A 72,089-nucleotide genomic window follows, 5' to 3' on the forward strand; every position below is an offset into this window, starting at 1 on the left:
GGGCCTGTTTCTGGGGAAGGTGGGACTTGTACAAGTCGGACGGGTTGCACCTGAACCAGAGCGGGACAAATATCCTTGCGGGGAGGTTTGCTAGCACTGTTCGGGGGTGTTTAAACTAAAATGGCAGGGGGTTGGGAACCTGAGCAGGGAGACAGAGGAAAGGGAAACAGGGATAAAAGCAAAAGATAGGAAGGAGAAAAACAAAAGAGGCAGTCAGAGAAATCAACGGTTTAAATCAAACGTGGCCACAGTAAATAATAATTCTAATAGGTCTAAGAGCGTTAAAAAAACAAGCCTGAAGGCTTTGTGTCTTAATGCGAGGAGCATTTGTAATAAGGTGGACGAATTGGCTGTGCAAATAGAGGTAAACGAATATGATTTGGTTGGGATTACGGAAACGTGGCTCAAGGATGGCCAAGACTGGGAACTCAACATCCAGGGGTATTCGATATTCAGGAAAGATAGGCAAAATGGAAAGGGAGGTGGGGTAGCATTACTGGTTAAAGAAGGGATTAATACAATTGTAATGAAAGATATTAGCTCTGATGATGTGGAATCTGTATGGGTAGAATTGAGAAATACTAAGGGGAAAAAAACATTAGTGGGAGTGGTATATAGACCTCCCAACAGTAAGGCAGAGGTTGGGGATGGCATGAAAAGGGAAATTTAAAAAGCGTGCAATAAGGGCACAGCAGTCATCATGGGTGACTTTAATCTACATATAGATTGGGCCAACCAAATAAGTAACAATACTGTGGAGGAGGAATTCCTGGAGTGTTTACGGGATGGTTTCCTGGACCAATATGTCGAGGAACCAACCAGAGATCAGGCCATCTTAGACTGGGTATTATGTAATGAGAAAGGATTAATTAGCAATCTTGTTGTATGAGGCCCCTTGGGTCTGAGCGATCATAATATGATCGAATTCTTCATTAAGATGGAGAATGAAATAGTTGACTCAGAGACTAGGGTCCTCAATTTAAATAAAGGAAACTACGATGGTCTGAGGAGCGAGTTGGGTAGGATTGATTGGGGAATGGCACTCAAAGGGTTGACGGTGGATAGGCAATGGCAAACATTCAAAGACCGAATGGATGAGCTACAGAATTTGTTCATCCCAGTTTGGCATAAAAATAAAACAAAAAAGGTGACTCAACCGTGGCTAACAAGTGAAATTAGGGATAGCATAAGATCCAAGGAGACGACATATAAATTGGCCACAAAAAGCAATAATCCTGAGGATTGGGAGCAGTTTAGAATTCAGCAAAGGAGGAAAAAGGGATTAATTAAGAAAGGGAAAATAGAATGAGAGTAAGCTTTCAGGGAACATACAAACTGACTGTAAAAGCTTTTATAGATATGTGAAGAGAAAAAGATTGGTGAAGTCAAGCGTAGGTCCCTTGCAGTCAGAACCAGGGGAATTTATAATGGGAAACAAAGAAATGGCAGACCAACTAAATTCATACTTTGGTTCTGTCTTCACAAAGGAGGACACAAATAACCTCCCAGAGATGCCGGGGAACATAGGGCCTGATGAAAGGGAGGAACTGAAAGAAATCAGTATTTGTAGGGAAATGGTGTTAGGAAAATTGATGGGACTGAAGGCCGATAAATCCCCAGGGCCTGATAATCTACATCCCAAGGTACTTAAGGAAGTGGCCCTAGAAATAGTAGATGCATTGCTGGTCATCTTCCAGAACTCGATAGACTCTGGAACAGTACCCATGGATTGGAGGGTAGCTAATGTTACCCCACTATTCAAAAAAGGTGGTAGAGAAAAAGCGGGGAATTATAGGCCAGTAAGCCTGACATCGGTAGTGGGGAAAATGCTAGAATCTATTATAAAAGATGTAATAGCAGAGCACTTGGTAAGCAGTGACAGGATTGGACAAAGTCAACATGGATTTACAAAAGGTAAATCATGCTTGACTAATCTACTGGAATTTTTTGAGGATGTAACTGGTAAAATAGATAAGGGAGAACCAGTGGATGTGGTGTATTTGGACTTTCAGAAGGCTTTTGATAAGGTCCCACATAAGAGATTAGCGTGCAAAATTAAGGCACATGGGATTGGGGGTAAGGTATTGACTTGGATAGAGAACTGGTTGGTGGACAGAAGGCAGTTGGAATAAACGGGTCGTTTTCCGAGTGGCAGGCAGTGACTAGTGGGGTACCGCAAGGATTGGTCCTAGGACCCCAGCTGTTCACAATATATATTAATGATCTGGAGGAGGGAATTGGATGTAATATCTCCAAATTTGCAGACGACACAAAGCTGGGTGGGAGGGTAAGCTGTGAGGAGGATGTCGAGAAACTCCAGTACGATTTGGACAGATTGGGTGATTGGGCAGAAACATGGCAAATGCACTATAATGTGGACAAATGTGAGGTTATCCACTTTGGTGGCAAAAACAGGAAGGCAGATTATTATTTGAATGGCAATAGATTGGGAGAAGGGGAAGTGCAAAGAGACCTGGGTGTTCTTGTGCACCAGTCGCTGAAGGTAAGCATGCAGCTGCAGCAGGCGGTTAAGAAGGCAAATGGTATGTTGGCCTTCGTAGCAAGAGGGTTCGAGTACAGGAACAAGGATGTCTTGCTACAGTTGTACAGGGCCTTGGTGAGACCGCACCTTGAGTATTGTGTGCAGTTTTGGTCGCCTTACCTGAGGAAGGACGTTCTTGCCATGGAAGGAGTGCAGCGAAGATTCACCAGGCTGATACCTGGGATGGCAGGAATGACGTATGAGGAGAGATTGTGTCGATTGGGCTTATACTCACCGGAGTTTAGAAGATTGAGAGGGGATCTCATCGAAACCTATAAAATTCTGTCAGGCCTGGACAGACTAGATGCAGGAAGGATGTTTATGATGGCCAGGGAGTCCAGAACCAAGGGTCATAGTCTAAGGATAAGGGGTAAGCCATTTAGGACTGAAATGAGGAGGAATTTCTTCACCCAGAGAGTGGTGAACCTGTGGAATTCTCTGCCACAGAGGGCGGTGGAGGCCAGTTCATTAAATATATTCAAAAAGGAGTTGGATATATTTCTTAAGGCTAAAGGGATCAAGGGATATGGGGAGAAGGCAGGGACAGGGTACTGAATTTGGATGATCAGCCATGATCTCATTGAATGGCGGAGCAGGCTCGAAGGGCCGAATGGCCTACTCCTGCTCCTATCTTCTATGTTTCTATGAGCCACGAAAACAGGTCTTAACAAGATGGAGATTCCATGAGGACTGCTTGGGCAGTCACGTGGTTTGCGACGTGATGTCATCGCGTTTGCCCGCGTTTTCCCGCGCTCTTAAAGGGGCCACGCCCCGTGCATACAAACACTATATACAAAACAAAGTAATGTCTAACACAATGGTACAGGCTTAGGCTGGTGTTAGAACATCGTTAAAGGGAATTATGTACAGTTGCCCAGAGTCATTCAGTGGCTCCGCCACAGTAGGATAAATATGAGCTTGGCATTTCCCGTACAGTGAGTTCCCAGCCTTGGACAGGCTGTCAGGAGGCAGTGTAAAGTGGAGAATAGGGAGCCTTTCTCGTTCCTCTTTTCCCCCATTCTCAAGCAAAAATTGAGGGAAACTAATAAACTCAAGCTGCTTTCACAGCTCCTGCTCTGGTCAGACATTAGATGTGTGACTCTGCAATAAACACCAAAGAAACCTCATACTCATCAGTTTTAAACACTCATGAATGGGATGCTCATACATGCATTATTAGAGAGTTTAGGCAATTGTTCTAAATTAGGTCAGTTTCCCAATAAAGTTTCATGTATAACAGGCAGAGTAATGGTAAAAACACACCTTTTACTTTATGGAAGGTAAGTTGTTGTAACTGAACTTCACTCTTTTATATATATTATTAAAACCACTTGGGGCACATTTACAGGAGCGATTAAATCATCTGCTCTGTGCTCCAAAGCTAGCATTACTAAGCAGGCAGCCAGTCAGGTTTATGGGAAGCAAGGCCAGCAGACAAGCTGCAAGTCATACTCTATTTGCTGCCTTGAACACCATCTTGCTTTCCAGAGCTACTGTTTTTCTCTGGTTTTGGGTTAGAAGTTCTTGATATTTAGTTTGTGCCTATTCCTCCATTCTCAGGCTGTCGCTCCTGCTTCACACATGTTGGTTGACCGCCTCCCTGACATACTCAATGTATTCTAAGTCATCCACTATACTGCTTCAATTAGTCTGTCTATTTGTGATTTATCCCAAATGGTCCCCGCTTCATTTTAGCCAATTTATTATTTTCTGTTGGTACTTCTGAAACCACCCCAGCTGCTGCTTCCTTCTCTGGTTCCTTCTAATGAGCCTCTTGTCTGCTCACCAGTTCCTCTGAAACATCCCATACCTGATTAGAGCCTCTTTCACATTCCCAGTCTAGGCTTTTTGTTCATTCATGATGTTCCTGCTGCTAACTCTCTGATGGCTGCTTGGGCTCAAATGTGGGAAGTAAACAAAGCAGCAGAACAAAGACAAATTGTTCTTGCATCTTGCAGAGCACACCTTTGAATGAGAAAGGCCTTTCAATCCATCCTTCCTCTTCCATTCAGAAAGAACATAAGAACATAAGAAGTAAGAGCAGGAGTAGGCCATATGGCCCCTCGAGTCTGCTCTGCCATTCAATAAGATCATGGCTGATGTGGAAGTACAGTTTCTTACTTAGACATAAAATGGCTTCCTGGGCATAGAATAAAATTCATTTAAACTTTAAATGGCCAACAGCATGATTCACTAATCATGTTTCAAGGGAACGAGACAATTTAGGAATGCCACATACGTACTCCTTGTCTGTGATAAGCTTAACAAGGAGCCTCATTTACCAAACAAACAGCCAAGGACATGATAAGGTAAACATCGGCCCACAGGCCCAGTTGGTACAGTGAGAGAACAGAAGGAACAGAGAGATCCCATAATAAAGGATTAGTTAATCTTATCCCAAGGTATTTCCATTCGTTATTCTAACGAAGTCCGGAATATGTTGTTTCAATAATTCGCAAGGTCTGTGCCTTTGTAATCAGTTATGATTCAATACTATGTCATGTGGCATCGAAAGCCTGTTTTGCTTCTGTACTGTATAAATATGTTACAATTTCTGTATTACTTTGAAGAGGTCTGATGTAGCCCTTGTCTACACAACTCTTCCCTTGCAAGCAAATAAAGCCTGTCTTTAACGATACTTTGTGTTTAAGAGTCTTACTCGGGAGTCGAGACTTCGACACTGATCATCGACCTCAACTACAGCATGTAATTGTTAAATGATTCCAGAATTTTTGACTTCATTACCCTACCCAAAAGTCCATTCCACATTTCGATCCCTTTCTATGTGCAGGACTTCCTGAGAGCAGTCTTGAATTTGCCTTTCTCTAGTTATGTTCGACTGTCATTGTTTAGTATGAAGTAGTATTCTGGGCTTATCTTTCTATTACCTTGTACACCTCTGAGGTTTCTCAGCTACTTCCTCTCAAAGTTGAAAAGCCCAATTTTCTTCACTAGGAATCATCTTATGACTCTTCCCAGGGCCAAGGCCCGAGCTTATATGTTACCTTTATGTCTCAATGACCGAAACTGGACACAGCAGCATTTGACCTGTTGCTGAGCAGACTATGTTAATTAGCATTTGTTAAACAGAGAACATTAAGGACCAGTATTTAAACTACTATTGGTCTTGGACCCAGAATATCAAAATACATTTTGAACTCTGGCATTTTGAGATTATTCTATCTATTTTGGAAGAATATGAACTGTGCAAGTAAAAAATGTTAGAATCAAGGATTGAAACCTCTTGAAATCCTACTTGCCTACTGTCTACATTTCACAAGGACAGCCAGTGCCTGCTTGTCTGCAGCAATGGACAAATCAGTGTTGTCTGGTTCCATCTTTCACTGCTGCTCCCGGCTCCATCTGGATGATGTTGCTGTTCCAGGGAGGAACTCTGCTGCACCCTGTAGGCAGGAAATCTCACAATAGTTTTGTCAGATCAGAAATTCCTGCACAGTGTACAGCAGAGTTCCATCCTCTGGAGTTGTAGCATCAGGTCAGAGTCACAAGTGCTGCTGTGTACCAGGAGGTACGTGACAGCATGAACTGGGGCAGGGGGGAGCACAAGAAGACTGCTGGGGGGATGGAGAGAATGAGTGTGCCAGTGGAAACTGGGTGTGCTGCAGGGAGGGGGGTTGAAAAGTGCTTTATTGTCACTGACATCTGTATAAATTATTTCTAACCATCCAATTTAGTAACAGCATATTAATACATATCTACTATTGCCTGCAACATCTCTGCAAGAAATAAACAACAATCCTCGCAATTTTGCCACAATCTTGCACCACGTGATTGAATGTTGGGTATACTGGCAGCATGCTATGATGAGCCTATGCTCTACTACACTTTCAGTCTAACTGTAGAAGCCTATATCTTGGGCTATTTCTGAGGGTTTCGGCTTCTTTGCTGTTGGTCAGTATTTGCATGTATATGAAATGCTTATGAAAATGAGCATGTAATAGGCATAGGGATGGGATCCGCTTGCTCATGATTTTATTATGGTAAACAGGATTTCACTATAAAAGGGTTCCATTGTAAGTCATTAAGTGCACTCTATCGCACCATCACTTGTACAGTACACACCCACTCCAATGGCTGCAAAAACTTCACTATGTGGTATCTTCCTGCAATTACCTTTAGTCTGACCTAGGACAAATGACACTAGTTAAATGGTTACACATTTATTTCATTAATGAATGGTCGTCACTGATGCGAAGTGGAGGTGTTCAGAATTTGTGTATGATCAAAAGCATTGTGAAGGCTCATGTTTCAAACACAGTAAAGGGGTAGTCTGCACAAAGAAAAGAGTATCTGACCATTTTAGTAATACTTTTTTCAGAAAACATAATTTCTTTCAAAACAATTCCACCTGTTGCTTTGGTTTTCTTTTCCATTTTGCTTTGGCTCATGTTGTGTATGTACCTTTAAGAGAAGAACTGATTCTATACTGCAGTACTGGCAGTGACCACCCCTGTATATAAAGCCATAGCAGGCTTCTGTACTTCAGTCTTGAATTACTCTCTGTTCAGTAAATACCTGTTTTATTGTTCTCCTGCAGTCTGAGTATTATTGATCCTCGGACACTACACTGGCGACGGGCAGGTTCGAACTCACCTGCAGTACTGCATCACCTCACGGGGATCTTTTCCCTGAAGAGAAGCTTCTTGGAGGTCGAAGTCAGAATGGCGGGCGTCGACCGCGGGCAACCGCCCAGGGATCCATCGGAGAGTTGCAGGGGAGGCTGTGGAGAGCTGGGCCTGGCTCTCCAGTTGAGGTGTTCCAGCAAGTCGTGCTGGTAGCAGGTAGTGCGCTGACCCTTCCGGACTGCGGCGGGCTGGGGCTCAATCGAGCGGTTCTGCAAAGGGGCCGTGCAGCGTCGTCGGGAGGAAGAGAGAGAGAGAGGGTGGAGCGCACAGGGCGCGGTCGGTGCTCAAGAACAGGGCAGCGTGGAGAGGATAGAACGAGGGGAAGGAAAAGTGATACGCGCTGAAGCCGCGGGTCGCCGCCATTACCCTGTAGAACGCTAGGAGCAGCGTGGCAGCAAGAGGAAGAAGGAAAAGCGTGGGAGGCGCCATTTTATTCCATTGGGGAAGAAGGACAAGCGCGGGAGGCACCATTTTATTACATTGGGGAAGAAGAAAAAGCGCGGGAGGCGCCATTTTAAATCACCCAAGATGCCGAAGAGTGGCAGTATCACTGCTTTCGACAACGAGGTAGAAGACTGGACCACGTATGTGGAAAGAATTGAAGTGTACTGCAATGCCAATGAGGTGGCCAATGGAAAGAAGGCGTCGGTATTATTAAATTTGATGGGCGCGAGAACGTACGGCTTATTGCGGAATTTAATTACCCCAGCTAAACCAATGGAGAAAAGTTTTGAAGAGATTGTTAATATCTTACAGGAACACCTAAACCCTACACCGCTGCTGATAGCAGAAAGATTCAAGTTCCATAAAAGAAACCAGCACAAAGATGAGAACAATGCTGATTATCTTACGGAACTAAGCAAGTTATCGAAGCACTGCCAGTTCGGAGCAGGACTGGCAGACACCTTACGGGATAAGTTTGTCTGCGGGCTCCAGAGTGAAAGAACCCAGAAACGACTACTTTCGGAAAAGGACCTGACGCTAGAACAGGCTTTCAGCGTGGCAGTATCCTACAAAGCAGCAGCACGGGGAGCTGCGGAAATACAACAGAAACCACAAGAATACAGCGCTAACGAAATGGCGTATGGAGCAGAAAAGTGCTATCGCTGCGGCAGAACAACCCATGATCAGAAGGACTTCTGGTTTAAGGACAAAGTATGCAGGCAATGCGGGAAAATGGGACATATAGCAAGAGTCTGCAGGTCGGGAAAGAAAACCAACACTACAAGAACTACTAAGGAAAAGTACAAGAAAGTAAAAAAAATGACAGACAGTAGTTCGGAAGATCAGGAGAGTGATAATGACTCCGGGAGCAGGAGACTAAGTTGTCTAAAGTTACACAACGTGATCGCAAAGGAGGATCACCGAACCATTTGGGCCACCCTCATGATAGCAGGGTCCCAAGTAAAGATGGAATTGGATACAGGATCAGCCCTAACTGTCATGAATCGACGAGACTATGAGCGGCTATTCTCACACATACCCTTGAAGGACACGTCCATTGTATTGAAGACATACACGGGGCAAAAAGTCTACCCCAGAGGAAAAATAAGGGTGCCAGTTGAATACAACGGCAAGGAAACACAGAAACTGTATCTATATATACTACCGGATGGAGGACCACCACTATTGGGACGTGAATGGATCCGAAAAATACAATTGGATTGGCATTCAGGCGCTAACTGTGACTGATAAAAAGGATGATGACGTCACACCTGGACGACTGTCAAAAATTCTAACTGACGCGAAAGAGGTGTTCCAACAAGGACTTGGGACTCTAAAAGGAGTAACGGCAATGATAAAAATCGAAGATAACGCAAACCCAAAATTTTTTAAGGCCAGACCGGTACCTTACGCGATCCACCCAGCCGTTGAAGCAGAGCTGGAGAGTCTGGAGCGTTTGGGTGTGCTGTCCAAGGTGGACTGGAGCGAGTGGGCCACACCCATCATTCCTGTAATGAAGAAATCATTGAGCAGCATGCCTGGGGAACCGAAGAAGGTTCGCAGCTGTGGGGACTTCAAGGTAACTGTGAACCCAGTCCTGCACACAGTACAATATCCACTTCCACGGATAGAAGATATTTTCGCCTCACTATCTGGAGGGAAACGCTTTACAAAGATTGATCTGGCCCAAGCGTATCTACAAATGGAGGTGGAAGAAGCATCTAGGAAATACCTCACGATAAACACTCACAAAGGCCTTTACCAGTACAATCGACTGGTATTCGGGGTAGCATCAGCCCCGGCTATTTGGCAGAGGGCGATGGAACAAGTCCTGCAAGGGATCCCGGGGACCCAGTGTTATTTGGACGACATCCTGGTTACGGGCGAAAATGACAGTGAACACCTTGCCAACCTGGAGCAGGTGCTCACGAGATTACAGGAATATGGGCTACGAGCCAACTGCCCCAAATGCAAGTTCTTCAGGAGACAAATCTCGTATTGTGGCCACATGATTGATGAGGAAGGGTTGCATAAGTCGCCGGACAAGATTGAGGCTGTAGTCAAGGCTCCAGCACCAGAAAATGTGTCGCAACTGAGGTCGTTCCTTGGGTTGGTGAACTACTACCATAAGTTCTTGCCGAATTTATCTACAATTCTGCACCCACTGAACGCCCTACTGCAAACTGGAGTAACATGGAAATGGAGCGATGAGTGTAAGCGTGCCTTTCAGAAATGTAAATGCCTAATCACTTCAAAAGAAGTATTGGCCCACTACAATCCAACACTACCGATTCGGTTAGCATGTGATGCGTCTCCCTACGGCATCGGAGCGGTGCTGTCACACAAATTCCTTGACGGTTCAGAGAGGCCAATAGCCTTTGCATCGCGCTCGTTAACCTCAGCCGAGCGTAACTACGCCCAGATTGACAGGGAGGCCCTCAGCCTGGTGTGGGGGGTGAAGAAGTTCAATCACTATCTGCACGGGCAGAAATTCACCCTACTGACTGATCATCAGCCCCTGGTCTCCATTTTTAACCCAAAGAAGGGTGTTCCGGTGATGATGGCGCAACGGCTGCAAAGATGGTCACTTTTTCTAGGGGCGCATCAGTACGACATAGAGTTCAAGGGTACGAAACAGCATGGAAACGCTGATGGGCTGTCGCACCTACCGTTGCCTACGGTAGAGGAAGCACCTGCAGTGGACCCTGTTGAGATATTCCATGCGACCATAGTCGAATGTCTACCTCTTACAAACTCAAGTATAGAGAAGGAAACCCGAAATGACCCGACACTCTCTCGGGTCTATGATTTGATGGTGAAGGGATGGACAGCACATGGCGACTCACTGTTGCCAGCATTCTCGCCAAGGAGAGAACAGCTGTCAGTGTGCCGGGGGACCTTGATGTGGGGATCCCGAGTGGTAATTCCACCCAAGTTGAGAGATAGAGTGCTCAATGAGCTTCATGAGGGTCATCTGGGAGGGGTAAAAATGAAGAGCCTAGCCAGGGCATTTGTGTGGTGGCTGGGAATCGATAAAGAAATCGAGGATATGACCAAGAGATGCACAGGATGCCAGAAGGTCCAAAACGCTCCACCACAGGCCCCGCTACATCCATGGGAGTGGCCCTCATCTCCATGGCAACGGGTACACATTGATTTTGCTGGTCCATTTATGGACTCAATGTTCCTAATCGCTGTGGACGCCCATTCAAAATGGCCAGAGGTCATCAAAATGTCCTCCACCACCACGGAGAAAACTATTGCAGTCCTACGGACCATCTTCGCCAGGAATGGCTTGCCAGAACAGATTTGCTCCGACAATGGGCCACAGTTTGTGACCGAGGATTTCCGGAGGTTTCTGAGGAATAATGGGGTGAAACATTACACATCTGCCCCATATCATCCAGCCACAAATGGATTGGCTGAGAGGTTTGTTCAGACCTTTAAAAAGGCAATAAAGGCAATGCATAATGACGACATACCACTACAACACAAGGTGGATAATTTCTTGTTTGCTTACCGGAATGTGACACATGCAGTCACCAACCAAACTCCAGCCATAATGTTCTTCAACCGAAGGCTAAGATGTCGCCTGGATTTGCTCAAACCAAACATAAGACGAGATGTTGAGGATAAGCAATTCCAGCACATAAATGAGAAGCCAACCAGGAGCTTCAAGATAGGGCAACCAGTCTTGGCCCGCGACTACCGAACAGAAAAATGGCAGCCAGGAACGAGATGCACACAGCAGGGACCACTAATGTACACAGTGGACGTTGGCGAGAGCATCGTGAGATGCCATGCTGACTAGATTCTAGAGTCACAGGAACAAGCCAAACCCATACCACGAGCAGGTGCACCTGGTAATCAATCCGAAGTACAGATTGCGTCTACCTCAGAAGCAGTGGTATTGGAAGCTGACGAACCAACCAATGACAATGAGCCAGAATCAACTCCGCTGCAAGAACAGGATACTCGAGAAAGGCGTTATCCAGTCAGGATCAGGAAGCCTCCTCAAAGACTGAACTTATAAATGATTATTTCAGTTGATGTATATAGTACAGAGAAAATTGTAATTGTAATTAGTTATTATTTAGTTGTTAAATGAATGTTATGTACTGTTTATCTAAAAGGGGAGGAATTGTTGTGTATGTACCTTTAAGAGAAGAACTGATTCTATACTGCAGTACCGGCAGTGACCACCCCTGTATATAAAGCCATAGCAGGCTTCTGTACTTCAGTCTTGAATTACTCTCTGCTCAGTAAATACCTGTTTTATTGTTCTCCTGCAGCCTGAGTATTATTGATCCTTGGACACTACAGCTCACTCACTCATTCACTCACTCACTCATTTACTCACTCACTCACTCACTCACTCATTTACTCACTCACATTATGGATAGGAAAATCTGCAGGATAAGTGAGCAGTTGCATCCTGAAGTCCCATTAACAAGTTGTAGTAACTTAAATATTGCAGGGGGCATGAAAAACAGACAGGGTATGTGCTTCCTCCCTGAACTATTGATAGGCATTATCAAACTAGCGCCCATTGGAGCTTTGCAGAAGTGACACTTGTGGGTTAATAAACTAGTCCAGTCTCACTCAGGTGCATCTGTTTTTCCTTACCATCTTGAAAAATTACGATCGTATTATTCCATTATTTCTACTCTTCTGTACGTTTTTACTCTTCTGAACATAAAAGAAAAAATAGAGATAAATATGTGTAGTGCACAAGGAAAGTGGAATGGACTAGAAATTTTGCTTCAGTCCAGCACTTAATTATTTTTTTCTCTTGACAATTTTCTTCCCTCCTGAAGACATTGATTCTTTGCTGGGGTATGACTCCACAGCTACCAGGCACCTTCCTGTACCTTACCCATTATTTGTCATGCATAAGTAATCCCGCCTACCATTGGTGAAGATGCAACAGTCCCACTAGTGGGTGAGTGTAATTTCAGTGTGACAAGGTTACAGAGGTAGTATACATTAAAAACGTGGACATAGGAATTGATAATGGAAAATGTTGATGCGAATTTCTTTTCCCAAATAGAATAATGTGTAATTTAATAAAATAAACTGGATTATTAGTGGCTTTTCTTATATGCCTGCTTTTGTTTTTTTTTAAAAAGAGATCTCCAGCAGCTAGAGGTTGAATTTATAAAACTAATAATACTCGTTTTTTAAAAAAATCATTACTGTTTTAAATATAAGGCATGTTCTTGACAAATATATTCCGATAGTTCGAAGTGAATTGCAGGCTCATAGCTGGTTGTGTTAGCATATTGTTTGCATTGCTGGTGTGCAGGTGTTGACTGTGTCAGCAGGCTACTTTGCATGAAGTGCATCACAGACAATGCTGATCCTGTTACATAAGAACATAAGAAGTAGGAGCAGGAGTAGGCCATACGGCCCCTCGGGCCGGCTCCACCATTCAATAGGATCATGGCTGATCCGAACCTAGACTCACGTCCACTTCCCTGCCCGCTCCCCGTAACCCCTAATTCCCTTATCAGCTAGGAAACTGTCTATCTCCGTTTTAAATTTATTTAATGTCGTAGCTTCCACCGCTCTCTGAGGTAGCAAATTCCATAGATTTACTACCCTCTGAGTGAAGAAGTTTCTCCTCATCTCAGTTTTGAAACGGCAGCCCCTTATTCTAAGATTATGCCCCCTAGTTCTAGTCTCACCCATCAGTGGAAACATCCTCACCGCATCCACCCGATCAAGCCCCTTCACAATCTTATATGTTTCGATAAGATTGCCTCTCATTCTTCTGAATTCCAATGAGTAGAGGCCCAACCTACTCAACCTTTCCTCATAAGTCAACCCCCTCATCTCCGGAATCAACCGAGTGAACCTTCTCTGAACTGCCTCGAGAGCAAGTATATCTTTTCTTAAATATGGAAACCAAAACTGTACGCAATATTCCAGGTATGGCCTCACCAGTACCCTATATAACTGAAGCAAGACTTCCCTGCTTTTATACTCCATCCCCCTTGCAATAAAAGCCAAGATTCCATTGGCCTTCCTGATCACTTGCTGTACCTGCATACTAACCTTCTGTGTTTCATGCACCAGGACCCCCAGATCCCTTTGTACTGTAGCACTTTGCAGTTTCTCTCGATTTAGATAATAACTTGCTCTTTGATTTTTTTCTGCCAAAGTGCATAACCTCACACTTTCCAACATTATATTCCATCTGCCAAATTTCTGCCCACTCACTTAGCCTGTCTATGTCCTTTTGCAGGTTTTTTATGTTCTCCTCACTCACTGCTTTCCCTCCCATCTTTGTATCATCGGCAAACTTGGATATGTTGCACTTGGTCCCCTCCTCCAAATCGTTAATATAGATTGTAAAGAGTTGGGGTCCCAGCACTGACCCCTGCGGAACACCACTAGTTACTGATTGCCAACCCAAGAATGAACCATTTATCCCAACTCTCTGCTTTCTGTTAGATAGCCAATCTTCCACCCATGCCAGTATATTACCCCCAATCCCGTGATTTTTTATCTTGTGCAGTAATCTTTTGTGTGGCACCTTGTCAAATGCCTTTTGGAAGTCCAAATACACCACATCCACTGGTTCCCCTTTATCGACCCTGTTTGTTACATCCTCAGAGAATTCGAGCAAATTTGTCAAACATGACTTCCCCTTCATAAAACCATGCTGACTCTGTCTGATTAAATTATGCTTATCCAAATGTCCTGTTACTGCTTCCTTAATAATGGACTCCAACATTTTACCAACCACAGATGTTAAGCTAACTGGTCTATAGTTTCCAGCCTTTTGTCTACCTCCCTTTTTAAATAAGGGCGTTACATTAGCAGTTTTCCAATCTGCTGGGACTGTTCCTGAATCCAGGGAGTTTTTGAAAATTACCACCAATGCATCCGCAATCCCTACCGCTACTTCTCTCAAAACCCTAGGATGTAAGCCATCAGGTCCAGGGGATTTATCCGCCTTAAGTCCCATTATCTTACCGAGTACCATCTCCTTAGTGATTTTAATCGTGTTTAGCTCCTCCCCCCCCCTATAGCCCCCTGTTTGTCCAGTGTTGGGATATTTTTAGTGTCCTCTACTGTAAAGACTGATACAAAATATTTGTTCAGCGTTTTTGCCATCTCCATGTTCCCCACTACTAATTTCCCGGTCTCGTCCTCTAAGGGACCAACATTCACTTTAGCCACTCTTTTTCTTTTTATATAACTGTAGAAACTCTTGCTATCTGGTTTTATATTTTTTGCTAGTTTACTTTCATAATCTATCTTTCCTTTCTTAATTAATCTTTTAGTTATTCTTTGCTGGCTTTTAAATGCTTCCCAATCTTCTATCCTCCCACTAGATTTGGCTACTTTATATGCCCTTGTTTTCAGTCGGATACTATCCTTTATTACTTTACTTAGCCACGGATGGCTGTCTTTTCTTTTACGCATGTTCTTGCATGATATTAAATGTGCCCACTTTCAGTCGGGGGCCACTGAATAGCAATCAGGCACAGGAACCCTGATTGCATTTATGTGCAATGAGACCAATTGTAGCTCCCCTATCATTGTCTTGGGTTGAGATCAGGTAACTCAGCACAGACTTTCTTGGTCTGTATGGCTCAGCATCTCATTAGCTAAACAACAACAACAACTTGTATTTGTATAGCGCCTTTAAAGTAGTAAAACGTCCCACGGCGCTTCACATGAGTATTAAAAGACAAAAAAATTGACACTGAGGCACATAAGGAGAAATTAGGGCAGGTGACCAAAAGCTTGGTCAAAGAGGTAGGTTTTAAGGAGCATCTTAAAGGAGGAAAGAGAGGTAGCGAGGCAGAGAGGATTAGACAGGGAATTCTAGAGCTTAGGGCTCACTGAGCCATGGTGGGAAATATGGTTTAATAGACTTGTGCAATAACTTACCAGAGAAATGATGTGGAGATGCCGGTGTTGGACTGGGGTGGACAAATGTAAGAAGTCACACAACACCAGGTTATAGTCCAACAGCTTTATTTGAAATCACAAGCTTTCGGAGCGCTGCTCCTTCGTTAGGTGAAGTGAAGAGTTGCATATAAGCACAGCATATATAGTCAGAGTGTACTGCCAGATGATTACAGGTAATCTTTCTAACTGCCCTTTATCACACCTCAGCAGAGAGATAATCACAGCAATCACAGGTGTGAATGGTGTCCAAACAGGTCAGTCAGGAAAACATTACATCAAAGAACAATGAGGTGGGGTCACAAGGGGTCAAATGTTGCAGATGCTGTATGAAAAACAAAAAACAAACAAAAAACTATTTTTTTGCTGGAAATCACAGCAGGTCCGGCCGCATCTTTGTAGAGAGAACAAACTAATGACGACTCGAGTCTGGATGACTCTACGTCAGGTGGGGTTACATGTAGCGTGACATGAACCCAAGATCCCGGTTGAGGCTGTCCTCATGAGTGCGGAACTTGGCTATCAGTTTCTGCTCGACGATTTTGCGTTGTCGTGTGTCTCGAAGGCCGCCTTGGCGAATGCTTACCCGAAGATCGGAGGTGAATGTCCTTGACTGCTGAAGTGTTCCCCGACTGGGAGGGAACACACCTGCCTGGCGATTGTTGTGCGGTGTCCGTTCATCCGTTGTCGCAGTGTCTGCATGGTTTCGCCAATGTACCATGCTCCGGGGCATCCTTTCCTGCAACGTATGAGGTAGACAACGTTGGCCGAGTCACATGAGTATGTACCATGTACCTGGTGGGTGGTGTCCTCACGTGTGATGATGGTATCTGTGTTGATGATCTGGCATGTCTTGCAGAGGTTGCTGTGGCAGGGTTGTGTGGTGTCGTGGTCGCTGTTCTCCTGAAAGCTGGGTCATTTGCTGCGAACGATAGTCTGTTTGAGGTTAGGCGGCTGTTTGAAGGCGAGTAGTGGAGGCGTGGGGATGGCCTTAGTGAGGTGTTCATCGTCATCGATGACATGTTGAAGGCTGCGAAGAACATGGCGTAGTTTCTCCGCTCCGGGGAAGTACTGGACGACGAAGGGTACTCTGTTGGTTGTGTCCCGTGTTTGTCTTCTGAGGAGGTCTATGCGATTTTTCGCTGTGGCCCGTCAGAACTGTCGATCGACGAGTCGAGCGTCATATCCTGTTCTTACGAGGGCGTCTTTCAGCGTCTGTAGGTGTCCATTGCATTCCTCCTCGTCTGAGCAGATCCTGACTGACCTGTTTGGACACCATTCACACCTGTGATTGCTGTGATTATCTCTCTGCCGAGGTGTGATAAAGGGCAGTTAGAAAGATTACCTGTAATCATCTGGCAGTACACTCTGACTATATATGCTGTGCTTATATGCAACTCTTCACTTCACCTGACGAAGGAGCAGTGCTCCGAAAGCTTGTGATTTCAAATAAAGCTGTTGGATTATAACCTGGTGTTGTGTGACTTCTTACATTTTACCAGAGAAAGCCATTAAAGATAGCAGTACAAATGGGTTAGAGAGGTAATAAGATGGCTTTCTAAAGGGCACAGCTGTGACTCAGTGGTAGCACTTCTAGGGGGTGATTTTATCAATGGGGACGTGATGGAGGCGGGAAAGCTGCTTGTCGGGTTTTAGCCCCGTCTCCATCGACGTCTGGCCAGCCCATGCTATTTTCCCTTGATTGACCATGTTAAGCCCGCCTTGTGGGCTTAGCAGACCAATTCGGGGAAATCCAGTGACAGAGAATGTCAGCGTATGGCGTTTCATCTGTCAAAATTTTTTGTTAATCTCTGTTCTTTGGTGAGTCCTTGTACTCAAGACTCACCAAACCTCTTTCCTGAGCAGAAATCAGATGGCTGTTGCATCGGAGAGTACAGCAGTCATTCTGTCATCTCTGCCGTGGAGATGAGGCAGCTCTGCAGCCTAAAGGGATGAAGCCTGGAGGAAGAAGCAAAGGTAAGTAATCTTATTAAAACACTTTAGACTCACCTCACACACTTACCTCTCCACACTTGCACTCATCACTCACCTGCACACTGGACATTTTGGCCCCGCAGACTCCCGCAGACCCACGGCTCGACTTGCTGACCCTGGCGAGGTTCGGAGCCGTCAGGAATCCCACACTTTAGAGCTCAAACTAGGGATTAGCCAAAAAACTGCCTGTTAACTACCCTTCCCGCCTCGAGAAGATGGGATCCGGCGCGGGTCGGGTACCTGCCTCCTGGGAAGATGGCACGGAGGTGGGTTAGGGGTGGGATGGGTACCCACTCCCAGATTCTGCCATTTTCCCGGCAGTCCCGCCTCCATACCCACCTCCCCAGGGCTGGGAAAATTGCCCCCCTTGGCTCCGAGTCAGAAGGTTGTGGGTTCAAGTCCCACTCCAGAGATTTGAGCATGTAGTCCAGACTGCCACTCCAATGCAGTACTGAGGGAGTGCTGCACTGCTGGAGGTGTTGCCTTCCCGGAAATAGTGGAGAACCAAGACTCTAGCGAGAATGAGGAACTGAAAGAAATTAGTATTAGTAAAAAAAATAGTAATGAGAAATTAATGGGACTGAATGCCGATAAATCCCCTGGACCTGATCGCCTATATCCTAAGGTTTTGAAAGAGGTGGCTATAGAGATAGTGGATGCATTGGTTGTCATTTTCCAAAATTCCATAGATTCTGGAACGGTTCGCGCAGATTGGAAGGTAGCAAATGTAACCCCACTATTTAAGAAAGGAGGGAGAGAGAAAACAGGGAACTACAGACCAGTTAGCCTGACATCAGTAGTAGGGAAAATGCTAGAATATATTATTAAGGACATGGTAACAGGGTACTTAGAAAATAATAATAGGATTGGGCAGAGTCAACATGGATTTATGAAAGGGAAATCGTGTTTGACAAAACTGTTAGTTTTTTGAGGTTGTAACCTAAGGGGGAACCAGTGGATGTGGTGTATTTGGATTTTCAGAAGGCATTCGATAAGGTGCCACACAAGAGGTTATTAAACAAAATTAGGGCTCATGGGATTGCAGGTAATATACTAGCATGGATTGAGGATTGGTTAAGAGACAGAAAACAGAGTAGGAATAAATGGGTCATTTTTGGGTTGGCAGGCTGTAACTAGTGGGGTACCACAAGGATCAGTGCTTGGGCCTCAGCTATTCACAATCTATATCAATGATTTGGATGAGGAGACCAAATGTAATATATCCAAGTTTGCTGATGATACAAAGCTGGGTGGGAATGTAAGTTGTGAGGAGGATGCAAGGAGGCTTCAAGGGGATATAGACAGGCTAAGTGAGTGGGCAAGGACATGGCAAATGGATTATAATGTGAAGAAATATGAAGTTATCCACTTTGGTAGGAAAAATAGAAAAGTAGAGTATTTTTTAAATGGTGAGAGATTGGGAAATGTTGGTGTTCAGAAGGACCTGGGTGTCCTTGTATACAAATCACTGAAAGTTAACATGCAGGTACAGCAAGCAATTAGGAAAGCAAATGGTATGTTGGCCTTTATTACAAGAGGATTTGAGTGTAAGAGTAACGATGTCTTACTGCAATTATATAGGGACCTAGTGAGACCACACCTGGAGTATTGTGTACAGTTTTGGTCTTCTTACCTAAGGAAATTTATACTTGCCATAGAGGGAGTGCAACAAAGGTTCACCAGACTGGTTCCTGGGATTGGGGGGATTGTCCTTTGAGAAGAGATTGAGTCGACTAGGCCTATATTCTCTAGAGTTTAGAAGAATGAAAGGTGATCTCATTGAAACATACAAAATTCTTACAGGGCTTGACAGGGTAGATGCAGGGAGGATGTTTCCCCTGGCTGGGGAGTCTAGAACCAGAGATCACAGTCTCAAAATAAGGGGTCGGCCATTTAGGACTGAGATGAGGAGAAATTTCTTCACTCAGAGGGTGGTGAATCTTTGGAATTCTCTACCCCAGAGGGCTGTGGAGACTCAGTCATTGAGTATATTCAAGACAGAGATCGATAGATTTTTGAATATTAAGGGAATCTATGGATATGGGGATAGTGTAGGAAAGTGGAGATGAGGTAGAAGATCAGCCATGATCTTATTGAATGGTGGAGCAGGCTCGAAGGGCCAAATGGCCTACTCCAACTCCTATTTCTTATGTTCTTAAATGTATTCTCAAATAAAAACAGAAAATGCCAGAAAAACTCAGTAGATCAGGCAGCGTTTGTTTTTATTTCAGATTTCCAGCATCTGCAGTATTTTGCTTTTGTAAATGTATTCTCATCTAGGTAGTGTTTTCGAGCAGGAATTTTGGTGCTATTGCATTAGTGGATCATATTAAGTAGTTCTTTGGTAATGTGACTGTTGCACCATATGAAGGTATTTGGTCTGGGTGGTTAGCTTAGGAGCTATCATTGCCACCACGGAAGCCAGAAATTTGCTTATTATCTTATAGTCATTATTGAAGGGTATAGGTCTATAGGATGTGCATGATGTGGAATCTTTGCCTTTCTTGTGAATCAGTCTGATTGTTCTGCTTAGAGTGTGTCTGGGAGGGTGCGTCTTGTATATATTGAAGAAGAGGTTCAGCAGCATTGGCTTTGCTTTGGGGAATAGGACTTTAAAGAATTCAGCTGTGAAGTTATTGTGCCTAAGTGCTTTCCCAAACTCTACCCCATTTATTTCTGACTGGAATTCTGAGAGTTGGGGAAGGGGCAAATGAGCTAGGTAGTGCCTGGGAGACTTGCAGTGAAATATAAAACCCCACAAGCTCCCTTATGATTTCATTCTAAAATCTGCTGGATGAATTGTGATCGCAGATAGGTTGTGGTTATTTGCCTCTCCCAGGAGATGACATGGTTTCCGGGTGGAGTGCATGTATACATCACAATTATATGGACAGGGCTAGAGGGACCAGTAGATCTTTCGCTGTCCATCATTTTTCATTTGTTTGTATGATAGATCAGGAATGGTGGGTCATCAAGGAGGCCAGAGTTGAGATGTCAGGGCTAGGTTGGCAGAAGGTACAACCACAATGCTATTAGGTAGGGAATTCCAGGATTTTGACCTAGTGACGATGAAGGAATGAAAATATATGTCCAAGTCAGGATGGTATGTTACTTGGAGGGGAATTTGGAAGTGGTGGTGTTTCCATGCATCTGCTGCCCTTGTCCTTCTAGGTGGTGGAGGTCATGTGTTTGAGACGTGCTGCCAAAGAAGCCTTGGCAACTTGCTGCAGCGCATCTTGTACACCCTTCAGTAATGGTACAGCGATGGTGGAGGGAATGGATGTTTAAGGCGGTGGATGGGCTACCGATCAAGTGGATTGCTTTGTCCTGGATGATGTTGAGCATCTTGAGTGTTGTTGCAGCTGCACCCATCCAGGCAAGTGGAGAGTATTCCATCTCACTCCTGACTTGTGCCTTGTAGGTGGTGAAAAGGCTTTGGGGAGTCAGGAGGTGAACCATGCGCTGCAGAATACCCAGCCTCTGACCTACTATAGTAACCACGGCATTTATGTGGCTGGTCCAGTTGAGTTTCTGGTCAATGGTGACCCCCAGTATGTTGATGCTGGGGGATTCGGTGATGTTAATGGCATTGAATGCCAAGGGGAGGTGGTTAACTTCCTCTTGTTGGAGATGGTCATTGTCTGGCATTTGTGTGGCATGAATGTTACTTGCAGCTTATCAGCCCAAGCCTGGATGTTGTCCAGATCTTCCTGCATGCGGGCAAGGACTGCTTTGTTATCTGAGGAATTGCGAATGGAACTGATCACTGTGCAATCATCAGCAGAAAGCCACACTTCTGACCTTATGATGGAGGGAAGGTCATTGATGATGCAGCTGAAGATAGCTGGACCTAGGATGCTGTCATGAGGAACTCCTACAGCGATCCCCTGGGGCTGAGATGATTGGCCTCCAACAAACACAACCATCTTCCTTTGTGCTAGGTATGACTCCAACCACTGGAGAGTTTTCCCCCAGTCCCCATTGACTTCAGTTTTACTAAAGCTCCTTGATGCCACACTTGGTCGAATGCTGCAATTATATCAACAGCAGTCACTCTCACAGGCGAGTATGTGCCGCTTCATTGCACTGTTGACAACTCCTTCCATCATGGGCTTCACCATCATTGAGGATTGGGATGGTCGTGGAGCCTCCTCCTACCTGGTACCATTGGTATTTATTTTATCCTCTTCCTCTATTGTGAAAAATTTGGCATTGTGCCACAGTAGGAAATATTGCAACAGGTGAAAGAGGTAGGTTTTAAGGAGCATCTTAAAGGACGAGAGAGGTAGAGAGGTTTAGGGAGGGGATTCCAGAGCTTGGGGCCCAGGTAGCTGAAGGCACGGCTACCAATGGTGGAACGATTAAAATCAGGGATGTGCAAGAGGCCAGAATTAGAGGAGCACAGAGATTTTGGGGGGGTGGTGGCATTGTAGGGCTGAAGGAGGTTACAGAGATAGGGAGGGGCAAGGCCATGGAGGGATTGGAAAACAAGAATGAGAATTTTTAAATCGAGGCATTGCCGGACCGGGAGCCAATGTAGGCCAGCGAGCACAGGAGTGATGGGTGAACGGGACATGGTGCGAGTTAGGATATGGCAGCAGAGTTTTGGATGAGCACAGGTTTTATGGGAAACCTTAGTTTGTGACGCTCTGTTTTCCCTCTCAAACCTAATATCAAATTCAATCATATGGTCATTATTCTCAAGATGTTCCCTTATCATTAGATTAATAACTAATTCTGGTTTGTTACAAGGGAGTTGAACAGGGACTTGACAAGAAAATCGGTTGAGGGATATATGCAGTGAACTGTGAATTCTATTTTTGAACCGTGGGGCAGACCAGATGGGCTGAAATGGCCTTTTCCAGTCCTATACATTCCCACGTTCCTATTGTTGAACATTATACCTGACTTTCACCTGCAGTAGGCTTGGACAAATGTTGCACTGTACTGCATTGTCAGAGGTGCTGTCTTTTGGATGATTAGATAAACTGAGGCCCCCATGTGCCTATTCAGGTAGATGTAAAAAAAATCCCATGGCACTGCTTGAAGAACAGCAGAGAGTTCTTCTGCTGTCTGAGACAACATTCATCACTTAACCAATACTATCAAAATTAATTTTAACTGTTCATTCATCTCATTGGTGTTTATGGGACCTTGCTGTGCACAAAATGACTGGTGCGTTGACCTATAAAACAGTGAGGCCCTGGGAAAGAATGAGAGTGGGATACAGTGAGATAGAGTTGCCACCAGTTCATTTTTTTGGCAGGCTGTTCATTTTTCATGTAAGCTTGACAGCAAAAGTCTAGTTATCTGGAGCTTGTCCTGTTTTGGCAGGTTGTTTGTTTGCTCTGTATTGCAGAGTTTCAAGTAAAATATCAAGACCAACTGATTCAAATTATTTCCGCAGCTGCAAAATGACTCGGGCCTTGAAGTGAAGTTCAACACCGCCAACACAGAGAATAACTAAGAGAGTATAAATAAATGCCTTGTTGCATTATAAATGGAAACCGTGTCAATGTCTTTAAATGTACAAGAAAGCTTTTACAAATACTGAATAGATGAATTAAAAAAAATAGAAATGCTAACCTGTAAAGAGCTAACTGCATCTATCTAAATCTCCAACATCTCCAAAGAACTGACAAAAGGCAGGACACAGGAAACTCTGCAGCAGATGCGGCAGTGAAATGCCTATAACAACTGAATATAGAGGCCACCTAATAAAAACTTTTTTGCCATAAAACTAATTTTTTAAAGTTTGTTTTCCCTAAACTGCATTCCCAGTCCTGCCCTCTGTCCAGTTTTGGACCTGGCAATCTTACAGTGTAATGTGCACTTGGCTGATATGAGCTGAGACATTTTCAGAGCATTTGGAATGGAAATTGTACTGCACATTAAGATTGAGACTGAAGTCTTGTGCATAGATGCATTTCTTTTTGGAAGCTTGATGTGGTGAAAGTAAACTGTGTGTGCATGTCATATAGTCATAGTCATAGAGTCATAACAGCACAGAAGGAGGCCGTTTGGCCCATTGAGTCCGTGCCGGCTCTCTGTAGAGCAATCGAGTCAGTCCCATTCCCCCACTCTATCCCCGTAGCCCTGCAAGTTTATTTCCCTCAAGTGCCTATCTAGTCTCCCCTTGAAAACATTGAGTGTCTCCACTTCCACCACTTCTGTCGGCAGCGAGTTTCAGGTCCTCACCACTCACTGTGTAAAAATGTTTTTCCTCACATCCCCCCTGTATCTCTTGTCCAAAACCTTAAATCTGTATCCCCTACTCCTTGTACCACCAACTAGTGGGAACAGCCTTTCCCCGTCTAGCCTATCCAAACCCGTCATAATCTTGTACCCCTCTATCAAATCACCCCTCAACCTCCTTTGCTCTAATGAAAACAAATCCAGCTTCTCCAACCTGTCCTTGTAGCTAAGATCCCCCATCCCCGGAACCATTCTGGTAAATCTCCCCTGCACCCTCTCAAGGGCCTTCACATCCTTCCTAAAGTGTGGTGACCATAACTGGATGCAATACTCAAGTTGTGGCCTAACCAGCGCTTTATAAAGGTTCAGCCTAACTTCTCTACTTTTGTACTCAATACCTCTATTTATGAAGCCCAAGATCCCATATGCTTTGTTGACCACTCTCTCAATATGTCTTGCCACCTTCAGGAACCTATGCACGTTAACTCCCAGGTCCCTCTGTCCCTGCACACTCTTTATAACTGTGCCATTAAGTGTATATTGCTTCTCCCTGTTCCTTCTGCCAAAATGCGTCACCTCACACTTCTCTGTATTAAATTCCATCTGCCACTTGTCTGCCCATTCTGCTAGCCTTTCTATGTCCTGTTGCGGTTGACTGATATCATCCTCACTGTTTGCCACACCCCGAAGTTTGGTGTCATCAGCAAATTTAGAAATTCTACTTTGTATTCCAATATCCAGGTCATTTATATATATCAAAAAAGCAGTGGCCCCAGCACTGACCCTTGGGGAACACCACTGTCTACCATCCTCCAGTTGGAAAAACAGCCATTTACCACAACTCGCAGTTTTCTGTCCTTAAGCCAATTCCTTATCCAAGCTGCCACTGACCCAGCTATTCCATGAGCCTCAATTTTGTTAACCAGCCTTCTATGTGGTACTTTGTCAAATGCCTTCTGAAAATGTGTAAAAGATAGTCCTCTAAAAAATATAAATTTACAATCGTGAATGTAGTTAATTTGGTTTCCTTCCATCCACATCCCAGGGCGCTAGGAATGTGATGCCAAATCCTTTCTTAAAATCCTATTATTAATATAGCTTATTGAGAATCTGTTTTGTGGGTTTAATGTTTAATACCCAATGGCTAAGGAAGGGATTGATCTTGATCTTCAAGGATGCTTTTCCACCAAGTATCACCATCAATTAAAAATAATGGATGTACAGACCACTTAACTAGTACAGAGCCAAGCTAATATCTGGACTTTAAAAATTCAAGGCAATCTTTTTGAATTTCATAAACCTTCAAGTTCACCAATCAGTGACTTCCTAGTAGATTTGACAAAAATGAATCCATGTCCAGACAGTTGCATGTTTAGTTCAGCTGGAATCTGTGAACTGTGACATGACTGGCAGCTAGAAATGGAACATTTTAAGCTGGAAGGTGTCCAATATATGCAATTAATGTATTTTAGGTTGGTTTTGCAGGGTTTGTAATTGTTATACAATACTTTAATCATGAATGCTGTATGCACAAGCAAAGAAAACAACATTCGCCAACAACAAGTTTTAATTAGATTCCACTAGGAAATGAGTAATAAGCTACCAATACTCATACTCATCTGGCTGCCTGTTTCAGCTGGTTTGAATTGCACTAAAACTAATCAAAAAGGGATTCAAAGTGGAACCAGCACACTGAGGATGCCATTAGACTACTAATTTTCTGTTGATGTAAAGTGATTTCAGGCACGCATCAACATACATGTCAACCCTCAGCGTATTGTGCTAACACCCAGCGTTTTGGGGCCTAGTTGATATATCAATGCTTGCTGACAAAAATCACTCTGGAGCAGATCCCTCTCCCTACAAAATTGCGACTCGAGAATTGCTGTTGATGGAAGTGATTCTATCTGCTGTATTGTGTAGGCAAGGAATTCTCACAAGAATAGGAATTCCCACCTAAAGTACACAACAATTGGAATAATTTCCATTAGCAGCGAGACTCAGGTAGGAACGGTGCTGAGGGGACAGGGGTGGGGAACATGTATGGTAATGAATGGGAGAGGGAAGGGGGCAGAAGCTGGGAACAGAAACTTTGAGATGAGGAAGGAAAGAGTGTCAATACCAATAAAGTGTGAGGAGGGAGAGTGCAAACATGAACTGGGAGGGCAGAAAGAGTGTCAGCTTGAAGGGGGAAGCATAGTGCAATCTTGATTTGGGGTTGGGTTAAAGAATGGTATTGGAGGGGGAAAAGAGTGCTAAGTTGAATTGAGGGACCGAGGGAGAAGAGTGTCTATGTGCACCAGCACACAGCAAGAAAGGGTGGCTCTATGAAAGGTTGGGAGCTGAATGTCATATAGTATCACTGTGAACTGAATCTGGAGGGTGTAGAAGGCCTCTGTGAACTGGGATAAAGCTGAATCCCCAGGTGGATGTCGGAGAGTGGCAGTTGAGGTAACTTTTCGGAAAGTGATAGTTTGGTTTCGTCAGTTGAAAATCCAAAAGTCACTTAGATTTTTAATCTGAGATAAAAGAAAATCTACGAAGTGTTAAATATAAAAGTGCTTAAAATGAACCAGAATGCATCATTTTTAATGTAATAATTCAAAACTTTTCCAGGGAGCATGCCCCCACATCCTCCTAAAATTGCATTATAAATTTTCTGCTTTCAACATTTGGATTTCTCCATCAGGCTTTTGCATATATTGGCTCTACCAATTGTTTAAAAAGAATAATCAAACTTGTATTTATATAGCACCTTTCATGATGTCCCAAAGCACTCTACAGCCAATTAATTAATTTTGAAGTGTAGTCACCGTGGTAATGTAGGAAATATGGCAGCCAATTTGCACACAGCAAGGTCCCACAATGCGATAATGACCAGATAATGTTTTACTGATGTTGGTTGAGGGACACCGGGGAGAACTCTATTGTTCCTCGAAATATTGCCTTGTGATCTTTTACATCCACCTGAGAAGACAGAAAGGGCCTCGTTTTAACATCTCATCCAAAAGATGGCACCTCCAAGAGTGGAGCACTCACTCAGTACTGCACTTGGTGTATCAGCCTAGATTTTGTGCTCCAGTCTCTGGAGTGGAACTTGAACCCACAACCTTTTGGACTCCGAGGCGAGGATGCAACCACCTGAGCCTGGATGTCTTTCTCACATTAGTGTGTTCAGAAAATAGAACTGGAAGTGTAGCAGGACCAACACTCGGTACACAGTCAGAACTACTTCCAAAAAGATTTGTATTGGAATCCTCTGGTTATACAGCCCTAGATCCTCCTTGCTGTCTTTAATAGTGCCATACTGCTTTTAATTCGAAAATGATTGAGTCCTCAGGTACGTCCCTTCTTCAATGGTTTGTTTTCGGTCGGCGGGGGAAGAAATATTGAGTTGATTGTCTGCGTGTTTCCGCCGGGCGGCAATGCGAGTTGCACCGGCCGTGAAGCCGGAAGTGTGTGGGATCGAGGAGGAGGGGGACGGTGTCGGCGGTGACACAGATGAAGCCGACGCCGAGCAGAGAGCGGAGCGCGAGCGGCAGACAGCGGCCTCGGAGGCAGCGCGCTGACACCCGCTCTCTGTGAGGAGAAGGCCGGCCCCCGCACAGCCGCGGCTTTTTTTTTCTCGCCCTCTATCCCAGCGTCGAGCTATGAGTTTAACCTCCTCCTCGCCGACGCCATCCGGATCGTTCAGCACTCGGGAGATTACATGGCGGCTGCTGCTGGGCTTTAGCGAGGAAGAATGAACCCGCTCTGCGCGCAGTATTTACGGTAAGAGGCCGGAGCCCGGGCCTGCTGCTAATGGCGGCCTGGAGCGCTGGGAGGTGTGTGCGGGGGAGTTATTATTGATCATCAGCCGGGGTCAACAGCAGGCCCACTGCCCGGCGCTCGGTTTCCGCAGTGCGTGAACGTAGCGTCTCGGAGCCGCTTGGTTGCTTAGTGTCCCCGTCTCCTCCTCCCCCCTGCTGCCAAATAATGAGCTACCATATCCGGCACCGGGTCAGGGCATGCGCGCAGTCTCTTGCCAGATAATGCTCGCTCTCTCTCTCTCTCTCTCTCTCTCCTCCCCCCCCCCCCCCCCCCGTTTTTTGGGGGTGGGGTTTGGCTGTTGTCCTGGGGCATAGTCCTCGTCGTTACCGCCAAGCTTTCTGCACGCAGACATACATCAGATAGCACCAAACACACACACATACATTCTATACACACGCAGGTTTCAAATAGCATATGTCTTCTGGTACTGTTCCTTGCACGACCCGAATTACCACAGGAAACTCTCTAATCTCTGATCAGTGATTTCCTTGTCTGAAGAGTGGTCCAATACTGTCGAGGCCAGTCAAGTTAAGCCTGGAGTGCTGTTTTAAAGAGCGTGGGGTGACTTAAAACTTATCATGGTTTTGTTGTTTGAAATGGTCAGTCTGACATTTTTGGGTTTGTAAAAATGGAAACTCTGGTAATGCTGCAATTTTGACAAGTGCGGATTGACATCATTTACATTGGGAGTAATGTACTTTTTTCTGTGTACATTTCAGAGTTTGCTCTAAATTCATTGGGATTTTTGCAGTAAATCAGTTCATTCAAATGCTTTGACAAATTGGAGGGGGTGACACAGTGATGCATAGTGTTTAATGCTTCATGAGCTGGTATGATGTGGGTTTGATTATCTAAGTTCTCTACACAGTGTGCTCCTGAATTGTGCTGTTAGGAAGTAGAGAGGGGGAAATTTGATGATTGCCATTGCTGAAGGCTTCAGATAAGGTTGCTGAGAACTAGAATGTATGGTATGGGGTGGAGAAAGACATAAAAACATGTAATCCTTCAGTATGTTTTAAATTAATGTAACTGACTATGTTTCAATAATAATCCATGTATACACATCACTTGCTTCAGAATTAGCTTTTCACCTATATGAGTGTCTGTTTTAGTCAGTAAAACAATATATTGTGATCCAGTCACACCTGTATATGTGTATAATGCTATCCAACCTTAAAAAAACTGAAAAGTGCAATTTACTATTAAGATGATTTTGTCTGCTATTTCAGGTTTGGGGTAATGGCATTTGTTAATGGGGATTTGAGTAATGTTTTGGTAATGGGTCTACAGGTTATGATTAAAACTAACAAATATACTCATACTGCAGAAACAAACTCTTGTGGGTTGAATTTCAGTGCATTTTACTCTTAATCTTCAGATGTCTAAAACCTGGTGCTTGTACACATATGGTGCCCAAAGCATAAAATATAATACTGATACAGGAGAAGACTATTTCTGTGGCCACTGTGTGAGGCACTACCCAGAACAATACCAAGTCTTCCACTGCCAAAACAGATTGTCATACTGTCAGATACTGTTTGGTTCTCTGACACAAACATAATTATGCTTTGTGGAAATTTGGCAATTGTTTCTGACCTTTATTTGTGTAAAGTTTTAATTTTCTTGTTGAAAGGATAGTGGCTTTGCTGTGGACCAGTTGCTTTTGTTAGCTGTTGGTACTCTTGTCTAGTGGCGCTGTGACCTTGATCTTGAAGGCGGAGATGTGAATGGATTGTTGAAGTTGTGTAGGCAATTTTGCTGTTAGTAGATATATTTATAATAAAAGTACTACTTGGAGGTTGTAGATACATTCTTGGGTTCAGTGGCGCCAGTCGCTCCCTTAAGTGGTCTGTGCATCATCATACTTATAAGGGAGTTCATTCACATTGAACTGTATCTGTGTATGATAGTATAACTCGCTGTAACAATAATTTAAAAAACTAGCATCCCCTTGCAATCTGGACCTAATATCTTTTGCGTGTATGTTTCCTCGATCTCTCCAGAGCTGCATTAACACCAAAGGAGGCAAAGTGTGGTTCGAATTGTAAGCTGCTTTATTCTACATAAGGCAAAATGTAAAGAACAATGGGAATGATCAGAATCACTTGGTTCAATTGATGCAACTTTGCTTTATGACACAAAATAAAGGAGATGTGACATTGCCCCCACTTCAGTGGATCTACTTACTTATAAACATCATAATCCTGTCCTGCAGCCCATGGCAAAGCTACTCTCCCTGAAGTCCCCTGTGTTTTGCTGCCTGCTTGTGTAGCATCTTATTTCCTTTGGTGTCTGTGTTCTGTACTTAAAAGCATATTATACTGTGTCAAAAAGCTTGTTCCTCTCATCAACATAGATCAAAGGGTTTTCCAACACTGGTGAGAGGTGTCTTTCCAATTACCCACACAAACTAGCAAATTGCTTATTGTTTAATTTCTTGGAGAAACAATTTCCGTTTAGCATATTAACCACCTTTCATCTGGTGCTGTTTTTTAAAAAAAAACTTGAGTATAGACATTGCTTTTAAAAACACAGTATTAGAAGTAACCCTCTTTCCAGCTCCTTTCTGTGGAAAAAATGTTAAACAATCCAGCCATAAACTGGGGCATAATGCTTTGTTTTTTGAATCATGCCACTTTTTGTATAGAATTAATGTACGTGGAGTTTAAAATACCGTAGCCTTTTTGTTACTGTTTTAATTATCTTCCAAAATTCTCCTAAATTGGGCGCAATGATTTAAAATTCTTTTTGATTTATTAGAGATCAGAAAATTGATCAAGTAAGATTCCAGACTTCATTTCTAAATTGTGCAGGGAGATTAATACAACTTACCTGCATCTTACTGGAGAAAAGATTGATGGGATGCGATCCAGATCTTGAAAATAATACGGTATGATTAGTGTAGATATAAGCAGGTTATTTAACCTGGACTTTGATTGATTGACTGTGTAGAACTAAATGAGCTACTGAAGGTTAGAATATTTCTGAGTGGTGGACAGGTGCAGTTCTGTCTAAGCAGAAGCTGTTAATGCTATACCAACTAACTTTTAAAATGAGCTGGATAAACATTTGGATGGGATTGTAGTTATAGGGTGAAATTTGCAGGATTAAGGATAGATAGATGATCAGAAATTTCATTGAACATAGTGTTTTGTCACAGGGAAGAAGGAAATATCCGCTGTGGAAAGCAGATACTCAAGTTTGAATAGTAGAGATGAAAATATTTCGGAGTTTTGCTTGGCTGCATTTCGAATCAGAGTATTTTTCTTGAGCTTACCCCTGGGAGTATGAATAGATCCATAGGGCATGTTGTACACTATCTACGGAAGGATCTAGCTTGTTGGGTTGAATAGCCATTTTTCATTCTGTGCTTTCTCAGTTTGTGTGATTGTCATATGATTGTGTTGCTGACAACCAGTAGGTAACATACTTGTGCATAGATCAGTATGTTTATTTTATATTGCATATACCAATGATGGTTGTAACAGAAAAATAATTCTTTGGTAGGATCCAGAAAAAATACCAACATTTTTCAAAACCAGTGTGAAAGCTTGGATTTCTTCCAGTTACTTATCAAACATTAACAATCTCTTATTTTTGAAAGATTGTATGATTTTGAATATGTCAAGACTGTTATTGTACAGATTTATTTTTAGTGTGGAAAGTTTACTGTTAATTTCAGTGCTCAAATTAGTTTGTTCATCCTTTACTAACCCTCACCCCACCTGGCACTGTAGTTGAGGATTGATTTTTGGGGCACAGTTCTACAGATGGAGTTTACAAATAATAGGTTTTAATATAAGGTGGTGCCCACATAAATACACACTGACTTTGCAATAACCTGTTCATAAATATACCTTTTTATATGGTTGCTTTATAACTAAAATGAGAATTGAATTTGTTCAAGACAGTAGTCCAGTGTTTGTTTACATGCAACCTTCAAAAGATGAGTGGAATAATGTAGAAAGCACATTTCAAATAGGTGCTTGACAGGATTGAGCAAGCTAGTACTGCTTAGTTCAGTTTGATCATTTTTGCTAAATTGAAAACCCCTTTTTGGCAGGTCTGACCACTACTTTCCTGCTCTTCCTTTCCTTCTCCCTCAACCCAGTTGGAAAGTCCAGAATTTTTGATTTGGGGAATTTCTCAACTTCTAACTTTACCCCTTGTTCTGCATGGTGAGCAATAAAAGGTATGGAATTTTTTTTCGAATGTCCCTCAGTCTTTTTGAACTTGTTTAAGCAATCTGTATCCACGGCTTCATTTATTGTTCATTTCTAGTTGCCCTGTGAAGGTGGTGATGGGCCTACTCCTTGAACTACTGTAGCCCTTGTAGTGATGGTGCTTCCATGATGGTGTTAGGTAGGTAATTACAGGATTTTGACCCAGCGGCAATACAGGAATGGTGATATATGGTCCAAGTCAGGAAGGTATATGACTAGGAAGGGAATTGGGAGATGGATGATGTTTCCATGATGTTGCTGCTCTTGTCCTCGGTGGTAGAGGTCATGGGACTGGGATGTTCTGTTGAAGTAAGAAGTGGTTAGGCCTTCTCTTGTTGGAGATGGTCATTGACTGGCTCTTATGTGCTGTGAATGTAATCTATGTCTGGGCGTTGTCCTGGTCCTACTGTAGGTTGGCAGGGACTGCTTCATTATTGAATACTAATAGAATTGTCAGTGAACAATCCTTTTCCTGACCTTGTGACTAAGGGAAGGCCATTGATAAAGCACTGAAGATGGTTGGGCCAAGACCGTACCCTCAGGAACTCTGGTGGTAGCATATTGGGGCTGCGATGATTGGCCCCTGACGATCACAAGCACCTTCCTCTGTGTCGGGTATGACTGCAGTCACTGGAGTGTTTTCACATTGACTTCTTTTGCTCCTTGGTGCCTTACTTGGTCATTTCCTGCCTAGATGTGGAGGACATCTACTTTATTCTTTCCTCTGGCATTCAGCTGACACTCCATGTCTGGATCAAGGCTGTGATGAGGTCTGGAGCAAAATGATTCTTGCAGAACTAAGTGTTGGTGTGCAGGCTGTATGGAAGTCGATGTTGTCTGAAGACACTATAGACTCCTTCCATCACTTTACAGGTGATTGAGAGGAGCCTTTTAGGGTAGTAATTTGGTTGGTTAGATATCTGATTTTTGCAGCTAGGGCTAACTAGGCAGTTTTTCACGTTGTTTGGTAAATGCTTTTATCGTGGCTAACTAGGCGTCCAGCTAATTCTGGGGAACAGGTCTTCAATTAGAATGTTATCTGGGCCCATAGATTGTAAGTTGATCTTTTATTAGGTAGGCGATGGCGTATCAAGTTAACTGGCAGATTATCTTCTATTTATTGGGTAAAAGCAGTGTTGTGGCTACTTTATAGTCAGCAAAATTCCTGTGGAACCCAGTGCCACAGAAGACGGGTTCATGGTTTTACACGTGTGTTTTTGTGGATTTCTATAAAACACTACAGTAAAGTTTCCCATGTCAATTACATTTGACTGTTTCCACTCTAAAGGTGGCACATTTCATTGTGGTACACTGCTTTTGAACTTCTGAAACTAATGATTATTTGCCCCATCAAATGTAACTGTCTTTTTGTATTTAAAATCATTTTAAATACATCCACAAGTAAAGAATTTCAGATTATGATTTTAGAGGGCAATATTTTTTCTTATTGTGCATAGGTTTAAGATTTCTGCCTAAACTGCTCCATCTCATCATGCCCATTTCCTTTAAGACACTCCTTAAAATTGAATTTGGTTACCTCACCTATATGCTCCTCTTTTGACTTGGTATCCATTTCCCTCATGCTCTGAAATGTGTTTTTCTATGTTAAAGGTGCAATAAAAAAGTTGTTTTCCTTTTTTACTTCTCTCCTGAAGATACTACTAATGACAGGGACAGTTTCATTGGTACTACAATTACATTACATAGGATATACAGCACAGAAACAGGCCATTTGGCCCGACCAGTCCATGTTGATTTTTATGCTTCATTTGAGTCTCCTCACATCCTTCATTATCTAACTCTATCAACATAACCCTCTATTCCCCTCTCCCTCATGCTTATCTAGCCTCCCCTTAAATGCATCTATACTATTTGCCTCAACTACTCCCTGTAGTAGCCAGTTCCACATTCTCACCACTCCCTGGGTAAAGAAGATTCTCCTGAATTCCCTATTTGATTTCTTGGTGACTATCTTATATTGATAGCCTCTAGTTTTGCTCTTCCCCACAAGTGGAAACACTCTCTCTGTATCTGCTCTATCAAAACCATTCATCATTTTAAAGACTTCTATTAGGTCACCCCTCAGCCTTGTCTTGTCAAGAGAAGAGACTCAGCCTGTTCATCCTTTCCTGATGGGTGTACCCTTGCTGTTATCATCCTTGTAAATCTTTTTGCACCCTCTCCAGTGCCTCTATATCCTTTTTTATAATATGGTGAGCAGAACTGTACACAGTACTCCAAGTGTAGTTTAACCAAGGTTCGATGCAATTCAGCATAACTTCTCTACTTTTCAATCCTATATACGAGTTTAGCATACCTCACCGAAGTGACTGTTCATAATTTCTGAGCTTAGTTGGAGCTTTATACTATTTAACTGTGAAGGGCATCATGTATAAACCTGATTATATTCCTGCACTTTCCACCCTAGCCCCAAGGCTTTTTTAATGGCCTTCTCAATTTGTCCTGCCACCTTCAAAGATTTGTGTACATATACCGCCAGGTCTCCTTGTTCCTGCACCCCTTTAAAAATTGTACCATTTAATTTATATTGCCTCTCCTCATTCTTTCTACCAAAATGCATCACTTCATACTTCTCTGCATTAAATTTCATCTGCCATGTGCCTGCCCATTTCACCAGTCTGTCTGTCATCCTGAAGTCTGTTGCAATCCTCGTTGCTTATTATATTTTCGCGTGCACACCCAAGTCCAGGTCACTAATATATCAAAAGGAGTAGTGGTCCTAATTCTGACCCCTGGAGAACCCCACCGTATACCTCCCTCCAGTGTGAAAAACAACCGTTCACCACTACTCTGCTTTCGGTCCCTTGGCCAATTTTCTATCCATGCTTTTGCTGTCCCTTTAATCCCATGGGCTTTGATTTTGCTAACAAGCCTATTATGTAGTATTTTGTCAAACGCCTTTTGAAAGTCCATCAAAAAAGAAAGACTTGCATTTATATAGCGCCTTTTACGACTTCAGGACATCCCAAAATGCTTTGCAGCCAATGAAGTACTTTTTGAAGTGTAGTCACTGTTGTAATGTAGATAATGTGGCAGCCAATTTGTGCACAGCAAGGTCCCACAAACAGCATTGTGATAATGACCAGATAATCTGTTTTTAGTGATGTTGATTGAGGGATAAATATTGACCAGAACACCGGAGATAGCTCCCCTGCTCTTCTTTGAAATTATGCTATGGAATCTTTTATGTTCATCTGAGAGAGCAGACAGGACCTCGGTTTAACGTCTCATCCAAAAGACGGCACCTCTGACAGTGCAGCACTCCCTCAGTACTACACTGGAGTGTCAGCCTAGATTTTTGTGCTCAAGTCTCTGGAGTGGGACTTGAACCCACAACCTTCTGACTCGGAGGCAAGGGTGCTACCAACTGAGCCACAGCTGACGGTATACACAACATCAACTGCACTACCCCCATCAACCCTCTCTGTTACTTCATCAAAGAACTCAATCGAGTTAGTCAAACACGATTTGCCTTTAACAAATCGGTGTTGACTTTCATTTATTAGCCCATCATTTTCTAAGTGCCATTTAATTTTGTTCTGGATTATTGTCTCTAAAAGTTTCCCTACCACCATTAGGCTGTAGTTGTTGGATTTATTCCCCCTCCTTTTTAGTACAGGAGTGTAACAATTTGTAATCCTCCAGTCCTCTGACATCACCCCCATATCTAGGGAGGATTAGTAGAGCATGGCCAAAGCCTCCGCAATTTCTACCCTTACTTTCCTCTAACCTAGGATGCATCCCATCTGGACCGGGTGACTTTTCTACTTTGAGGACTGGCATCCTTTTAAGTACTTCCCCTTTAATCAATTTTGATCATGTCCAATATCTCTACTACCTCCTCCTTTTACTGTGATATTGGCAGCATCCTCTTCTCTAGTGAAGACAGATGCAAAGTACTCATTTCATCCCTCAGCCTCATGTCCTCCCCGTTTTGGTCCCTAATTTGCCCCACCCTTTGACTACCCTTTTACTATTTATCTAAAAAGACTTTTAGGTTCCCTTTTATGTTAATCACTAATCTATTCTCGTACTCTCTTTACCCCTTTTATTCCCTTTTTTAGATCTCCTCTACTTTCTGTATTCATTTTGGTTCTCTATTGTATTATCAACCTTGCATTTGTCATCGGTCTCCTTTTCTGTTTCATTTTAATCTCTATATCTTTCGTCACCCAGGAAGCTCTAGCTTTGGATGCAATTCCTTTCTGCCTCTTGGGAATGTGTCTACTCTGTACCTCAGCTATCTCCTCTTTGAAAGCCTCTCATTGTTGAATTTGCCTACGAACTTTTGATTCCAATCCACGTAGGTCCCTTCATAACTCACTGAGACAAGCCCTTCTTCAATTAAGTATTTTTACACTCCTCGTTCCTTGTCCTTTTCCATAACTATTCTGAACCTGATTATATGATCACTGTTCCCCAAATGCTCCCTGATTGAAACATATTCCACTTGTCCCACTTCCCCAGAACTGAATCCAACACTGCTTCCTTCTTCATTGGGTAGGAAACACACTGATCAAGAAAGATCTCTTGTACACATTGCCCTTTACATTGTTGCTATCCCAGTCTATGTTAGGATAATTGAAGTCCCCCATTATCACCACTCTGTAGTTCTTGCATCTTTCTGTAATTTGCCTGAAAGTTTGTTCCTCTATCTCCTTCCCACTATTTGGTGGCCTATGGTATACACCCAACGGCGTAATGGTTCTTCTATTGTTGCTTAATTCTAAGCAGATAGATTCTGTTTTTGACCCTTCAACTACATCATCCCTTACCAGTGCTAGAATAGTTTGTTTGATCAATACTGCCACCCACCATTCTTTTTTTCCTTCCCTATCTTTCCTGAATACCTTGTAGCCATGAATATTAAGTTCCCAATCCTCCACTTCTTTGAGCCAGGTCTCTCTTATTGCCACTATATATCATAGTCCCATGTGGCAACTTGTTCCTGCAGCTCACCAACCTTATTTACCATGCTACATGCATTTACGCACATGCACTCCAAACCCAACTTAGTCTGCCTTGCATTTGCCCGCTGTCTGACCCCTACTATTTCTGAACTGATCTTTACTCTTGTGCTATTCGAGCCTCCCAGTCCTCTGTGCATCTTGTTTCTCCTCTCATCGCAGTGCCCCTCCTCCTGCCAAATTAGTTTAAACTCTTCTCCCACAGCACTAGTTAACCTCCCTGTGAGGACATTTGTCCCAGCTCTGTTGAGGTCCAATCCATCCATCTTGAACAGATCCCTCCTGTCCCAGAACTGGTCCCTATGGCCCAGGAATCTGAAGCTCTCCTTACTGTACGATGTTTCCAGCTATGCGTTAACCTGTTTTATCTTGCTATTCATATACTCATTAGCATGTGGCACTGGGTGTAATCCAGACATTACTACCTTTTGAGGCCCTGCTTTTTAACTTCCTCCCTAGCTTCTGAAAAGCTGACTGCAGGACCTCCACCCTTTTCCTTCCTATGTCATTGATTCCCGCATGGGCCACGACTTCTGGCTGTTCCCCTTCCCACCCCATAAAATGTTCTGCACCGTCTCAGTGATGCCCTTTACCCTGGCACCAGGGAGGCAACACAGCATGTGGGACACATGTTGGCGGTTGCAGAAATGCCTGTCTGTCCCCCTGACTATTGAATCCCATATAATCACTGCATACCTACACTTCGCTGTGCCCCATGGTGCCATGCTGCAGACTCCTCTTCTTTGAGGTGTTGTCACCCTCACTGGTTATTCAATACTGAAAACCGTTTAGTGAGCTCCACACTCCTGGAGGATTTCTGTACTACTTGCCTCTTCCTACCCTGCTGGATGGCCACCCACCAACTGCCCGAAGCTTTCTGTGGCTATGGGGTGACCACCTCCTGGAATGTGCGATTCAGGAAATTTTCATTCTCCCATTTGCCCTACAGTGATTCTAGCCATTTCTCAAAAGGTAAATCGTGCTTGGCTAATCTACTGGAATTTTTTGAGGATGTAACTGGTAAAATAGATAAGGGAGAACCAGTGGATGTGGTGTATCTGGACTTTCAGAAGGCCTTCGATAAAGTCCCGCATAAGAGATTAGCGTGTAAAGTTAAGGCACATGGGATTGGGGGCAAGGTATTGACTTGGATAGAGAACTGGTTGGCAGACAGAAAGCAAAGAGTTGGAATAAACGGGTCTTTTTCCGAGTGGCAGGCAGTGACTAGTGGGGTGCCGCAGGGATCGGTCCTTGGACCCCAGCTATTCACAATATATATTAATGATCTAGACAAGGGAACTAGATGTAATATCTCCAAATTTGCAGATGACACAAAGCTGGGTGAGCGTGTGTGCTGTGAGGAGGATGTCTAGAAACTCCAGGATGATTTGGACATGTTGGGTGATTGGGCAGAAGCATGGCAGATGCAATATAACGTGGATAAATGTGAGGTTATCCACTTTGGTGGCAAAAACAGGAAGGCAGATTATTATCTAAATAGCAATAGATTGGGAGAAGGGGAAGTGCAACGAGACCTGGGTGTCATTGTGCACCAGTCGCTGAAGGTAAGCATGCAGGTGCAGCAGGCGGTTAAGAAGGCAAATGGTATGTTTGTAGCGAGAGGGTTTGAGTACAGGAACAAGGATGTCTTGCTGCAGTTGTACAGGGCCTTGGTGAGACCACATCTTGAGTATTGTGTGCAGTTTTGGTCGCCTTATCTGAGGAAGGATGTTCTTGCCATTGAAGGAGTTCAGCGAAGATTCACCAGGCTGATACCTGGGATGGCACAGGAATGACGTATGAGGAGAGATTGGGCCGATTGGGCTTGTACTTGCTGGAGTTTAGAAGAATGAGAGGTGATCTCATTGAAACTTATACAATTCTGACAGGACTGGACAGACTAGATGCAGGAAGGAGGTTCCAGGTGGTCGGGGAGTCCATAACCAGGGGACACAGTCTAAGGATAAAGGGTAGGCCATTTAGGACAGAAATGAGGAGGAATTTCTTCACCCAGAGAGTGGTGAACCTGTGGAACTCTCTACCACAGAAGGCGGTGGAGGCCAGTTCATTAAATATATTCAAAAAGGAGTTGGATATATTTCTTAAGGCTAAAGGGATCAAGGGATATGGGGAGAAGGCAGGGACCGGCTACTGAATTTGGATGATCAGCCATGATCTCATTGAATGGCGGAGCAGGCTCGAGGGGCAGAATGGCCTACTCCTGCTCCTATCTTCTATGTTTCTATGAAAAACCCTGTGTTTGAGCAGCTGGAGGCACTTCTTGCCCACATGGTCACCCAGGACACCTGAAGTGTCCAGGAGGTCCCACATGGCGCAGGAATTGCAGGCATCGGGGTTCAGCTGCCCCATCATTCTATTTAGAGTCTACTTAATGTTTATGTATACAAGATTCTTTATTTAATATAATATCTGACCCCTTTAGTGTTAGTATCCCCTATTTAATTTATTTTATCCCCTTAGATCTAATTAATTACTCTGATTATTTATTGATATATTTACTTGTTTAACTGTTAGTAAGTACAGTACATTTATTGTGGTTTGAGATTAGTAATCCGATTATTTTTAACGATTAGTATATTTAATCTTATTATTCTGGGACACTAAGAGCACCTTCTCCTTGTTTACTGTGATGTCACTTTCTGAAATTCTGTCTCTTTCCGTGACGCCTCTCGTGGTGCTCTGCTGATTCTGCTGCCAGCACTTTTTTTTTAAAGCTCCTCAGGCCTCTCCCGTTGTGCTCTGTGCTCAGCTAGAGTAATAGCTGAATCTTCATGATGAGGTTAAGGGTATGTTTCCTATTATGGGAAGTGAGAAATATATAGGATACACAATAGGGTTCACAGACCAGTGTTACTTAATGTGTAACTCGTAAGCCTGCATGATTGGGTTATGTGGGCCTGTTGTTTGCATTTAAATTTTCAGTACACTATTGACTTTTGTTTTTGTACCATATATTTACTGCAGTTTATTAACTTTATTCACTATCTCTAGTTTCTCTCCTATCACATCTCATGCCTTCTCTGAGCTCACCTTGTCCATGAAATCCACCTCCTGCTCTCTCGACCCTATTCCCACTAAACCTCTGACCACCCAACTTACCTTCCTAGCCCCCATGCTAACTAACATTGTAAACGGTTCCTTCTTTGGCATTGTTACCCTCCCTTTCAAAACTGCGGTCATCAACCCCTCCTCAAAGAACCCACTCTTGCTCTCTCTCTCTGCACACTGCCATCCCGTCTCCAACTTTCCTTTCCTCTACAAAGTCCTTGAGCATGTTGTCACCTCCAAACTCCGTACTCACCTTTCCCACTCCATGTTTGAACCTCTCCAATCAGGACTCCACCTCTGCCACAGCACTGAAACGGCCCTAATCAAAGTCGCAAATTACATTTTCTGACTGAAACTGTGGTGCTTTATCCCACCTTATTATTCTTTTCAACCTCTCTGCAGCCTTTGACATGGTCGACCACGCTATCCTCCTCCAAAGCCTCTCCTCCGTTGTCCAGCTGAGTGGGACTGCCCTGGCTTGGTTCCACTCTTACCTATCCAGTCGTAGCCAGAGAACCTCGTGCCTTGGCTTCTCTCTCCACTCCTGCACCGTTACTTATGGCAACCCCCATGAATCTATCCTTGGCTTCTTCCTATTCCTCACCTGCATGCTGCCCCTTGGCGACATCATTCGACGACATATCAGGTTCCACATGTACGCTTACCACTGATGTTCTCGTTAAGCCGCGCAGCGGTCTGGAGGTCCCGCGCAGGCCGGTCACCAGCTTTTGAATTGGAAAAACCACGCATGTGCGGAAATTTGAATGGGCTGCACAGTCCATTAACAGGACCGCACACCCAAAAATAAAAGAGGGAACATTGCTGACAACACCCAGCTCTAGCTCACCATCACCTCGTTCAGCCTCTCCATTGTCTCTGTTGTCAGCCTGCTGGTCTGGCATCCAATCCTGGATGCGCCGCAGTTTCCTACAGTTGGGAAGACCGAAGCCATTGTCTTCGCCCACGCACACACACTGTTTCCTCGTCAACAATTCCACCCCCCTCCCCGACCACTGTCTCAGGCTGAACCTGACTATTTGTAACCACAGCGTCCTATATGACCCTAAGCTGAGCTGCTGAGCCCATATCCTCAATATCACAAAGACCACCTCCGTAACGCCTCGATTTTGAAATTCTCAGCCTAGTGTTCAGATACCTCCTTAGTCTCACTCTTCCCTATCCCTACAACCCTCTGAGAACTGTTTTGTTGCTCCTACTCTGGCCTCTTGTGCATCCCCCACTCCCTTCCTACCACCTTTGGTGGACGTGCCTTTTGCCATCTAGCCTTTATTCTGGAATTCCCTCCCTAAACGTCTTGGCCTCTCCACCTCTTTCTCCTGCTTTAAGACTTTCCCTAAAACATACCTCTTTGACCAAGCTTTTAGTCACCCCTCCTAATATCTCCTCCTTTGGCTTGGTGTTGACTTTTGTCTGATTGTGCTTCTATGAAGCACCTTGGGGCGATTTTCCTACGTTAAAATTGATATCTTGCCAATATTTTGGCATTTGAAAGTAGTGCTGGTTTCAAAAGATATTTTTGTAGTCTATTCATGTGTTATAAATAGAATAATTGCCCAAGAGTGGTGAACGTAAAGCAATGTGCAGTTTGAGTTAGACCATGTGGTTTGATGCTGTGAATTGGATAATTTTTGCAAGTATCTCTGCTTGAAGGTTTATCTGTCATGTTTGCATTGGTATGTTGGTGTATACTCCACTAAAAACAAATGCTAGTGACTTGAGTTTGTCAACTCAAATCTCAAGAGAACTTGGTGGGCCTAAACACCAGGGATTTACTAAGGTTTCTTAAAAATGATTTCTTACTAATTGATTGTTTCTTATGTATTTAGTTTATAAAATGGGTAAATATTTATTTGGAAACACGCACTGGTATTGTATCTACTTACGATCTTGATTGTAATTGTGGACTTGTCCCAGTTAAACTTCTTTAGTATGCCATGTTAAAGTTGCTCGATCTAGCAATGTGTTTTAATATACTGAGACCAAAGACGAGCTTTGTTTGTTACCATCCTCATCAGCTTACCAACTGGTTCCATTAGTAGAGCTGATGAGTAAGCGCAACGCATTATGTGCGAGAAAAGACAGTTAGTGACCGCAGCAGGAATTCTGAAAAAGTCTCTGGTAGTTTCATCAAATACTATCTCGATGGGCCCTGAGATGACATCAGCTCTTGAGACCATTTCTGTTTCTGAAGGGGAAAAATGTGTTTAAATTTCAGGCAAACTATTGTAGTAGGAAAAGGTATGCAACACCTGGAAGAACACTCATCTCTTATAGTTGTGGACAGATGTATCCAAGCAACTGGTCCTCCAGGCTTGTAGCATCATTCCAGGGAAGTATGTGGACTCCTTTGAATCCTATCTAAACTCAGCATTCCAGGTACAGCGACTCTTCGGCTGTTAAGTAGAGGCACAAGGATATTTCCTATAGTATTGCTGTATAGCTTTATTTTGTAAGGGCAGGAGCATTATACCATGGACAGCTGTCATCATGGGTGACTTTAATTTACATATTGATTGGACTACCCAAATTAGTAAAAATTCTGAGGAGGAGGAATTCCTGGAATGTTTTCGGGACGGTTATCTGGACCAATATGTCGAGGAGCCGACTCGAGATCAGGCCGTTTTAGACTGGGTATTGTGCAATGAGAAGGGACTTATCAGCAATCTTCTTGTACGAGGCCCCTTGGGTCAGAGCGATCATAATATGATCGAGCTCTCAGTCGAGATGGAGAGTGAGGAAATTGAATCAGAGACTAAGGTCCAGAACTTAAATAAAGGGAATTACGAGGGTATGAGACGGGAATTGGGTAAGATTGATTGGGTGGTGTTTCTGGGGGGATTGACAGTGGATAGACAATGGCAAGCATTCAAAGATAGAATGGAAGAATTCCAGAACATGTTTATACCGGTTTGGCATAAAAATAAACCTAAAAAGGTGACTCAACCGTGGATAACGAGGGAAATTAGGGACAGCATAAAATCAAAAAAAAGGGCATATCAACTGGCAAAAAAAAGCACCAGACCGGAAGATTGGGGGCAGTACAGGATACAGCAAAAGAGGACAAAGGGATTAATCAGGAAGGGGAAAATAGAATACGAAAGTAAACTTGCAGCAAACATAAAGACAGACTGCAAAAGCTTTTATCGGTATATCAGGAGGAAAAGACTGGTAAAATCCCAAGTCGGTCCCTTGCAGTCCGATTCGGGAGAATATATAATGGAGAATAAGGAAATGGCAGACCAATTAAACTCATACTTTGGTTCTGTATTCACAAAGGAGGACACAAATAACCTCCCAGGAATATCGGCAAACATAGGGACTAATGAGAGGGAGGAGCTGACAGAAATTAGTATCTCTAGGGATATGGTGTTGGGTAAGTTGAGGGGACTGAAGGCCGACAAATCCCCGGGGCCTGATAAACTACATCCTAGGGTACTTAAGGAGGTGGCCCTGGAGATAGCAGATGCTCTAAGGATCATCTTCCGGAACTCCATTGACTCGGGAACAGTACCCGTGGATTGGAGGGTAGCTAATGTTACCCCAATATTTAAAAAGGGGGGTAGAGAGAAAGCAGGGAATTATAGACCAGTAAGCCTTACATCGGTTGTGGGCAAAATGCTAGAGTCCATTATTAAGGATAAAATAGCGGAGCACTTGACAAATGGGGAAAGGATCGGACAGAGTCAACATGGATTTACAAAGGGTAAATCGTGTTTGACTAATCTGCTGGAATTTTTTGAGGAAGTAACTGGTAAAATAGATGGGGGAGAGCCAGTGGATGTGGTGTACCTTGACTTCCAGAAAGCCTTCGATAAGGTTCCACACAAAAGATTATCATGCAAAATTAAGGCTCATGGGATTGGGGGCAAAGTATTAACGTGGATAGAGAACTGGCTGGCGGATAGAAAACAGAGAGTTGGAATAAACGGCTCGTTTTCGGAGTGGCAGGCAGTGACCAGCGGGGTGCCGCAAGGATCTGTCCTGGGACCCCAGCTGTTCACTATATATATAAATGATCTGGATCAGGGAATTGGATGCAATATTTCCAAATTCGCTGACGACACTAAACTAGGAGGAGGGGTGGGCTCTGATGAGGATGTCAGGAGGCTACAGTGCGATTTGGACAGGTTGGGGGAATGGGCGGATACGTGGCAGATGCACTATAATGTGGATAAATGCGAGGTTATCCACTTTGGGGGTAAAAACAGGAGGGTAGATTATTATCTAAATGGCAATAGATTGGGAGATGGGGAAGTGCAGAGGGACCTGGGTGTTCTTGTGCACCAGTCACTGAAGGAGAGCATGCAGGTGCAACAGGCGATTAAGAAGGCAAATGGTATGTTGGCCTTCATATCAAGGGGGTTCGAGTATAGGAATAGGGATACCTTACTACAGCTGTACAAGGTGCTGGTGAGACCGCATCTGGAGTATTGTGTACAGTTTTGGTCGCCCCATCTGCGGAAGGATGTTCTTGCCATGGAAAGAGTGCAACGGCGATTCACCAGGCTGATACCTGGAATGGCGGGAATGACCTACGAAGAGAGATTAAATAGTTTGGGCTTGTACTCACTGGAGTTTAGAAGATTGAGAGGGGATCTCATCGAAACATATAAAATTATGGCAGGCCTGGACAGGCTGAATTCAGAGAGAATGTTTCCAATGGCCGGGGAGCACAGAACCAGGGGCCACAGTCTAAAAATAGCAGGCAAATCATTTAAAACAGAGATGAGGAAGAATTTCTTCACTCAAAGAGTGGTGAGCCTGTGGAATTCCCTGCCACAGAGGGCTGCGAAGGCTAATTCAATAAATATTTTCAAGAGAGAATTGGATATATTTCTGAAGGCTAAGGGGATTAAGGGTTACGGAGAAAAGGCGGGGACGGGGTACTGAACTGGTAAGATCAGCTATGATCTCAGACGAAGATCAGCCATGATCTCATTGAATGGCGGAGCAGGCTCGAAGGGCCGAATGGCCTACGCCTGTTCCTATCTCTATGTTTCTATGTTCTGCTAAGTTGGAGCTGTCTCTCACATGATACATCTCTTTAAGGCTCTAAGTTCTTGTTGCTGTAAACCGGTCAATTGCAGGGTATTTTCTGTTGGCTGCATTACTCTGAAATTAGTGGGACATGACTGGCTTTTTTTATATTAAGTGACATAGAAATTAGCATCTGTGACACTTCAAGTTTGACAGCTATCTCTAAAACCTTTTATTACAGGAACACCCTTTGTAGTGATTATGGCCAAATAATGCTCAAATCCTGTATGTCAGTTTGTGCTGGGCTCTCGATATAGATTGCACTACAATAATTGAGACTCTAGATAAGAAGGTTGCAACCTCACAGCTCTATGGGACTGCTCTTATCCCAAAGCTGACACTGTCCGGTACTGCTCAGCTGTTTAATAAAGTGCCAGTGAATAGCATTTTAAACAACTGATTAGTAAGCTATGTAAAACCCTGAAATGCTATTTAACCTCTCTTCTCCTTTGGTATATTTGAACTCCACTATCTGTTTTCTAAATGAGATGTTAAACTGAGGGTTAGTCTGCTTATTCAGGTGGACATAAGGTCCCATGGCACTTTTTCAAAGAAGAGCAGGGAGTTCTCCTGATGTTGCAACATGATCATTAGCCAAGACATCTAACTAAAGGCATTCATCTCATTGATGTCTTTGCTCGCTCATGGTAGCACTCTCGCCTCTGAATCAGAAGGTTGTGATTCAGGTCCCACTCCAGAGACTTGAGCACTAGGCTGACACTTCACTGCAGTACTGAGTGAGTGCTGTGCTGTCGGAGGTGCGGTCTTTCAGATGAGACGTTAAACCGAGGCCCTGGCTGCCCCCTCAGGTGGACGTAAAAGAACCCATGGCAGTACTCGAAGAAGAGCAGGGGAATTGTCCTGGTCATCATTTATTCCTCAACCAACACCTTAAACGGATGCTGATGTCATTTATCTCATTGCAGTTTGTGGGAGCTTGGTGTGTGCAAATCTGCTACCTCGTTTCCTATATTTTAATGGTGACTATACTTCAAATGTACTTCATTGCCTGTAAAGTGCTTTGGGATGTCCTGAGGTCATTAATTCAAGTTTGTTCCTTGTATAATTGTATAATATAAACTAAGAAGTTCTTTGGTTCAATTCCTAGTTTGTGATGAGTTGAACTGATCTCAACCAGAATAGCTGTAGGGCATTGTGAATGGCCTCAGCAACTTTGGATTAAGGATGAGAAAAATCAACCAGGTTTTCTGCTGATTGGTCATCCATTGACTCTTCCTGAACATGCACGTTTGTATGTCAGATGAGGACACGACTGGGTGTGATGTCCTCATTGGTGAGTACTGGCAGGCTATTAGATATCTAGTCACACGTGAAGAATAAGTCTTTAAATGAGCCACCTGGGGCATACGAGAGGGTATTTCTATGTCTGTTGCACCTATTTTTTTAAATGTATATCAGTGTAGCATTGCTGGTAATGGGGATATTCTGAATGTGTGAATACAGATTTGAAAGACCTAGGCCCAGAAATTCGGGTCAGGGGCTTCCCGTGGGTGCAAGCCCCCGACCTGCACTTACCTAGCGCGCTGGCCGTTGAGCTGTGGGCCCGCGTGGGATTCCGATCCTGGGCCTCCTCCAACTGCCGGCGCGCAGTGTTTGCGTATCCCAGGGGCGCAGTTAGTTCGATGCGTTCCCTGAGATCACGTGGGCCATGGAGAGCCAATGGTAGCAGGGAATGCTTCATTCATAAGTTTGACAGGAAGAGCTGTCAAACCTATAAATACTATAAGCCCCAAAACATCACAAACTTCAAATACATTTTTTAAAAAACATCGCATTTTAAAATAACTATAAATTGCATGAAATAACTATTAAACAATCATTTAAATTTTTGAAAAAATTAATTACATTTTCTAACGGGGCTAAAAATAAACTTACCTTTCTTTAAAGTATTTAAAAATAATAAACCTGTGGAAAAAATGTTTTAATTTTAATTAATTCACCACTTACCTTGTTAAAAGCAGGCCTTGCGCCTGCTTTTTAAAAGTGTAACTGCTGGAGACTTACCCTCCCGGAGAAAGCTGTAAAAAAGCATAAGTTCAATGCGCACGTGCTGCCTCTCCGGCGCACGCGTTCGACCACTGAACCCCTTTCAGGGGAACGGAAGTGCCGGTTTCCTGCGCATGCGCAGTGCATGCAGGAAACTGGCACTTTCGTTGGGCCTACGGGTGAGTACACCGTGCGTACTCGCGCGTTGGGACCCGAATTTTTGGGCCATTATTTTAACTGTGCTAGGAGTAGAATATCTTGAGCAGCAGTGGGCGGAGCTAACTGTGACATTGTAACTTTGTTTTAATCACCTGGACAGCCTTTCACAGGTGTCCTCTCTTTCGAGGCATGGCAATTCCTTAACACTTTTATGTGGAAAAATATCAGTGGAAATAGAAATCCTGTTTTCACTGAAATAATTACATAATAGTTTTTTTTATTCATTCCTGGGATGTGGGCGTCGCTGGCAAGGCCAGCATTTATTGCCCATCCCTAGTCGCCTTTGAGAAGGCGATGGTGAGCTGTCGCCTTGTAATCGCTGCAGTTCATGTGGTGAAGTTACTGTCACAGTGCAGTTAGGGAGGGAGTTCCAAGATTTTGAATCAGCGATGGAATGGCAATATATTTCTAAGTCATGATGGTGTGTGACCTTGGAGGGGGAATTTGGAGGTGGTGGAGTTCCCATGCACCTGCTGCCCTTGTGCTTCTAGGTGATAGAGGTTGCGGGTTTAGGAGGTGCTGTCGAAGAAGCCTTAGTGAGTTGCTGCAGTGCATCTTGTAGATGCTACACACTGTAGCCACGGTACGCTGGTGGTAAAGGAACTGAATGTTTAAGGTGGTGGATGGGATGCCAGTTAAGCGGGCTGCTTTGTCCTGGATGGTGTCGAGCTTCTTGAGTGTTGTTGGTGCTGCACTCATCCAGGCAAGTAGAGAGTATTCCATCCAATGTTCCCTCTAATTTTGTTTGTCCCTGTGCGGCCCCGTTAAGGTTTGGTCTTGAAAAGTCGGCTGTGTGGGTTCCGTGGAGCTTACAGGGAACATTGATTCCATCACACTCCTGACTTGTGCCTTGTAGATTGTGGAAAGACTTTGGGGAGTCAGGAGGTGAGCCACTCGCTGCAAAATACCCAGCCTCTGACCTCCTCTTGCAGCCACAGTATTTATGTGGCTGGTCCAGTTAAGTTTCTGGCCAATGGTTCCTCCCAGGATGCTGATGTTGGGGGATTCGGCGATGATAATGCTGTTGAATGTCACGGGGAGGTGATTAGACGCTCTCTTGTTGGAGATAGTCATTGCCTGGCACTTCTGTGGCGCGAATGTTACCTGCCACTTATCAGCCCAAGCCTGAATGTCGTCCAGGTCTTGCTGCATGCGGGCATGGACTGCTTCATTATCTGAGGAGTTGTGAATGGAACTGAACACTGCAATCATCAGCGAACATCCCCACTTCTGACCTTAAGATGGAGGGAAGGTCATTGATAAAGCAGCTGAGGATGGTTGGGCCTAGGACACTGTCCTGAGGAAACATCTGCTGCAACGATGTCCTGGGGCTGAGATGATTGGCCTCCAACAACCATAACTATCTTCCTTCGTGCTAGGTATGACTCCAGCCAGTGGAGAGTTTTCCCCCTGATTCTCATTGATTTCAATTTTACTAGGGCTCCTTGATGCCACACTCGGTTAAATGCTGCCTTGGTGTCAAGGACCGTCACTCTCGCCTCACCTCTGGAATTCAGCTCTTTTGTCCATGTTTGGTCCAAGGCTATAATGAGGTTGAGAGCCGAGTGGTCATGGCAGAACCCAAACTGAACATCGGTGAGCAGGTTATTGGTGAGTAAGTGACGCTTGATAGCACTGTCAACGACTCCTTCCATTGCTTTGGTGATGATTGAGAGTAGACTGATGGGGCGTTAATTGGCCGGATTGGATTTGTCCTGCTTTTTGTGGACAGGACATAGCTGGGCAGTTTTCCACACTGTCCGGTTGATGCCAGTGTTGTAGCTGTACTGGAACAGCTTGGCTAGAGGTGCATTTGTTTGGTATGCTCTTCCTTCCACCCCCCGCCAATATCCTTCAGCTTCAGACTTGAGGAATACTTGTGGTCACTTCATAATTAATACTAGAAATATTTGTTCATAATAGAGCGTACTAATTGACAAATTTCCTAGCTTGCATTCAGGGCTGTGCTGATTATAATTTTGTTTTTAAACTTTGATCAGAAATTAAAATAATGTATTGATGGGTTGGCTTAGTGCCAAACCAATGTCTGTGTGCTCCAATACTGGTCAGCTGAAGACTGGTAACTCGAGTTATTCCAAGCTAATATAAAATTATTCGTTACTCCGGTATATAACAGTGATTGAAAAAAGTAATCTGCACACCTGAAATTTTCACACTGCAAAGTGCTGATTGGACATTTAACTAGACTGTTCTATTTTGTAACAAATTACAGGTTGACTATGTGCAATTCAGGATTTGGTTTCAACACGGCATGAGTTTAAATCCAAGCCAGAGTCTTGTATTTATAAAGCACCTGAATACATCTCCCAAATGTGCCGAAACACTTTGTGCATAATTAATTACTTTGAAGTATAGTGATTGTTTTGTAGGGAAACATGGCAGCAAATTTGTGCATTGAGCTAAATGGCTAGTTAATTTGTTTTGGGGTTGATTGAGGGATGGGTGTTAGCAGGACACTAGGACAAATCGCTACTCTAATAATGCCCACCTGAATCATAGGAGCATGCAAATGGGGGCTTGATTGAACATTTCATCCAAAGGGCAGCATTTCCATTAATGCGGTGGGAATTAAATTCATGACCTTCTGACTCAGGCGAAATGTACTAACAATTGGGTCAAGTCGATTTTTGGTGAAGGCCTCATTTCTTTGGTTTTTAAAAAATTTATTTTTGTAAATTATCCCTCATTTTTGATCTGGCTGGCTCAGGCATCTTTGCTGTCAAATGGGGGTGGGCTGTTGGCCTGCTTCCAGATTATCTGCAACAACCCTCTATCCTGTCACCATGAATTACTAAGGACTATCCGTGATGTAGTGGAAGCTGTGGCTCAGTTGGTAGCACCCTCGCCTCTGAGTCAGAAGGTTGTGGCTTCAAGTCCCATTCCAGAGACTTGAGCACAAAAATCTAGGCTGACACTCCAGTGCAGTACTGAGGGAGTGTTGGATTGTCGGAGGTGCCATCTTTTGGATGAGGCATTAAACCGAGGCCTCGTCTACTCTCAGGTGGACGTAAGAGATACTGTGGCACTGTTTCGAAGAAGAGCAGGGGAGTTATTCCCGGTGTCCTAGCAATATTTGTCCCTCAATCAACATCACTAAAACAGATTATCTGGTCATTTATTGCATTTCTGTTTGTGGGAGCTTACTGTGCGCAAATTGGCTGACGCATTTCCTACATTACAACAGTGACTATGTTTCAAAAAGTACTTCATTAGCTGTAAAGTGCTTTGGGACATCCCGTGGTTGTGAAAGGCGCTATATAAATGCAAGTCTTTCTTTACCCAAGTGACTTTCCCTCTAAATGTTGTTTCCCCATCTCTTTTACAAGGTGGTACCGTACAGGAGCCCCCCCACACGGAGTGCTCAGATTGGGAACTGAGGTGACTAAGGTTTACAACTCTGTTTGTATGACTGAGTATTGTAACACTCAACACCTCACTTTTTGGCTGTACGAGTTCTAAGTACAGGTAGACTATCCTTTATCCGAAAACCTCTAAAAAACCGAAAGTTTTTTCGTTCAGCGTAAGTCGTGCGCCCGCCGCCGACCCCCGCCGCCGACCCCCACCCCCGACCCCCCGCCGATGCCGACCCCCCCCCCCCCCCGGCCGACGCCGACCCCCCCCGCCCCCGACAAATTTCCCAGTCTTATAAAATACCTTCTGAAATCCGAAATTTTCTGAAAACCGAAACACGGCTGGTCCCGAGGTTTTCGGATAAAGGATAGTCTACCTGTACTGTAGTACATGATCTTGTGACTCATCTTAGCTGGTTTTGTTGAGAGTCTGCTCCACCTATTTACTATGTGGGAACATTTCTTCTAATTTCATGTCTCGTTTGAGGTTTAAACAGAAAGCGCTGGAAATACTCAGCAGGTCAGGCAGCATCTGTGGAGAGAGAGAAACAGAGTTAACGTTTCAGGTCGATGACCTTTCGTCTCCACAGATGCTGCCTGACCTGAGCATTTTCTGTTTATATTGCAGATTTCCAGCATCTGCAGTATTTTGCCTTCTCATTTGCTAATTCTAAACACTAGTTGATCTCTCATGGCATTGTTCACTTTTTTTTTGGACTACAGTAGCTGCCACCTGACTCTTGCTAATCTAAGCTCCATTAACCAGAATAACAGGGCTGCTTATAAGTTCAGTCCCAGATGATGTGGATCTCTCCGACTGCCCTCTGGCTGCTTTGTTGGTTAGACTTTGTCAGAATTTAAGCTTTTAAAGACAGCTTAACTTTCAGTTACAACTTTTAAATGATTAATGTTATCAACTCAAATTTTCACTTATCTCTAACTGGTGTGGAATTGTCGTGGCTGCCTTCCATTTGTTTCTGGAATCTACTGCTGCACCTGATGGTGATAATTTGGTAACTGGCAAATTTATCGCCAATGTCAGGAAATTCTTTGTGAAGAATAATTAACACTTGGCTAGGGTAGTGGAGGCAGCATCCTCAGAGCAATTGAAGAGACAGTTGAATGCTGTTACGGGTACTAAATAAATAATCTAAGATGGGCTTACTGTCCTTCCCGATTAAAAGTTTCAGGTGCAATTGTCTCAGCCATAATTACAGTTGCTAGGCAAACTTGAAACTTAACCCAAGTAATGAACTCATGTAACCGTCGATTCATTTAAACTCAAAACTGGTGTCTGACCACCTCCGCTGTGTAGAGTTCACACCTCAAATCATGCTTGCCTGCTGTAATTATGCATTAATCTGCAGCACTCTGTATTCTTGTTTGAGTGCTGCAAACAAAGCCATGTATGAAGGGGTAGAAATCTAAACTCTCTGAATTTTGCTGCTTTCCTTTTCTGTACATTTTTCATTTAATGTTTGTTCCCCACCCCCCACTCGTTTAAATGGGAGAGAATAAGGCAGTTGTGTAACCTTTTTTTAAAGCGAAGAGTACTATTTAAATGTACAGCAATTAGAAGTGATTTGCTAAAATGAGACTTCATTTTCAATTGGTGAGACATAAAACTGAAAACAAACTTTTCACTCTGGGATTCTTCCTAATTAAGTTTGGGCAGTGGGTTAATTGTGCTTTTCTGATTTAAATTGCAGTACTAGCAGGATTTTTATTTTGATGCTTTACTTATTTCTGATTTTTTTTTTTGTTCTTGAGATGTGGGCAACACTGATCAGGCAGTATTTATTGCACATCACTGCGTGGTCTGAGTGCATTGAAGTCAACCACGTAGTGTGGAACTGGAGTCGCATGTAGCCAGACCAGGGAGGGGCAGCAAGCTCTCTTCCTTGAATGACATTAGTGAACTAGATGGATTTCTACAACAATCGTATGGTCTTTTTCTGGCGCTAGCCCATAAATTACCAGATTTTTTCACTTCCATTTCATAAGTTCCCATGGTGGTATTTGAATTCACGACCTCTGGGTTGCTAGTCAAGTACCATGACCACTGGGTTACCGTGCCCTCTAATGTACAAAACCTGTATGCTATAATAAATTGTAACATGAATACACAACATAATAACTAGATAAGCTCCAATATATATTTATGTATATTCATTTAGTATCTGGAAGTGAACATCTGTCTTACCTGTCTTTGTCGTTATTCTGCCCCTGAATAAGTTTGCACTGATCCAGTTAATTCTGTTCAAGTGGCTCTGATATGAAGCTTTTAAAATTGACACTGAATCTTTCCATGGATGCAGATATATTAGAAATACGAGGACCACTGTGAGCAGGTGCAGAGCTTGGCAGCATGTCCGGATGCTGTTTTAACAACTTTGGGGTCAAAAAGGAAGTGAGAATTGCCTGCTCTTCTGCTTGGCGCACAATCTTCAGCCACTATTGTACTGTAACATTCTGTTTAAACAGAGTAACCCACTTCTACGCCATTCGAGGACTACTGACTCGGGGTGGTTGTTTATGGCTGGTAACTTTTTGGTTTGATCGAGGAGGTATCAACTTAATTAGTTGAAGCTGATCTTGCCTGCAAATATAATCCCTTTTAATTGTCAAACATTAACCACTGCTTAAATATGTTTGCATTTGTTTGTACGTTATTGATTTCAGAGCTCTTCACTGTGTCTGGGCTTAGTTTGCAAATCTCAATCTTTACAGTGAACTTGCTCTTCTGCGCGTTCTCTAATCATGAAGATGCACATATAACGGATGGATCACGTAGAGCTTACATTTTTGCTAGGCTCCAGTAGATGGAAGAAGAATGAAGTCTGCAGCTGTGCTGTGTTCCAATAATGTTGAGCTGATATCAATTAGAGTTTGTTAAACACAGTGCAATGATCTGTTTGATTTGTACTGTGAATTTTCCAAATGTCTACTATATATAAAATATATACATAAATTTAAGCAGATAAAAGGCTTGTACTTGCCTGATCTTATTGAAGTCTGCAATATGCAAATATGGAGCTAGGTCTGCTATTTGCATGGGCCACGTATGTGTACATGCGAGTCTGGATTGTTCTAGAGTTAGGATTTCTAAATGCCACAATCATACTCTGAAAATTTATTTTTATCCAGTTTGTCTTGTGTGTCTGCCAACACCCATGTATGTGAGGATCCAAATTTGCCTGCGGTTTCAAGGTAATTACGTTTAAATATTTGATCATGTATATTGCTTGGTAATTACCCTCAATCAAGTTTTTTATTGTATTGTGGAATTTATCATGGGTTCCGTCCTAAAAATCTGCACAAAAATGACTTGAATTCAGGGTTGATACCCAAAATGACTGGCTGAGACTGTTGGTTGCTTCTTGGTGAATGTAACATACAGGAAGGTGGGGTTTTCTAGAGTCTATAATTAAGGATGGGGTGACTGAACACCTTGGAAATTTTCAGCTGATCAGAGAGAGCCAGCATGGATTTGTGAAAGGTAGGTCATGCCTGACAAACCTGATTGAATTTTTTGAAGAGGTGACTAAAGTAGTGGACAGGGGAATGTCTGTGGATGTTATTTATATGGACTTCTAGAAGGCATTTGATAAAGTCACTCATAAGAGACTGTTAACCAAGGTGGAATTGAAGGCAAATTATTAATCTGGTTAGGAAATCAGCTGAGCGGCAGGAGACAGAGTAGGGATAATGGGCAGGTACTCTAATTGCCAGGATGTGACGAGTGGTGTCCCGCAGGGATCTGTGTTGGGGCCTCAACTATTCACCGTATTTATTAACGACTTAGATGATGGGATAGCCAAATTTGCTGATGACACAAAGATAGGTGGCATTGTAGGCAGTGTAGATGAAAGCATAAAAGAGATATTGATAGATTAAGATACTGACAGATCTGTGGAAAATGGATTTCAATGTAGGCAAATGTGAGGTCATCCACTTTGGACCTAAAAATGATAGAACAGGGTACTTTCTAAATAGTGAAAAGCTAAAAACAGTGGAAGTCCAAAGACTCTTTGGGGTCCAGGTACATAGATCATTAAAATGTCATGTTGATTATTTTCTGTACTGCTCAAGGCTAATGGAATGCTTGCTTTTATATCTAGAGACTAGAATACAAGGGGTAGAAGTTATACTACAGCTATCCAAAACCCTGGTTAGACCACACCTGGAGTGCTGCGAGCAGTTCTGGGCACCACACCTTAGGAAGGATGTATTGGCCTTAGAGGGAGTGCAGCGTAGGTTTACCAGAATGATACCCAGACTCCAGGGGTTAAATTACGAGGAGAGATTACACAAATTAGGGTTGTATTCCCTAGAATTTAGATGGTTAAGGGGTGATTTGATCTAAGTTTTCAAGATATTAAGGGGAACAGATAGGGTAGATAGAAATTATTTCTACTGGTTGGGGAGTCTAGGACTAGGGGGCATAGTCTAAAAATTAGAGCCAGACCTTTTCAGGAGTGATGAAGTGTGGTAGAAGTTTGGAACTCTCTCTTCCGCAAACGGCAATTGATGCTAGATCAATTAATTTTTGTTAACCAAAGGTATTAAGGGATATGGGGGAAAGGCGGGTATATGGAGTTAGGTCGCAGATCAGCCATGATCTCATTGAATGGCGGAACAGGCTCAAGGGGCTAAATGGCCTATTCCTGTTCCTAAGGTGGGGGTTGAATGATTTGGAAATGCATATGGTGCTGTTTGAACATGGGAAGATGTGTGTGTATATAGTACAATTTGTAAGCTCTAACAAAGGTACTTATGATGAAACAAACTTGCTGTGGGACAGAACAGCATAACTAAAGTATATATGAATCCTGGTGCAAACCATAACACTGTCCATTTTTCTGTGAAAATCACATCAGTGGCCTAATTATGGGGCATTGTGTTGGTCATCTTGTTGGACTAGAATGGATACAAAGCTACTCTGCTGCTTAATTGAAACTGCCGCTTTCCTTGGATTTTTCATGGCAAATTTAGATTTGTGGTGTTTAAATACAAATTGAAAATCCTAATTTAGCCATGTCATAAGAACCTATATTTACATAGTGCCTTTCTCAACCTCAAGATGTTCCAAGTGCTTTACAACCCCATGAGGTACTTTTGAAGTGTGGTCACTGTTGTAATGTAGGCAGCCAATTTGCGCATAGCAAGCTCCCACAATCAGCAATGTGCTAATGACCAGATAATCTGTTTTTAGTGATGTTGATTGAGGGATAAATATTGGCTAGGACACCAGGGATAGCTCCCCTGTTCTTCTTCAAAATAGTCCACCTGCGCGAGTAGATGGAGCCTCGGTTTAACGTCTCATCCGAAAGACGGCACCTGCACTCCCTCAGCACTGCACTGGAGTGTCGGCCTAGATTTTTGTGCTCAAGTCTCTGGAGTGGGACTTGAACCCACAACCTTCTGACTCACAGGCGAGAATGCTACCCACTGAGCCCCAGCTGACACGCATGGTGTTGCAAGTGTTATGGAATACTGTAGGTGTCTGTTTAAAGAACCTAAGGAAATAGGCTATACTTTAGGTATCTACCAGATTCTTTTGAGGATGTGATGGATTAGCTGAGGGGTATCAAGTACTTATAAATTTTCAGAAAGCATTTGTGGTTAGGGTTGCAAAGGGGTGGAAAGTTTCCGGTAAATTTCCGGAAATTTTCCACGGGAAGTTTAGCTTGGGAATTTTGCCCAAAAAAGCACATGCTAGCATAATATTGTTTTTTTTGTATTTCTTTCTTTTTTTCCCCCCACAGGTCCTCTCAAAATTACTAACAGAGATGGAATCTTAATTATTAAGGAATTTCTTAATCAATATATGTTTATCTTCTTACTTGGCTTGTTTTAATAATTACAAGTTTTGTGTGTGACTGAACAAATGTGTCCTGATTGGTTGGATGAGCGATTAGCTCCCTCTATTTGTAATATTTGCATATCGAATTGTGATTGGCCTGCAGGCATCTGTAAGACTGCTATAGTTTTTTTAAGATCCAGGTTAGGGGTCCTGAGGGAAGTCATTTTGTTTTCTGCTGATGTTGTGATGATGCAGTAAGTAAATCAGACTTTATACCAAATAAACCAGTTACTTGTTGAACTCTGTTGTCCTTCAATTTAAAATATACAAAATAATACACTATTGGTGATGTAGCGTCGTGTGTGTACAGGTCATGCTTCCATCACATGGAGCATCAGCAAAAATGTACTCACCCTGTTGCAATCGTGCTGATCGACCGCAGTTCGACAGAGACGAATGCCCTTTATTTCTCTGCATAGAACAATGCCACGTTTACCGTCGGATGTGTGGAAGCATTTTACCCCAGGCATTAAAGATGGAAAGACTGTGTACATGTGCAAACACTGTAGAAAGCCATATGTAAAGAATGCCACAAAGATGCAGCAGCATTTATCCAAATGCAACAACTTCACTCATATTACGTCTATTGGGTGCGCAGCTCATGGGCTTAACCTGCTCCTCAAGGACATCATGGGTTTGAGAACCATGGAAGCACTGTACAAGAGAGCCAAGCAAGTTGTTAAGTATGTCAGGGGAAAACAGGTAGTTGCAGCAACCTACAACTCCAAGCAAATGACAAAGAACAAGAACACCACACTGAAGCTGCCCAACAACACTAGATGGGGTGGTGTTGTCATAATGTACAACAGCCTTCTGGAGGGTAAGGAGTCGCTGCAAGAAATGGCAATATCCCAGTCTGGGGATATGGAAACCACCATCAAGAAAATACTGCTGGATGATGTGTTTTGGGAGAGAGTGGTTAGCAGCCTTAAACTACTCTCACCAGTAGCATCTGCAATTGCTCAGATTGAAGGAGATGACGCTGTCTTGTCAGATGTTCTCAGGCTTTTTACTGATTTAAAAGAACAAATCAGCATTGCCCTACCCACATCCCTGCTGCTCAAAGCAGAGGAGAAGGCAATTGTTCAATTCATACAGACGCGTCAAGAATTTTGTGTCAAGCCGATTCGTGCTGCAGCATACATGCTGGACCCAAAGCATGTTGGGAGACCAATACTTTCTGGAGATCAGATCAACAGCGCTTAGTGTGATTTCTACCCTCTCACACCATCTCAATCTGGATGTGGGCAAAGTTCTGGGAAGTCTGGCAAAGTTCTCTACCAAGCAAGGTCTTTGGAATGGGGATGGGATATGGGAATCATGCAAGCATATCAGTGCACATACCTGGTGGAAGGGACTTTGTGTATCTGAGGCCCTGTCACCTATTGCATCGGTGATACTCCAAATCCCACCTTCATCAGCGGCTTCTGAACGAAACTGGTCACTTTTTGGGAATACGCATACAAAGGTGCGCGACAGGCTGACTAACAAGAGAGTGGAGAAACTGGTGGCTATCCGGGCGAACCTACAACTTATTGAGCCAGATACAGAAGTGTCCACAGACAGTGACACAGAGGAGGAAATGGACACGTCAGAGTCAGAGAATCAGGAGGAGCAATGAGGAGTAGAAGACTCATGAGTAGAAGACTCAAAGGGACAAAATAAGGACAAATTACAGGCTAAATAAGCTGATGCTCATTTTATTTTAGATGGGTCTTTTTTGTGGGGGTTCAATAAAGTTCAAAATTATAACCTAAATAAAGTTTTGAAAGCCTGTTTTTATTTGTATGGAACAGTATGTCTATTTTGATGACAAAGATAATATAAGGGTCAGAGACAAAAACCATCAGTGTGCAAAAAAACTCAAAATTCCCATGGAAAGTTTCCTCTTTTAAAAATTCCCAGAATTTTGCAACCCTATTTGTGGTTTTTCATCTGAGGGTTTAAAAAAAATGAGATGTTAGAAATTAATATTATTACATTGCTAGATTGAAAACAGGCAGTTGATGCACAACTGATGATAAAGGACATGATTCTTGGGGATGAGGGCCCTCTTGTGGGATTCCGTAGGGGTTTGCTCGAAGTCCTCAATTTACATTATCCATATTTTTATGGGGAAAGCTGCTGTTATTGCCATCAAGTGCTGTGACCAGATGATGGCAGAGTTTAAAAGTATCTGCACAAATTAAGTAAATGGGTTGAGGAGTGGCATGTTGCATTTTATTTAGAAAAATGTAATGTACATTGATGTAGAAGACTTGAAATGTGCCCAACGTGGGTCACTGTCTATTGACCAAGGTCGTGATTTGGGGGAGCTGGAAGTTAATGACCCTTGGTGTGTTTGTGCATTTTGATCATGTTTTGGGATGCCTGTGTTTGATTACAGATTGGAACAGGTTATTTTAACCTCTTTAATACTGTTTACAGTATATATTGCATGCCAACCTTCAAAAGGACTTTGTGTTGGAGAAGGATCAAAGAACAGCAAAGATGATTCAGGAATTTAAATTAAACACTCAATATAAAACAAACAAGCTGACTTTTTTCCTTTGGAGAAAATAAATTCGAGAGAAACTGGTCCAGGAGTTAAAAATATTGAAAAGTATGGTTAATGTGGATGTAAACAGGGTAAGTACTAGAATTGAAAGACAAGAGTGCAAAATTGATGATCTTCAAATGAGACTGAAGATTGACTTTCTTGTTTTAGCAAAAAAAAATCTGAGCAGTTAAAATTGGGCAGCTCGGAGCTGGGGGTGCCTGGCGCAATGAGCACTCCTGCTCCTCCTGGCCCACAGGAAACCTGTATTTATTTGTTTTTTTTAAATGTACACTTACCTGGGCCTCTTCAGGCCCTGGATCCTGATCCCAATAGCTTTATCCTGGAGGGGAAGCCACCACTGCTGCCCCACTCAGGCCTCAGGCAAAAATAGCAGTTGGACCCTGATAATGTCATCGGAGCCCGATCTGCATATTAAAGAAGGACCCCCCTACTCTGGGCGGCGTAGTTAAAATCGACCCCCAAATGTCATCTACGTTCATGGATCGATTGCATCAATAGCTTTGACTCCAGTGCAGGGAACAAAACAACTTTTCAAGTGGTGATCTGCCCTTCCAGAGATGCGTGAGCTGCTGGTTTTATACTATGGAATGTTTCTGATCCAGTACTTGCCACTGAGAGCACTGTAATAGCATAAATGGGGCACCAGTTTCTACTGACTTTTCACCTAAAAGTTGACCGTTCTCCATTTGTATCACACGAGCATTGGCACAACATCCTGTAGTATTTTGGTGGAAGTCCAGTTTTGTTTTTAGCGCATTGGTACCGATATGCTAAATAAGCCTAGTGACAGCACTGGAACGGAAATCAATAGCTATAAAGTTAGCAGTACTAAATACATATCTTACATTCAACGTACAGCAATGATATATAGATAAAGATTATTGCTGTCATGGTCAGATTCATAAAACAAAAGCAAGGCAATGATGAATTTGTACAAGGTATTGATTAGGCTACAGTAAAGAATTGCAAGCAGTTCTGGGCACCTCATTACAGGGAATGTTTGTTCTTGGAGCTCTTACTTTATTTTACACTCAAGGTTTTGGTGTCCTTCACCATGCCCATGGGTGAGCCTTCACTCCCTATCCCAGAGAATATTTTCACCTGCTGAGTTTAATTTGTAACATGCCCAGGGATCAAATCCTCTGCACTTTGTTTGTGCTTACTGATTTTCACACGCTGCCTTCCTTGGCTTTGGGAGGTGAATTACACTGCCTTAGATTTTGACTTGGGCTTTAACTGCCAAAGGAGTTTACATAGGTCCATTTCTATGCTGTAAATTCTAACACAAAAATCTATCGATCTCAGTCTTGAAAATTTGAATTGACCTGCCATCCACAGCCTTTTCATGGAGTGAGTTCTAGATTTCCACTACCCTTTGTGTTTAAAAAGTGCTTCCTATTAATTTCCTTTAAAGCGACTTGCCTTGTAGTACCACCTGTTGAACAATTGCTCAAGCAAATATACTCTTCATAAATCCCAGGTGAGTACTGTACCTAGCATGCATTGAAATGTGACTGCAACTTAGGCAGGTAAGGGGACCCCAGGTGCGGTGCTGGAGGAGCCTCAGCTTTTGCCCTTGTCCAACAGGTATGAGGTTTTTGCTGCCTGTGTGGATGAGGGAAAAGCCTGTAGGATGGATGAGCAGGTTGACCATGGTGCAGGAGGCCATTCAAGTGGGGGGAGTAAAAGGGAATGTAGTTGTGGTAGGGGACAGTATAGTCGGGGATAGATACTGTTCTCTGCAGCCGCGACCGAGTTCCGAAGGTTGTGTTGCCTGCCCGGTGCCAGGATTAAAGACATCTCCTTGTGGCTGGAGAAGAATTTGGAGTGGGAGGGGGAGGATCTAGTTGTTGTGGTCCATGTAGGAACCAACGAGATAGGTAGAACAAGGAATGAGGTTCTGCTGAAGGAGTTTGAAGAGCTAGGATCAAAATTAAGAAGCAGAACCTCAAAGGTAATAATCTCTGGATTGTTACCTGAGCCACGTGCAAATTGGCATAGGGACAAATAAATTAGAGGTTTAAATACGTGGCTCAAAAAGTGGTGTGGGAGGAAGGGGTTTCAGTTCATGGGGCACTGGTACCAGTACTGGGGAAAGAGGGAGTTGTTCCATTGGGACGGGCTCCACTTAAACCAGGCTGGGACCAGTGTCCTGGCGAACCGAATAACTAGGGCAGTAGACAGAGCTTTAAACTAATGGCGGGGAGGGAGGATTCAGGAAAGTGTAAATTTACAAGCAGCGAGAGAAATGTCACGGCTCTAGAGCCAAGTAGAATTTGGGTGAAAATAAGCAGAGTGGGTCAGGAAGGGACAGAGTAACAAAGGTAATAAGGCATCAGTGACTAACGTGACATCATGGAAAAATAGAAATAAGTCAAAGCTAAAGGCACTATAGCTGAATGTGTGAAGCATTCGCAACAAAATAGATGAATTAGTAGCACAGATCGAAATTAACAGGTTTGAGCTAATAGCCATAATGGAGACGTGGTTGCAAAGTGGCCACGGTTGGGAACCAAATATTCCAGATACATAACTTTTAGAAGGGATATGCAAAATGGAAAAGGAGGAGGGGTAGCCCTGATAAAGGATGGGATAAAGACAGAAGCTGGGGTTGTTCTCCTTAGAGCAGGGAAGGCTAAGAGGAGATTTGATAGAGGTGTTTAAAATCATGAAGATAGAGTAAATAAAGAGAAACTGCTTCCAATGGGTGAAGGGCCAGTAAACAGAGCACACAGATTTAAGGTGATTGGCCAGAGAACCAGAGGCAACATGAGGAAAAAGTTTTTTATGCAACGAGTGGCTAGGATTTGGTTTGCACTGCCTGATAGGCTGGTGGATGCAGATTCAATAGTAGCCTTCAAAAGAGAATTGGTTAAATAGTTGAAGGAGAAAAGAATTGCAGGGATATGGGGAAAGAACGGATGGGACTAATTGGATTACTTTTCGAAAGAGCCACCACAGACTCGATGGGCCGAATGGCCTCCTTCTGTGTTGTACTAAGAGAGAAAGGATATTGGCTCTGAAAATCAAGAAATAGAATCAGTTTGGGTGGAGCTAAGAAACAGCAAGGGGCAGGAAACATTGGTGGGAGTTGTTTATAGGCCCCCAAACAGTAGTTGTAATGTTGGGCAGAGTATAAATCAGGAAATTAGAGGTGCATGTAACAAGGGTAATACTGTAATCATGGGGGACTTTAATCTACATATAGACTGGGCAAGCCAAATTTGCAGTAATAGTGTCGAGGACGAATTGATGGAATGTATGCAAGATAGTTTTCTAGATCAGAATGTTGAGGAACCAACTAGGGAACAGGCTATTTTGATTTAGTATTGTGCAATGAGAAAGGGTTAATTAATAACCTTGTAGTAAAGGGGCCTTTGGGGAAGAGTGACCATAATATGATAGAATTTTATATTGGGTTTGAAAGTGACTTAGTTAAATTCAAAACTTGGGTCTTAAATCTAAACAAAGGAAACCATGTAGGTATGAGGGGCGATTTGGCTACGGTAGATTGGGAAACTACATTAAAAGGTATGACAGTGGAAGAACAAAGGCTAGCATTTAAAGAATTAATACATAATTTACAACAAATATACATTCCTTTTAAGTCACAAAAACCCCACAGGAAAAGTGGTTCAACCGTGGCTAACGAGAAGTTAAAGATAGTATTAGATTAAAGGAAGAAGCTTATAACGCTGTCAAAAAGAGTAATAAGCTTGAGGATTGGGAGGATTTTAGAACTCAGCAAGTGGATACATTGGTTGTCATTTTCCAAAATTCCATAGATTCTAGAATGGTTCCCGCAGATTGGAAGGTAGCAAATGTAAGCCCACTATTTAAGAAAGGAGAGAGAGAGAGAGAGAGAGAGAGAGAGAGAGAAAACTGAGATCAACAGACCAGCTAGCTTGACATCAGTAGTAGGGAAAATGTTAGAATCTATTATTAAGGACGTGGTAACAGGGCACTTAAAAAAAAAAATAAAAAATAAAATAAAATAAAATAATTATAATAGGATTGGGCAGAGTCAACACGGATTTATGAAAGGGAAATTGTGTTTGACAAATCTGTTGGAGTTTTTTGAGGTTGTAACTAGCAGAATAGATAAGGGGGAAAGCAATGGATGTGGTGTATTTGGATTTTCAGAAGACATTTGATAAGGTGCCACACGAGGTTATTAAACAAAATTGGAGCTCATGGGATTGGGGGTAATACTAGCATGGATTGAGGATTGGTTAACAGACAGAAAACAAAGAGTAGGAATAAACGAGTCATTTTCGGGTTGGCAGACTAACTAGTGGGTACCGCAAGGATCAGTGCTTGGGCCTCAGCTATTCACAATCTACATCAATGACTTGGATGAAGGGACCAAGTGTAATATATCCAAGTTTGCTGATGATACAAAGCTGGGTGGGAATGTAAGTTGTGAGGAGGATGCAAGGAAGCTTCAAGGGGATATAGACAGGCTGCTTCTTCTTCCTAGGCAGTCCCTCGGAACTGAGGATGATTTGCTTCCACATTAAAAATGAGCTCGCAGGTGACTGATTAGTGAGTGGGCAAGAACATAGCAAATGGAATATAATGTGGAGAAATGTGAAGTTATCCACTTTGGTAGGAAAAACGGAAAAGCAGAATATTTTTTAAATGGTGAGAGATTGGAAAACTTTGGTGTTCACAGGGACCTGGGTGTCCTTGTACACGAATCATTGAAAGTTAACATGCAGTTACAGCAAGCCATTAGGAAAGCAAATGGTATGTTGGCCTTTATTACAAGAGGATTTGAGTACAAGAGTAAAGACATCTTACTGCAATTATATAGGGCCCTAGTGAGACCACACCTGGAGTATTGTGTACAGTTTTGGTCTCCTTACCTAAGGAAGGATATACTTGCCATAGAGGGAGTGCAACGAAGGTTCACCAGACTGGTTCCTGGGATGGGGGATTGTCCTATGAGGAGAGATTCAGTAGACTGGGCCTATATTCTCTAGAGTTTAGAAGAATGAGAGGCGATCTCATTGAAACATACAAAATTCTCCAGGACTTGACAGGGTAGATGCAGGGAGGATATTTCCCCTGGCTGGGGAGTCTAGAACCAGGGGTCACAGTCTCAGAATAAGGGGTCGGCCATTTAGGACTGAGATGAGGAGAAATTTCTTCACTCAGAGGGTGGTGAATCTTTGGAATTCTCTAGCCCAGAGGGCTATCGTTGAGTATATTCAAGACAAGAGATCGATAGATTTTTGACTATTAAGGGAATCAAGGGATATGGGAATAATTCAGGAAAGTGGAGTTGAGGTAGAAGATCAGCTATGATCTTATTGAATGGCGGAGCAGGCTCGAGGGGCCACTCCTGCTCCTATTTCTTATGCAATACTCTGAGCAGAGCTCAGTAAGAATCTTTGAACAGTTCTGGGCTCAGAATCTGACGGTGCCACAATGCACAAGTCCTCTGGCATCTTTTGGCCTATATTGTATTGCAGTGCCATGTTTCTGTCAGTAGAGACTCTTGGGGAATTTTTGAAATAGAGCTCTGTCTTGTGAAGCACTAATTTTGCAGCAGTACAAATGATTAGACTGCCATAGGTCTCGTGGTTTTTATTGATAGATCCATTTCTTCTGGTCATTTCAACTTAACCATCCAAACTCTAAATGATGTGCATGAGTTATTGAAAAATGTGAGGTTATCCACTTTGGAAGGAAGAATGAAAAAACAAATTATTATTTAAATGGAGTGAGACTACAAAATGCTGTGGTACAAAGGGGTCTGGGGGTCCTAGTACATGAAACACAAAAAGTTAGCACGCAGGTACAGCATGTAATTAGGAAGGCTAGTGGAATGTTGGCCTTTATTGCAAGGGGTATGGAGTATAAAAGTAGGGAAGTTTTGATGCAACTTTACAGGGTGCTGGTGAGACCGCACCTGGAGTACTGCGTACAGTTGTGGTCTCCATATTTAAGGAAGGATCTACTTGCATTGGAGGCAGTGCAGAGAAGGTTCACTAGGTTGATTCCTGGGATGAAGAGGTTGACGTATGATGAAAGGTTGAGCAGGTTGGGTCTATATTCATTGGAGTTTAGAAGAATGAGAGGTGATCTTATTGAAACAGAAGATTCTGAGGGGGATTGACAGGCTGGATGCTGAGAGGACGTTTCCCCTCGTGGGGGTATCTAGAACTAGGGGGCATAGTTTCAGAATAAGGGGTCGCCCATTTAAGACGGAGATGAGGAGGAATTTCTTCCGAGGGTTGTGAATCTTTGGAATTCTCTACCCCAGAGAGCTGTGGAGGCGGAGTCATTGAATATATTCAAAGCGGAGATTTTGATAGACATTTCAACTACAAGGGGTATGGGGAGAGAGCGGGAAAGTGGCGTTCAGGCCAAGATTGGATCAGCCATGATCTTATTGAATGGCGGAGTAAGCTCGAGGGGCTGTTTGGCCTACTCCTGCTCCTGTTTCTTATGTTCTATGTTCTTGCACTAAAATATATCTACACAAAAATAGAAGTAGTGTGCTTTTCACTCTTCTATAGTATTTTATTTTGAATGTTATTCAGAGATGAGTTTACAGATTTTTGATTTCACAAATTGTAAGTCTGGAAACAGCTAACCCAATGGTTACTGAAGTCCACTACTGAACATTGTTTTTACGCGCTACAGTAAATACATTTGGGATGACTAAACACTACTTAAAAGATCTGCACTTTTTTTTGTTCCATAGATTTATCGTGCTTTAATTCTTGATTGGTTCTTTTATGCCACACAGTTTTAAAAAAATGCACAGTACATTACGCTGAATCCTTTGTGATCTATAGCTCTGGAGTAAAGTACTGAGGTGAAAGCTGAACAGGTGTACTATAACAATGCATATCTGCTTTTATTGGTTAGGATTGAAAAGGAGGGGGGTGGTTCCAGATTGACGCGCAAAGTACTGCATTCCAGCAGTAGCAATAATTATGGGCTGTATCAGAGCAATTATTGAAACAGGCAAGGTACATGTGGAAAGAAATGGTCATCCAGTACCACCAAAATAGTGCTTTTGTTTGAGAAAATCTGATACTGTATTATTTTCACATTACATTCTGCAAATCTAAGCAATACAGAGCATGATGAGAGTCAAGTATTATGGCATATGTATGATTCATGTTGAGTTCTGACTGTAAAAAGAGAAAAGTATATTGTAATCTAATGTTTCTGAACATTGTATTTTTCAAAGCCTTTAATTTAGTTTGGAGTTAATGTAGACTGCAGCCTCTAGTTAATAAGAGAAATTTTTATTACTTACTGCCAACATTGTATGATATGCCGATTGGTTCCAGTTCCATGTTTCAGTGCCTTGACGATGAGTATTGGCAGACTGATTGACCGTGTGGGTCATTGCATTCAATCCTGATTCTGACATCCACACGTGCACATTACAGCAGGAGTCGCTGGATAGTGATTCCACCCACCCCCCCCCCCCCCCCCACTACTGTCAGCTCAGCTAAAATCAACTAATTCAACCCAGAGTAGGATCGAACTTGGTACCTACCTGGTCTATATGGGTCAGTTTCTCATTCACTGATCCATTAGGGAGGTTGCATCTTGTCACTTTGAAACAAAATTGTATACTCAAAAGCTAACAGATTAGAAATCCACTGGTTGGGGAAGGAGAATCTGCTCTGATTCCTGCTCTTGATAGCTATTCAATGATTTGAGTTAAAAGTGTATTGTGTGGCTATCTGATGAAGACAGGATCAGGCTTGCAGTCGGGTAATCAGCTGACGTTTATTGTCATAGCTTATGCATGAATAACAGCCACTTGCGCAAGGTACTAGGGGGGTAACGAGCATCCTTGGGAACATGCTCCTCAGCAGGAGAGGGGGTAATATTGGGTGAGAGTAGAAGAACTAGATGAAGGAACTAGCACTCTGCTGGAAATTTGGATTAGTACTCTGTGGTTGTCTTTGTATCTTGGAGCAAAGATATGAATGAGTTAAAACTGTACTCCATGGCGGCATCTTGATGTATTCCACAACAAAAATTTGTTTAAATTGAATCGTGTGATATTTGTATATTGTGACCTCCTCCTAGTTATGCTGGTGTGAGCCAGTTGATTGTGCAGAAATTTATGCCACGTGGAATGGTTTCCAATAGAAGCAGTATCATCATGTGTGAAAGAATGTTTGTGCTTGGAATCCACCCTGGGTGGGTGTTTTCTGAGTAAAGTAACTTTAAAGCAACTATGGATCTTCCCAGCTAGTTTGGTGTGGAGGTTAGGTCAGGCTAGCAATGTAAAAACTGCATTACTGGCCTATATGGATAGGCTACAATATCCGCCCAGAATAAGTTGGCAGCCCAGGCACCCAGAGCCACTTTGGCTCCAGACCGAGTGTAACAAGACCTGGTGAAGTGGTTTTTGGATTCACAACAACAGTTTGCATTTATACAGTGTCTTTAACATAGAAAATGTCCTAGGGTGCTTTGCAGAAACATTTTCAGAAAAAATGGATGCCAACCCAAAGAAGGAGATACTGAGAGGTGGTCAAGAGCCTGGTCAAAGAGGTGGGTTCTAAGAAATCTTGGAGAAGGAAGTGGAAAGGTGGGGATCAGCAGGGTTTAGGGAAGGAATTCTAGAGCATGGGGCCTAGATGGCTGAAAGCAAGGCTGCCAATGGTGGAGCGAAAGGAGGAGAGATGCACAAGAAGTCAGATTCCAAGGAATGGAGAGTTTGGGTGGGGTTGTATGGCTAGAGGAGGTTACAGATGTAGGTAGGGGCAAGCCCATGAAAGGATTTAAACAGAGAATACATTTTTAAAAATTGGAGGCATTGTGTGACCAGGAGCAAATATAGGCCATCAAGGAGAGAGGTAATAGGTGAGCGGGACTTGGTGTGGTATAGAATACAGGCACCAGAGTTTTGGATGAACTGAAGTTTACAGAGCATGAAGGATAGGAGGTCGGCCCAGATAGCATTGGAATAGTCGATTTTGGAGGTGACAAAGGCATTAATGAAGGTTTCAGTAGCAGATGGCTTGAGACAGGTGAGGAAGTGGGCAATGTTCTGGAGGTGGAAGTAGGAGGTCTTCAGAAGCTCATCTCGGGGGTCCAATAGAATGCTGAGGATGCAAATAGTTTGCTTCAACCTGAGATGGTGACAGAGGGGGATGGAGTCAGCACGGAGGTTGTGGCGGGGCCGAAGACAATGACTTTGGAATGTTTAACTGGAGTTTTTGTGGTTCATCGGAGACTGGATGCCGGACAGCAATCTGATGACACAGAGTGGGGGGGTTGAGAGGTGGTGGAGAGGTAGAGCTGGGTGTTGCCAACGTACATATGAAGGCTGACTGTTGCCAAGGGGCAGCGTGTAGGTGAGGAAGAGGGGTTAAGTCATCTTTTCCATTCCCTCTGTGTACCTCTATAAAGTCCTCTTATTCACCTCTTTTCAGTTGTGCTTTTGTAGCCCATGATAATGGCCTCTGACTTACTCTCCAACAACACCGTATTCTGTTAGTTTAATTGAAGAATGCCCACTGATGCAAAGAACTGGATGGGTTACAGGTAACTTTGGAACACCTGTCGCAGTCTGGGTCAATGCCTTCAGGAAGTAAAGGGAGAAATCTTGTTTTGGATACCTTCTTTCAGTACGTAGACATGAACATTGTTACAAAGAAAAGTTCTTTATTTCTGGTAATTGAATCAGTTCATTATAACTGTGGTAAATACATTAACTAGCTAAAAGGAGATTTTATACACCGGTCAAAACTGGAGAGAATTATGTGCTTGGTACTGGAGTGATATTGTAACATGTGGCTGACTTCATAATTCAAAAACAATTTGAGTGTTGTGTAAGCTTCCTTCTGCATAGAAGTTACAAAACAGAAATAGGTCATTTGGCCCAACTGGTCCATGTCAGTGTTTACCCTCCACTTGAGCAAATAGCTCTAATCACATTTACCCACCTTGTTCCCATATCCTTCATCCGCCTATCTAATCTAATCTTGAATGTTGACATAGTTTCTGGCCCAACCACTAACCCTGGAAGTGAATTCCACAGCTTCATAACTGAAGAAGTTTCTCTCGGTTTCTGTTCTAAATCTCCTGCATTTAATCTTGTATCTATGGTCTCGGGTTCTTGACCCCTCATACTGGAAACAGTCTTCTATCTACCCTGGCCTATCCATTCATATTTATAAACACTTCCATTATATCACGCCATAATCTCCGTTGTTCTATCTTGAGACGCAATTTTTCAAGTTTTCCTTTGCATTTGTATTTGCTCATACCAGGCAGCATTCTTGTGAATCTCCATTGTACTCTCTAAAGTCTCAATATAGTTCCTTTAGTATGAAGCCTGATACTGCGCACAGTACTCTTAACTGAAGTCTTTTGAAAGTTTTATATAGGTTCATCATTACCTCTTGGTTTTTATATTTTATACCTCAAGATAAAACTTAGAATTCTATTAACTTTTTTTTTTACAGCCTTATCTAATGTTCTGTGAACCTGTTAATAAATAGTACTGTACATTCCTTCCATTAGCAAATATACAACTAATGCAGCAGGAAAATGTTTGTCACTTAGCTGTCCCGCTAACAGCTAAATTGAATGTATTTGACCCTTTTGGCTGTGCGATGGAGTATTTAATTTGAATGGTGTTACAATTGGTATGATGTCTTGAGATATGGCACCTGATGTAAACATCTGTAGACGGTGACACAGGAGAGAAGAGAGCCACTAGAAAATTTGTAAGTAGTGTGGGTAAGACAGGAACTTTGTAGCAGTAGTCATGTTGAACAGCTGCTCTTAGAGGGGGAGACATCTGTAGCTTAACAATAATAATATTGTAAAGGGGCCCAATGCATGTGTGGATACTGGCGTACATTTTTAGAGGGAGTCAAGGAAGTGGTTTTGTTCCCACTAGCTTTCAATGTACAGGAAACCAGATTGATTGATATCCCGCAAGAACAACCAGGAGGAAGCCTGTTCATTTTTGTTTTCCAAACTAGAGTAATTTCTTTGTCAGAATTAGGCTTCTCATTAGTTTTGCTGGGGAAGTAGTGTTCCCTCTCAGGCGCCTTGCAATAGTATACAGGATTCAAAAACATGAAGTCTGAACAAGCAATCTGCTTAATTGCTTCCTGTGCTGGAAATTGGTGTTTGAGTGCTAATGTAGTTCTGGTCACAATTTATTGTAATAAATTTTGAGTGCGTGTCTTAAAATGACTAAAAGCTGGAAGTGTATGTGTGTATTTTTTATTTGCTCAGGGGATGTGGGTGTCGCTGGCAAGGCCAGCATTTATTGCCCATCACTAATTGCCCTTGAGAAGGTGGTGATGAGCTGCTGCCTTGAACCACTGCTGTCCGTGTGGTGAAGGTACTCCCACAGTACTGTTAGGGAAGGAGTTCCAGGATTTTGACACGGCGACGATGAAGGAATGGTGATTATACTTCCAAGTCCGGATGGTGTGTGACTTGGAGGGGAACTTGGAGATGGTGGTGTTCCCATGCACCTGCTGCCTTTGTCCTTCTAGGTGATAGAGGTCGCGGGTTTGGGAGGTGCAGCCGAAGAAGCCTTGGCAAGTTGCTGCAGTGCATCTTGTAGATGGTACTACTCGCTGCAGCCACAGTACGCTGGTGGTGAAGGGAGTGAATATTTAAGGTGGTGGATGGTGTGCCAATCAAGCGGGCTGCTTTGTCCTGGATTATGTCGGGCTTGTTGAGTGTTGTTGGAGCTACACTCATCCAGGCAAGTGGAAAGTACTCCATCACACTCCTTTCTTGTGCCTTGTAGATGGTGGAAAGGCTTTGGGGAGTCAGGAGATGAGACACTCGCCGCAGAATACCTAACCTCTGACCTGCTCTTGTTGCCACAGTATTTATGCGGCTGGTCCAGTTAAGATTCTGGTTAATGGTGACCCCCAGAATGTTGATGATGGGGGATTCGGCAATGGTAATGCCATTGAATGTCAAGGGGAGGTGGTTAGACTCTTGCTTGTTGGAGATAGCCATTGCCTGGCACTTCTGTGGCGTGAATGTTACCTGCCAGTTAACAGCCCAAGCCTGAATGTCGTTCAGGTCTTGTTGCATGTGGGCATGGACTGCTTCATTATCTGAGGAGTTGTGCATGGCACTGAACACTGTGCAGTCATCGGTGAACATCCCCATTTCTGACCATGTGTTGGAGGGAAGGTCATTGATGAAGCAGCTGAAGATGGTTTTGCCAAGGACACTGCCTTGAACTCCTGCAGTGATGTCCTGGGGCTGTGATGATTGACCTCCAACCACCACAACCACAGAAATATATATATTTCTTGAACTCTCATCTGGTGGAAAAATCCTTATTTATTATCATTAAAATACAGTGATGATTGTCATTTACAAGATCATCTGGGAGAGACCAACTGTGTTCTAATCAGGAGGTACCCATGCTAAACAAAATTATATTGGCCAAACACACCAATAAAGCACAATAACATCCAAACGTTATTATCTGCTCCCAGCTCATGTGCTCTTGGTCAGCAGTCCTCGATGCAAATTTTTGTTTTTCATATAACCCCGTCCTGATTAGTTTGAAGGCAGTATCAGTGGAGTAGTTTTCAAAATGGCTGGTCCTGTTGGGACTGAAATAAGCAAAATCATCTCCTATTCGATAGACTCTCTTCTGTATTATATAATGGGATAATTTTTTTTAAAGAACAGGATAATATGAGTGTTCTAATGCAAATACCCTACACTTAGTGAAGATGAGCAGAAATATTGTAATATGACTGATAATTCATAACACCTGGATCTTATTTGCTGCAAACTGCTATTCTGTGGCTTCCTACAGCCATGCATTCACTTTGTATAGCTGCAGGAAAGATTTCCATTAAGCATCTGCCGAAGGTCAGAAGCTACAGTAAAAATTATATCAAGTGGTATTAAAGAATTGATTAGTATTTTTTCTACTTACACTTATCAAAAATCCACAGCAACACCTATTTTTTTTTTTTTTAAAAGCTGAATTTTAATGACATTTTAAAGCTACAAACTAAATTCCACTTTATAACTTAATTGACTTGAAATGTAAATCGCCCAAAGGCACCTTAATTGACTATGAAAAACACGTAGAATAGATAAAGGCAGCTTTGGGGTTGGTGGGACAAACTGGTAGTGGTCATTGTGGTAGTGTTCCATGAATGTTCATTATTTTTAGAA

The 72,089-nt window shown here is 43.1% G+C and overlaps 1 long non-coding RNA gene across 1 annotated transcript; it reads left to right on the plus strand.

The window, feature by feature from the left end:
- Nucleotides 1-26,433: 26,433 nt before the first annotated feature.
- LOC147121991 (uncharacterized) lies at nt 26,434-55,364 on the plus strand. The gene is made up of 3 exons (XR_015077661.1): nt 26,434-27,516; nt 31,619-31,747; nt 53,638-55,364. It is a non-coding gene; the product is annotated as an uncharacterized LOC147121991 (long non-coding RNA).
- The last annotated feature ends 16,725 nt before the right edge of the window (nt 55,365-72,089 follow it).

Source organism: Somniosus microcephalus, chromosome 3, assembly GCF_052327205.1.
Source record: "Somniosus microcephalus isolate GS21.2 chromosome 3, FLI_Smic_1.0, whole genome shotgun sequence".
NCBI lineage: Eukaryota > Metazoa > Chordata > Chondrichthyes > Squaliformes > Somniosidae > Somniosus > Somniosus microcephalus.